Here is a 72,089-nt window from a genome sequence, read left to right as displayed (position 1 = left end):
GGCACGTTCCAGACTCCGTCTCCTCAAGCTCCTTTCCGGCCGTACGTGGGGTCTGGACCCTTCCACAATCCTCCACACCTATAAATCCCTCATCCACCCTATCCTTTGTTATGCCCATCCAGCCTGGATCTCCGCCCCCCCTACCTTTTATAAATCCCTCCAAATCCTTGAACGCCATGCTCTCCGCCTTGCCTATCGCATTCGTCTCCCCTCCCCCACGCGGATCCTGTATGATCTCATCCCCTTCCCCCACCTCCTCCTTTTCCTTGAAAGGATACGGATCCTGTACACCTCCCGTAAACTTGATCCTCCTCACCTGCTCGTATCCCCGATCCTCTCCCATCCCCGCCCGCTGCCGCGCCTGTATTCGCACGTCGCACCCGGTCTCCATCTCTCCACCCTACTTACTCTCTCCCAAGGTGGCTTCCGCCAGCTCCCCCTCCCTGACGATGTCCTCCTCCCCTCCATCTACCCCTCCTATCAACTTTGACCCTGCCCCACCTCCCACTTCCGGTGTACGTTCCTTTCGGCACCCTCCCTCCCTCCCTTCTCTTCCCTTACCTCCCCTTCTCTTTCCTTTTCCCCCGTCCCCTCCCTCCACCACTCCTCCCACCGGGCTTCCCCTCCCCCTTCCTCCCTCCCCCCCTTTCTCCCCTGCGCGTGGCATCTCTGCTCTCCCCTCTCCCTCTCCCACTCCCCTTCCTCCTCCTCCCCTCTTGGCAGGTCCCCGGACTCGCACACGCACAGTGAACATTCGCGCGCCGGAGATCATCGCCATCAGTGTCTAGTGTGTGTGCTTCGTTTTGTGTTTTGTGCCGTTACAACTCAACTGTTCACATGTGGCGTCGCAGTTCTCCGTGTTTTGTGCGCCGTGTCAACAAGTGTTAGTGTTTTTTTCGTCCAACGTGAACGGCTTCATGTTTATTGTATCTTTTGTATCTCCATTTTTTTGCCCGCCGTTTTTTGTATTGTCTGTCTCACCTCTATGTCATGTTATTGTTCCACTTAAGGCTGAAGAGCAGCGTAATGTGCCGCTGCCAGCCCACCTGTATAGGTGATTAAAATTACAATAAAGGAAAAAAAAACACGTAAGAAGCACAGACATGTACCTCTAAATGCAAAAGCGATTGAAAACTCATTTATCGTTCGGTAGGCCTACTGTGTTTGTCATTGTCGCCTGTTATCACAAGTACGACCTTCATCTTGGGGACTAGCAACTACCAAATAGCGGATGAAATATGTTGAAAACATTATAATGAGGTGATTACATTACATTTCACGCAAAACCAAATATTTGAGTAATTTGCAAGCAATCTGTCAGTGAACAAGGTGCAAACAAAATAATGTCATCACACGAAGGAAGCAAAGAAAATTAAGTGACTAACAACAGAAGTGAATGAAATATATACCAAACATTACACTTTTGTAATACACGAATAACTGCACTTAATCTAACCACTTCATCGTCAAAGCAGGTCCGTGTTGACGATTCACACGAATCTAGCACTGATACACGGAGAGCTGAACTGGCTGCTTCTGTGTCAAAGGACTGTTTTACAGCTTTAGAGATGGATTGTCGAATCTTTGTGGCAGTTTCCTCCTCATTGTCAGATGAGGCGGCTTATTGGGGATGTCAAACGGTGTGGGAACTGCATTCCACACGAGTTTATTATTGTCTGCGTTCATGAACTGGTTTTGTTCGAAATGTAACGAACAGAACCTAATATTATTATACAGGTAAACTGGGTCATTTTTCATAAGGTCTTCTCGTCTGCTATTAACTATCCATTTTCTGCTCCTAAAACGAAACATTAATCATTAATACACATGTAGTTTGCAAGTGAATCCTGGCGATACAGTTTAGTAACATGATGGTATATACGAGGGCAGTTCAATAAGTAATGCAACACATTTTTTTTCTCTGCCACTTTTGGTTGAAAAAACCGGAAATTTCTTGTGGAATATTTTCAAACATTCCCGCTTCGTCTCGTATAGTTTCATTGACTTCCGACAGGTGGCAGCGCTGTACGGAGCTGTTAAAATGGCGTCTGTAACGGATGTGCGTTGCAAACAACGGGCAGTGATCGAGTTTCTTTTGGCGGAAAACCAGGGCATCTCAGATATTCATAGGCGCTTGCAGAATGTCTACGGTGATCTGGCAGTGGACAAAAGCACGGTGAGTCGTTGGGCAAAGCGTGTGTCATCATCGCCGCAAGGTCAAGCAAGACTGTCTGATCTCCCGCGCGCGGGCCGGCCGTGCACAGCTGTGACTCCTGCAATGGCGGAGCGTGCGAACACACTCGTTCGAGATGATCGACGGATCACCATCAAACAACTCAGTGCTCAACTTGACATCTCTGTTGGTAGTGCTCTCACAGTTGTTCACCAGTTGGAATATTCAAAGGTTTGTTCCCGCTGGGTCCCTCGTTGTCTAACCGAACACCATAAAGAGCAAAGGAGAACCATCTGTGCGGAACTGCTTGCTCGTCATGTGGCTGAGGGTGACAATTTCTTGTCAAAGATTGTTACAGGCGATGAAACATGGGTTCATCACTTCGAACCTGAAACAAAACGGCAATCAATGGAGTGGCGCCACACCCACTCCCCTACCAAGAAAAAGTTTAAAGCCATACCCTCAGCCGGTAAAGTCATGGTTACAGTCTTCTGGGACGCTGAAGGGGTTATTCTGTTCGATGTCCTTCACCATGGTCAAACGATCAACTCTGAAATGTTTTGTGCTACTCTTCAGAAATTGAAGAAACGACTTCAGCGTGTTCGTAGGCACAAAAATCTGAACGAACTTCTCCTTCTTCATGACAACGCAAGACCTCACACAAGTCTTCGCACCCGAGAGGAGCTCACAAAACTTCAGTGGATTGTTCTTCCTTATGCACCCTACAGCCCCGATCTCGCACCGTCAGATTTCCATATGTTTGGCCCAATGAAGGACGCAATCCGTGGGAGGCACTACGCGGATGATGAAGAAGTTATTGATGCAGTACGACGTTGGCTCCGACATCGACCAGTGGAATGGTACCGTGCAGGCATACAGGCCCTCATTTCAAGGTGGCGTAAGGCCGTAGCATTCAATGCAGATTACGTTGAAAAATAGTGTTGTGTAGCTGAAAGTTTGGGGAATAACCTGGTGTATTTCAATGCTGAATAAAACAACCCCTGTTTCAGAAAAAAAAATGTGTTGCATTACTTATTGAACTGCCCTCGTACCTTTCAGGATCCTTAGGAAACGTAAAAAAAGACAGTTATGGTGTCTTCTTCCTGTTGTTGCTGCAATTTATTGTGCTACAAACTGTCCCGCTTGTAAAAGCCATTGTAGAAAGCAAAATAAACAACCACTATTCGCTTTCACGAACGCACCGAACTCACAGTTTAATTTACTGGCCGTCTGGCGCGCTGCTGGCGCGGTAGGCAACAAAATCGAGGCGAAGTGTCGCGACTGTTATGTTAGACTGTGTTTATTTCTGCTTATCGTCAATAAAGACAGCTCTTTCTTTTTCACTTTCTAATAGCTGTGTTATGTCCGTCCAAGCGTCTCGCCTTTTCAGTTTGTTCTTACAATCGCAGTTCGTAGGGGGCCATAAACATTCCCGTTCACGATAAAACTTTAGCTTTAATGCTCTCTACATATTCCACTCTATGCTCCAGTATATTCCTTTCAATCCTTGCCACCCTCTACAATGTCATCCTTGCCACTGGCTTCTATCCCGACCTGTGGAAAACCTCCCGTATCCTGATGTTCTCCAAACCCAACAAGCCTCCATCTGATGCCTCTTCCTATCGTCCTATCTGTCTCACATCTGTGTTCAGCAAGCTCTTGGAATCCATCCTTTCCCGGCGCATCCATCACCACCTCCACCGCAACCACTTCCTCCCAAACACCTAGTGAGGCTTTCGACCTTCCTTCTCTGCTGATGACCAACTCCTCCCCCTTACTCATCTCCTCTCCCTCCAGCTTAACTCCCGTCGCTCCGCCATTTTTGTCTCCCTTGACCTCGAAAAGGCCTACGACCGTGTCTGGCATCCCGGTCTCCCGTTTAAACTCCAAACCCACGCCCTTCCTATCAACTACATCCGTCTGGTGGCCTCCTTCCTCTCCCACTGCCCCTCCTATGTTACCATCCATCATGCCAATTCCCACACCTTCTACCCCTCTGCAGGTGTGCCCCAGGGCTCTGTCCTCTCCCCTCTCCTCTACCTCCTGTACACGGCAGATATGCCCCAACCCCCCCTCCTCCAGTACACCTCTTGCAATATGCTGATGACACCGCATTCCTCGCCCTCGCTCCTACCCTCCACCGGTCCCAACGCCTTCTCCAGAATCACCTTGACCTTTTTGCTGCATGGTGTAACCAGTGGCTCCTGAAACTCAACCCTTCCAAGACCCAGGCCATCATCGTAGGTCGTACCACTCGCTCCTTCCGGCTCCTGGATTTCTCCCTTACTGTCTGCGCCCGTACTGTCCACCTTACCCCCACCCTCACCTACCTTGGCCTCACCATTGACCGTCACCTCACCTGGATTCCTCATCTCCGCTCCATCCAATCCAAAGCCCACAACCGCCTCTGACTCCTCAAACTCCTCTCTGGCCGGACATGGGGGTTGCACCCCTCTACCATCCTCCACACCTACAAATCCTTAATCTGTCCCATTCTATGTTATGCCAGTCCTGCCTGGATATTTGCCCCCCTCCCCAAATTCTATAAGTCCCTCCAGATCCTTGAGTGTCATGCACTCCGCCTCGCCTTCTGTATATGCCTCCCGTCTCCCATGCAGATCCTCTATGATCTCATTCCTTTCCCCCATCTGCTCCTATTCCTCGAACATATCAGCATCCTCTACACCTCCTGCCGACTTGAACCCCCTCACCCCCTGGTTGCTCCTCTCCTCTCCGATCCCCGCCCCCTGTCACGTCTTCACCGTTGTGTCCCCCCTACCGTCCATCTCTACACCCTACATCTCCTTTCCCAAGGTGGCTTCCATCAACTCCCCCTCCCGGATGATGCCCTCTCTCCCTCCATTTATCCCTCCTATCAACTCTGATCCTCACTCCCCCTCCTTTCCTCTGTCCTTTTCCCGGGCTCCCTCTCCCCCCCCTTCCATCCTCTTTCTTCCCCCCCTACCCTCTCTCTGCCCCCTTCTCTCCCTCAAGTCCTTTTACATTTCCCTCCTCTGCCTCCTCTCAATCCCTCTCGCGTCTGCCCTTCTCCCCCTTTATTAGTCCTCTCCCTCCTTGGTTCCCCCCCCCCCCCCTTTTCGTTTTTTCCTCTCCTCCCTCCTTGTTTTTGCCCCTTCTCCGAGTCCCCCCCCCCATCTGCCTTTTGATTGGGAGTGCCATATTTGTGCAGTGTTTTACGGTGTGTTTTTCCAGTGAGTGTTCCGTGTTGTGTCTTTTGGGAAGTGTAGCGAACAGCCATCATACTGTCGCTGGGTGTGATTTTTTATCTCTTGCGAACAGAAACCAGACTGTCGCCATGTTTTTTTTAATTGTGTGTCTACTATGTTACTTGTCTAATTCCTGCGTATTTTATCAACATTGCCTAGCCCTTTTGCTTTCTGTTTTAATTTTCCGCATTTTTACGCCATTTTACACTTTAAATCACCATTTTATCGCCTGTTTTTCCTTGTTTCTTTCTTCTTCCTTTTTTTAAACAAAAGTCTGTAGGCTGTAGAGCAGCGTAGTAAGCTGCTGCCAGCCCGCCCCCTTTGGAGGGAATTGAAAATCAATAAAGAAAAAAAAAAACTCCAATATACACAATACATGCACACCCTTAGCGAGAGCACGCATTGCCTGCAGGGGAGACAGCGACTGTTGAAATTCAGTTTTTCTGGATAGCCACAAGTCACGCTCAGTATGTTTTATTGAATGGTTGCGCTCTTTGATTTAATTAGTGTAATTTAATCAGTAAATTCCAGAAATTCTGGTGATGCTCGTGTTAAATTAAAAAACGAAATCGGTCAATAAAACATACTAAGTGCGACTTGTGTGTGCCCTGAAAAATTTAAGTACACACCTGTTGCAAAGACACGACTAATCGCCTACGAACATTCGACCGGGATCCACACCAGGAAGGAGTCCCAACGGCAACCAACCGTCAACGCATTGATGTTACCGCCATTAGATCGAAACGCAAACAAGGCCAACAGCGGCTCCAATTTGCCGCCCGTACACACTAACTAGGGAAACTCTCCATCACACTTATCTCAGATTTAGTGGTAACATGCCCCAGCGGATAACCCGTCAAAAACTAAACACAGATCAAGCACGAAAAACAAGTAGAAGGCATACTGAACTGTGAAAAAAGAAGCAAAATCGAAACACTGAACGGCCCAAGCATTTTCCATAAAAATGTGTAGCATTGAACATATTATATTTTATAGCCATGGCATGTGGACACGGTGTTGGATTGCGAAGGTGGAGAGCCATGTTCCAATCTACCTCGTGCCCTTTTTTTCACAAAATTATGAAATGTGCGTCTGGCCACTGATGTGTCTGTTCTCTGTATCCAAATCTGTGTCGTGGTGTAACGTCCGTTTGCAACAGCGGGATGTAAGGAAGTTACCTCCAAATGTACGTATCTCCTATTTGTTCTACAGAAGTACCATGCGTTATGACTCTTGCGTTCCGTTTTGGAAGTTTTTGGTCTTGAACTCCTTTTTTGCTACTTAGTTCACACCCGTTTATTTGTTGTTTCCATTCCTGAGAGAGATCTATGCGGCGTATCGCCTGCTCTCATTATTCATCGCATTTACTTGCGATGGTAATGTATTCTTACTACATAACTTATATTCTACACTGAAGAGCCTAACTGGTACACCTGCCTAATATCGTGTTGGGCCCCCGCGAGCACGCAGAAGTGCCGCAACACGACGTGGCATAGACTCCACTAACATCTGAAGAAGTGCTGGAGGGAACTGACACCATGAATCCTGCAGGACTGCCCATCAATCCGTAAGAGTACGAGGGGTGGAGATATCTTCTGAACAGCGCGTTGCAAGGCGACCCAGATATGGTCAACAATGTTCATGTCTGGGGAGTTTGGTGGCCAGCGGAAGAGTTTAAACTCAGAAGAGTGTTCCTGGAGACATGCTGTAGCAATTCTGGACGTGTGGGGTGTCGCATTGTCCTGATGGAATTGTCCAAGTCCGTCGGAATGCACAATGGACATGAATGGAAGCGGGTGATCAGACAGGGTGCTTACGTACGTGTCGCCTGCCAGAGTCGTATCCAGACGTATCAGAGGTCCCACATCACTCCATCTGCACACGCCCCTCGCCATTACAGAGCCTCCACCAGCTTGAACAGTCCCCTGCTGACATGCAGAGTTCATGGATTCGTGAGGTTGTCTCCACACCCGTATACGTCCATTCGCTCGATACAATTTGAAACGAGACTAGTCCGACCAGGCAACATGATTCCAGTCGTCAACAGCCCAACGTCGGAGATGATGGGCCCAGTCGAGACATCAGGCTTTGTGTCATGCAGTCATCAAGAGTATGCAAGTGGGCATTCGGCTCCGAAAGCCCATATCGGCGATGTTCCGTAAATGGTTCGCACACTGACACTTGCTGATGTCTCAGCATTGAAATCTGCAGCAATTTGCGGAAGGGTTGCACTTCTGTCACATTGAACGATTCTGTTCAGTCGTCGTTGGTCCTGTTCTTGCAGAATCTTTATCCGTCTGCAGCAATGTCAGAGATTTGATATTTTACTGGGATTCCTGATATTCACGGTACGCATTTGAAAAGGTCGTACGGGAAAATCTCCACTTCATCGCTACCTCGGAGATGCTGTGTCTCATCGCTCGTGCTCCAACTATAGCACAACGTTGAAACTCACTTAAATCTTGATAACCTGCCATTGTAGCAGCGGTAACCGATCTAACAATTGCGCCAGACACTTGTCTTATATAGGCGTTGCCGACCGCAGCACCGTATTCTGTCTGTTTACACATCTCTGTACTTGAATACGCATGGCTATACCAGTTTCTTTGGCCTTTCAGTGTATATTCTTACCACATGAATGATATTGTATAACCAATGTATAGTATGATAACTGACAAAACTACAGAAGGAGAACAGAGCCTGACTGGGAGGAAAGTTGATAATTTTGTGGAAAAAAATGGGACACAAGGGAGATTTGAGCACAGATCTCCAGCAACACAGTCCAACGGTGACCGACAACCACGACGCCATGATACTTGCTATTCGCTTGATGCTGCACATCATGAGCTTGGATCGATCATTGTTTCGATCTTGCTTCTTTTTCACAGGTCGGTAGACCTTCTTCCTGTTTTCATGCTTGATGTTTGTTCAGTTTTTGACGGGCTATCCTCTGAGCCATTTGACCATTAAATCTGAGCGGGTACAATGGGCAGTTTTCCTTGTAAGCAAATCTCGCCCAAGGAAGCGGTTGGCAATCGTTGGCAGTGTTCCGAGCTTCGGCAGCCGTGGAGGAAAGTAGTGGAAAGAGGAGAAATCGAACCAGCCGGACGCCTTGGGAGGACGACGTGGATCAGTTGAGCGGAGCAGCGAACAGCCTTGGCGCTGCAGTTGCGCAGTATAGCGCCATACCTAGTGGCGTGCGAAGAGGGGCATAGGCATCATAGATTCAGAAGGGCATAGCATGCCACAGATTATTTTTCCAGGTAGCTTAATATCTTCATCACATTTCACTCGAAAATAGAATTGTTCAATCCAGTATTCATCATCATTTGGAAACTGCAATGAAAGTACTCCTGCAAATTTTAAAATGTGTCGAAAGTAAATGTCAACCGAGTAATGTTAACAAAACTTTGCGTTTTACTGATGTAAAGGACCATTTGCACAAATTGTCAGCTCGGTATAGTCACTTGAAACTGGCATTTGAGAAAAAAGCTGTTTGGTCGCATATTTTTAGTAGAAATTCTGCACCTGGCACACAGAAAGGAAATCTCGAAACTGTTCAAATGGCTGAGCACTATGCGACTTAACTTCTGAGGTCATCAGTCGCCTAGAACTTAGAACTAATTAAACCTAACTAACCTAAGGACATCACACACATCCATGCCCGAGGCAGGATTCGAACCTGCGACCGTAGCGGTCACGCGGTTCCAGACTGCAGCGCCTAGAACCGCACGGCCACTCTGGCCGGCCTCGAAACTGTGTTTATAGGTCAGATTCAATAATCCTTACTAATAAACTAAAGGTATTGGGACAACTTCAGACACACTGATGCAGTTCTTCAATTATATTTGTGATTGGTTGAGAACATGGTGGATACTATGTATTCAATCATTAATTTTAACAACTGAGTTTCTGAAGGTAATTCCCTACTTACGTCGAGTTTAACGTGGACTCCGTACGACGTTGCTACTAGGCGTCAATTTTCGCATTTAAAAAGAAATATACTGTTGACAGTGCAGATTGTGAGCTCCTTTTTTCTAAAAGTTGGCAGGTTCGCATTTTCAAAGAAAATAAAGACATCAATAGCTTCCAAAATAGCAGTGAATATACCAATTGAGAATATAATGAGCTGTTCCTTTAATTCATCTGCAAAAACGACTACTGCAGTTTAGCGTCTCGAACGATTACAAAAGTCGATTCGCCGCCAATGTCGTCTTCGATATAGGGTGTACACGTCATAACGACGTCACGCGTGACTTCGCGTGCAATAAGACTCATCAGTGCGAGAAGGTAAGTAAATTGCCAAATTGACAGTGCAGCAATGGTGGCGTGTTCCGTGTGTGTGGCTCCCATAGTAACCGGTAGTGTCGCCCTGCGCATAAAGTTTTCAGTGAAAAGATGTGCTACTAAACACACGAAATGGCTGGTGTTTCTTTCTCGAATATCCTTCCAGCAATACTGAGTTTTTCAAATCCTTTCATGTTGTCAAATCTTGTCTTAAATGTTTGCTTAATATGCAACTATTACACTAAGTAAGGGTGCTTGGAAAGCACCAGACTAATGCCTTTGCACATAAACAGAAATTCTTTACTGCTAGTGTGAACTGTTTCTGATGTTTGCTAATTTCATCAGTATCTGCTTTTGAATTTTTATATATGTGTTTAATGTGTTTTTAAAACAATATTCCAAGAGATTTGAAAATGGACTGAATCTAAATACGATTGTAAAATTTATGGTATTTCTTAAAGAGTTTATGTAGTTTATGTCATGTATAAACAAACAGTGTAGGAAATATCATTTGGTAGGGGTTGATGCGATGTGTGTGCTCTTGCAAGATATTGTCTGTAATTCAAACGACTGATATGAAAACGAGGTGGCCGTTGCAATCCATTATTATATTTCTATTTCTGGAATATTTCCATTACGTTGCCGGACAATTCTGTTGTTTTCTTCTTCTTTTCATTAAGGTGGAGGATTCTCCTTATATTTCCGAAAATCCTTAATTCTTGCAGATTTCGGAAACATGTAGTGAGAAGATGTAAGGGTGCAGATATCGATACTATCCTGAACTAATGGTATCTACCTTTATGCATCTTTGAGCCAGCGAGTTAGAGTCACTGTCTGGAAGCACCATCTTATTAGAAGAGTACAGCTTGGCGCCCACCGTCCGGTTTGGCGCTAAAGTAGTGAGGCAGTCAGTCGAGCCTGAGTAAGCCTGCAGGGTAGGTGGAAGGTGCTCACGTTACGCGCGTAAATGTGAATTAGCTTTGTGAACAGATTAATTGGTGACATGATATCGCTTCAGGGTTAAGTGAGTTATTTGGAGTCCCGTCTGAGCCTTCTTAAAGAGACAATCGCGAGACTTCGCCGATTTCAGTTTTAACCATCTCAAAACGTATGGAATATTAGTACAACAGAAACCAGCCAATGTTGCAAATGTTACTTTTTTATTTACTTGATGATGAGTTCCGGGGCGGGACCCATTTTCAAATCATCCAGGTAGTCAAACTTGATTTTCCAAAAATACAATGCATGCAGATAACAGTTATCTGTATGCACTGTGACTGTTCATATGCACTTCGTGGCAATAAGGAAGCGTCCGATTCCACGCGTCTGCTTTGCCCCTTGACGTCACCAATATGGCGGAAACTACCATTCTCAAAGTTTGCAAAATGGCACCTATGACGTCATTACATAAACGACAACAAACACTAACATGCATATAGAACCAAGACAATCATCTCTCTCCAAAAATGCAATCAGACTAACGAGACCAGCGCGGGAAATTGGGGGTTTTTGGGTGGCGACAAACTAAATATAAACACATACAGACACACCACGATCACAAATCACACAAAACGACGACATAAAAACACCACAACATTCCCAAGGTCTGCTACACTTACAATATCGACAGGAATCGGTCACTTCCCTTCATCCACATAGCTCAACCGCAATTGTCGATACCACAAAATAAAAACCAACACCTAAAGCAACCTATATAGGTCAACAGCAACTGACCATACCAAAACACGTCAACAGCAACTCACGATACTAAAACACGTCAACAGCAACTCACGATACCAAAACACACAAGGCTACGACCACACATTGGAATCGAACACTTTCCTTGATCTATATAGGTCAACAACAGCTCACAATACCAAAACACACATAGCTACGACAACAAATTGCAGTCGGTCACTTCCCATGACGTATGCAGCTCAAATCCAACTGATGATACCAAAAAAATTGGAATCCAGTACTTCCCTTTAAGATACATAAATCAAACACAAGTGCCGATACCAAAACATCAACCACCAACACATGCAGTAAATAACACCGACCCAACAACACATAAAAACCCCATCGAACATCATAGCATGTGAACAATAGACCCAAAAACGACTACTTACCATAAAAAACTTCCGGCGCCACACACTACCCCCAACTCGCATATTCTGCTTGCATACACCGCATTTCACTATCTCCATCACAAGCTCAAAAAGTTACAGAAACTTAATGTTGGACAACATGTCGTGCCCCATTTCAGCCCGCAGACGCGCACTATTAAACTTAGATGCCATATCCATATCTATCAAAAGAAGCCACAAATTGAATTAAACGACTTACCGTGTGACAAACAGCAAACCAGTAACATCAAACGACACCGCAATAACATAAACGCAACGGAAACTTAATTCTTAACTCACTGAAACTAATTTCCGTTCTTCTATAACAGTCACGACCGATAAATGTACACTGCAAGCTACTACACCCAAATGAACAAAATACACCACCAGAGGACACCACCAACCGCAAGAAGACGACATCTACAAACATAGCACACTCATAAACTAAACTCCGCACCGTCATGATGTCACACAACACAACACCCTTACGTCACTGCCCAAAGCCGACGGGTAGTATCGGACGCCTCCGTTGACCCCACTTTGAAAATGGATCTCATCTCGAAACTAGTCATCAAGTAAATAAATTAAAAAAGTGAAATTTACGACTTTGGCTGGTTTCAGTTGTACTGATTAATGGAAGTTGCTGACCTGCAATTATTCCAGCATGCTGGAAGTTCGTAAATATGGAATATTGTACTATCGCTTTCACCGGCGGACCACAAGCCATCCTCAAAATCCTTTACCAAGAGAATAACAAGAAAGGAATTGTTGTAATTCCTTCCTGAGAAGATTCAGGTAACAGTTATAAGGGCTTCTATCTGTTCCATTTATGTATGCAGCATGGAAGAATGACTGACTGAATGCGTCCGTTCGTGACGCAATTAATCTAGTATTTTCATCACGATCCCTATGGGAGCAATAGGTAGGGGCTTGTGATGTATTCCCAGAGAAATATTTTATAGCCTGTTCTTGAAACTTTGTAAGTAGGCTTTCGCGGAATAGTTTGCATCTGTTTTCAAGTGTCTGCCAGGTCAGTTACTTCAGAGTTTCTGTGACACTCTCCCAAGAGTCAAATAAACCTGTGACCATTGATGCTGCCCTTTTCTGTATAAATTCAGTATCCACTGTTAGTCCCGTTTGTTACAGGTCCCATTCTTTTGAGCAATATTCTGGACTGGGTCGCATGAGTGATTTGTAAGGTATATCCTTTGTAGACTGATTGCATTTCCCTGGTATTCTACAATTAAAGCGAAGTCTGCCACTTGCTTTATCTGCGGGTGAGCTATATTTGATGATTTCGTTTTATATTGCTTAAAATTATTACGTCAAGGTATTTGTATGAGTTGACTGATCCAACCATAACTTGTTGATACCGCAGTCATAGAATACTATGTCTTTTCATTTTGTGAAGAGCACAATTTTACATTTTTGAATACTTAAAGCAAGTTGTTAGTATTTGCATCACTTTGGAATATCATTATAATCTGACTGACTATTTGTGCAGTTTTTTTTTTCAGACGGTACTTCATTATAGATAACTGCATCATCTGTGAAAAGAGTGAGGTTAGTAGTAATATTGTCTGCAAGATCGTTATTACACGACATGAATGGAAAGGGCCCCAATGCAATTTCCTGGACGACGCTCGAAGTTACTGCTACATCTGTTGTTGACTCTCCACCCAACATGACGCACTGTGCCCTCCCTACAAATAATTCATCAAGCCAGTCACAAATTTCGCTTGATACCCCTTACAATCTTACATTTGATAAATAATCATGAATAGAAAAAATGAGGAGCATGGTACAATATGCTTTAAACAAGCACGTTCCAAGCACGGTCTTAAGGGATGGGAAAGACCTACCATATATTGTCTGTAAGATCGTTAATACACAACATGAAAAGCAATGGCCCCAATGCAATCCCCTGGGGCGCATTCGAAGTTATTGTTACATCCGTCGTTGACTCTCCATCCAACATAACATGCTCCCTACCAAGAAACCAATACACTAACAAGGGAACCTCCCCATCGCACCCCCCTCAGATTTAGTTATAACTTGGCACAGTGGATAGGCCTTGATAAACCGAACACAGATCAATTGAGAAAACAGGAAGAAGTTGTGTGAAACTGTGAAAAAATAAGCAAAATATACAAACTGAGTAGTCCATGGGCTACATAGGCAACATCAAGGAGCACGCGAGCTCAGGGACGCCGTGGTCTCGTGGTAGCGTGAGCAGCTGCAGAAGGAGAGGTCCTTGGTTCAAGTCTTCGCACAAGCGAATATTTTACTTTCATTATTTTTGAATAGTTATATCTGTCCGTTCGTTCATTGACGTCTCTGTTCACTGTAATAAGTTTAGTATCTGTGTTTTGCGACCGCATCGCAAAACCGTGCGATTAGTAGACGAAAGGACGTGCTTCTGCAATCGGAACCGAAAACATTTGATCGAAAGGTCATAGGTCAACCGATTCCTCCACAGGAAAACACATCTGATATATTCTATAGGACACTGGTGACGGCATGTGCGTCACATGACAGGAATATGTTGTCGACCCACCTAACTTGTACACTTGGCGAATGGGTAAAAAAGATTCTTCTACCTTGCCCGATTTAGGTTTTCTTGTGGATGTGATAAAATACGCGCTCATCTGGAGATAGATTGGTCGAAATCTGACGAAGGGTAGTGGTTTGAACGGCAGAGGAAAAAAAGTGCCAAGGCAAGGGCCAAGGGAAAAAAACCTCTGCGAAAGTTAGGTCGGGCGGCAAGAGCAGTAGCAGTTGTCTTGCTGCCTGCGATAGGTTGTGTAAGGATAGGCTTTGTTAGTAGTGGGTATCATGCTTGTCGATACCTTGACGTTGTGCGTTTGTGCTGCTCGGCGGCTGGCGCTGGGTGCTGGTACAGAGTCCTCGTTCAGCGTCAGCATCCTGCAACAGTTAGGTTTGTTATCGATCTTGTGTCCGATAGGTCATATACCGGAGGCACAGTGTGAGGGAATGTTGGCAGATTGTTTGTGCGTCTGTGGGCGAGCTCGTCGGTGTGCCTGCTGTGGCCTGTTGGTCGGCACTAATAGTAGCTGGTAGTTGCCAGTCAGTGTTGCTGATATGCAGGGGCTTGCCGACGTTTGTTGCTGTTTGCGTATGTTAGTTAACCGTAGGTGGCTATGCCCTAGCTAGCAGTGTCTTTGGCCGCTTGTGTTTCCACCTGTGGTTGTGATCGTAGTTTCCCAGAGTGAGGATGAAAGGATTGTTCGAGTGTCTCGAGTTCCTGTATAGTCGTGTGGCGTGTTTTTTGAATACTTCCTTGAGGGTATCAAGGCGGTATTCATGGTGAAGATCCACGGTGCGTGTGTAGCGTGGAGCATCGCTAATGATTCGTAGCACCTTGTTCTGTGTGATCTGCAGGCGGCGCAGTCGTGTGGGAGCTGCATATCCCCAGACGGGAGCTGCGTACGTCATCAGAGGTCTAATCAGTGTCATGTATAAGGACCTCGACACCCTCCTATTCAGTGTGCTTTCCCTGTTGAGCATTGGGTAGAGCTGTTTGAGCCTCGCGTGCGCTCGGTTGGCAACGTATTCGATGTGGTCCCCCCATGTAAGTTTCCGGTCCAGCCAGACACCAAGGTACCTGACTTTCTCTCGGAAACGTATTGGGCGTGTATGTAGTGTTATTGGTCTACAGTGTTGGTGTTTGCGCAGTAGTTTCAGTCTGCGTGTGAACAGAACTGCTTCGCACTTGTCGACGTTTACTTTAATACGCCATCGCTCTAACCAAGGCTCAGCTGTTCTGAGTGCTGTCTGTATTCGTGAATTGATGTTCGACGCTTTCCAGTCTTGCGCGAGGATGGCTGTGTCATCTGCGTAGACGGCTAACGTCGTGTTTTGTGTCGCTGGGAAGTCATTAATGTACAGGTTAAACAAGATGGGCCCTAGGATGCTCCCTTGGGGTACTCCAGCTTGGATACCGTGTTGTGTTGATTGTTTATCCTGCACGTTAGTGTTGAAACATCTGTTCGTGAGATATGAGTGTATGATACGTACGAGTCCGTCTGGGAATCCAGCTTCGCTTAGTTTGCGTATGAGTCCGTTGTGCCAGAGACGATCGAAAGCCTTTTCGATGTCTAGGAACACGGCCCCTGTGGCTTTGCTCATGTCGTAGCCGTGTGTTATATGTTCGACTACGCGGAGGAGTTGTTGTGTTGTCGAGTGGTGGTTCCTAAAGTCGAATTGCTCCGGTCTTAGGGTGTCGTTGGCGATGCAATGCCTAGTGATACATTTCAGTATTACCTTCTCAACAATCTTGCTGAGCGAACACAGCAGACTGATGGGTTGGTAATTTTGTGGGAGGGAGTGGTTTTTCCCTGGCTTCCTGAACATCAGGACCTTGGCTGCCTTCCAAAAGTCAGGGAAGTGTTGGTGTGTCAGGATGGCATTCGTTAAGTGTGTGTGCAAAAAATGGTCAGAACAAATTTATCAGGAGTGGGTAACTGTTTTGCAGGGTATGAAAAGGAAATGCAAATTCAAATGTGCTTGTGGTGATATATATTCAGACGTTATGTTGCGTGATGCGATCATGTACAATGTGCCTGACGTCAAAATCAGAGAACGGATTTTGAAACAGTCAGGTCCATCATTTCAGCAGGTAGTACAAGTACTAGATCAGTACGATTCTGGTGCCTTGTCAGCTCATACATTTGAGCGGCCAGCTACTTGTCAGGTTGAGTTCCTTGCTTGCGATCGCCCCATTACGCACCGACAGCGTGCGTTAGCCGTGCCAACTAAACAACGTTCCACGCCGCATAAGGAGTTTGCTAAACAGACAGCTATACAGGGTAACAAAATTAAGTCTTGTCCTAGGTGTTACGGCACAAACGCCAAGACTGCCCCTCCTGACAAGCTTAGTGTTACGCTTGTGGTAGGAAAGGACATGTACAATCCGTATTTGCAATGGAACAAACATAAGAATTCAGACTACTCACAAAACTCTTGCCACAAGGCCTATGTCATTAATGCAGTATACTCCAAGACTGCAACTAGCAAGCATGCATTTCGTTAGTGATACGCCAGTCAAAAAATGGTTCAAATGGCTCTGAGCACTATGGGACTTAACTTCTGAGGTCATCAGCCCCCTAGAACTTAGAACTACTTAAACCTAACTAACCTAAGGACATCACACACATCCATGCCCGAGGCAGGATTCGAACCTGCGACCGTGATACGCCAGTCAAACGAACTTTTTGCTCATTTACTCATTTGTGGCAAATTTCAATTGGACATGGGTGCCTCTGTCACATTGCTAAATCGTCACACATATGAACTGTTAGGCTCCCCAGGCCTGTCTAAAACCAGCACGCAACTGACGGCTTGTAATGGACAAAACCTTCCCGTTCTCAGAACATGTAATTTGCCTGCTATGTATCGCTCGCATACGCAAACAGTGCCTTTTACAGAGCTAAAATCACGCAAGTGTGAGAACATATTTGGTCTTGATTCATTTAATTTGTTTGGCTTTAACATTCAGGACAATGTTTTGTCAGTATCCACATGCGGTGCAAAAGACAGTGTAGCTAGCTTGCTAAAAGGATTCCCAGAACTCTTTTCTGAAGGTTTAGGCAGAGCTAACAATTTTGTTGTCCATATTACTATGAAACACAATGATCAGCCGAAATTTTGCCGGGCCAGAACTGTTCCCATCGCATTACGGGACAAAGTCGCTGCTGAACTGAAAAGAATAGCAAGATTGTGGGGTTATTGCGCTCATACAAGCTAGTCAATGGGCAAGTCCACTGGGTTTGCTCCCCAAACCTTCAGGTCGCATTCACCTCTGTGTTGACTTCAAGTCTACAGTCAACCCACAAACAGTTATTGATACTTATCCATTGCCACACCCAGAAGATCTCATGGACAAATTAGGGGCTGGACGCTACTTTTCAAAAACTGATTTGCGTGACGCATATCTTCAGATACCACTCGATGAAGAATCTCAAAAAGTGTGTCTAGTAAATACTCATTTGGACTTGTTTAAATATTTGCATTTGCCTTTTGGCAGTGCTTGCACACCCGCCATTTTCCCAATGATATTTGGAACAGCTGACTGCACAAGTGCCAAACTGTTCAAGCTTGGACGATATTGTAGTAGCAGGTCGGACACCTGAAGAACATATTGCAAATTTATGTGCTTTGTTTCGTGTGTTATCTGATGCCTGACTGAAGTGTAGACTGGACAAGTGCGATTTTTGTAAACCTAAGTTGCAGTATCTTGCTCATGTCATAAACAGTCAAGGTATGCATCCTTTTCAGTTGCATTGTTAGCCATACAAGACTTGCCAGTTCCTTGCAATGTCACAGAATTGCAGTCAGTCTTAGGGAAAATGAACAATTATATTCGGTTCATACCGAATGCTGCACAAATCATAGCTCCTCGCTTGCGCGACAAGTATGTCCCCTTTGTTTGGACAGATGAGTGCCAAGTAGCTTTTCAGAAACTTAAAGATACATTGTTCAGTGATTGATGCTTAGTTCACTTTGATCCTGACAAACCCGTTGTATTGCAAGCTGACGCTTCCTCTTAAGGAATCGGTGCAGTGCTTTCGCACAGAATTGGTGATAAAAACATGCCTATTGCTTTCCCATCAAAAGTGTTGTCCAAAGCTTGACGTAACTATTCACAAATTGAAAAAGAGGCATTGGCTATTGTGTATGGTGTCATCAAATTCCACCACTATTTGTACGGCAGAAAATTCTAGTTAGTAACGGATCACAAGGCTTTGCAGTCCTTGTTTCATCCAACGAAACCGGTTCCTGTACAAACTGTCCAAAAAGTGCAAAGACGGGCTTTCTTCTTGTCTCAATACCAGTGTGATATTGTGTATCGTCCGACAGCTCAACATACTAATGCGGGCGCACTTTCACATCTTTTGATTGGCCCTGTCTTTGACGCTTCTGCTGCATCTTGATGTCACATCGATGCTCAGGATTCTGAATTGCTTCGGTCGTTTCCGCTGAAGTATAACAAAATTGCACAGGCCACGGACGCTGATTCAGATTTGAACATTTTGCTCAATTATAATCGCACATCTTGGCCTCACTCGTTGAATAGCATAAAAAGCTCTGTAGTGCGACTATACTTTGTACGTCAGCACAGCCTCGCTGAACAGAAAGGTGTGAATCTTGTTCAAAATGATAGTGGACAGTCATGTGTGTTGATCCCTAAAGCTTTGCAAAAAGAAGTGTTGCAGTTACTCCACCAAGGACACTGGGGGATTGTTTGTACGAAACAGTTGGTGCGTCGACACTGTACTTGGCAGGGTATGGACGTCCAAATAGAACAGATTACGTCACAGTGTCACGCATGTGCGGAAAATCAGTCCGCTCTGCCACAAAAATTCTCTGCTTCACCTAAGTGGCAATCGCCATGGTAACATGTGCACACAGACTTTGTGGCACCTTTTTGGAACACACGCTGGTTGACTGTGGTTGACTCATATAGCAAGTTTCCTTTTTCTGTCTCAACGAACTCGACAACGTCACGTAGCACAGTTCAGGTGTTATCATCGATTTTTTTTTTTTGCCTAGAACGTTTACCTGAAGTAATAGTGACAGGCAACGGCCCTCAGTTCAGGTGCAATGAATTTGAAACATCCTGTGAACGCAATGGCATACAGCATCTCACTAATGCACCATTCCATCCACAGTGAAACGGTGATGCGGATCGTTTTGTTAGAACCTTCAAGCAGCAGATGACCAAACTTCGCTCCGCTCACACTAGGGATCAAGCATTGCAACTGTTTCTTGCCTCATATCGTTCGTACCCACGAGATGGACCATCGCCAGTGGAATTGCTTCACGGCCGCCACCATCGGATACTGCTCCACCCTCCTCAGCATCTGAAGGAAGGTCGCAAGTATTGCTTCGCGCCGCATGATATTGTCTTTCACAGGGTTTTTAGCGGTAGCAGACGGTGGGCGCGAGGCGATATCGTCCGTCGACTTGGCGCTTACAAGTATCTTCTTTCAGGTCCCGATGGCTTGCAGTGCTACCATCAAAATAAACTTCGCCTCTGTCGTATACATGATGGTCTTTCAGTCCATCTTCCTCCAGATTCACAGGTCCAGAGGACAGCGCGGCCACAGCAGGTGCTAGAGGGTGTCATCACGACACCGAGGGACGACCACATTGAGATGGGGTATTCTCCTCCTCTGCGTCCTCTCGTCCTACCAATGGAGCCGGACCCACCCACACCGCAGCAGTCGCCGCCATCTTCATCTGCTTCATGGCAGCAGAAGGTGGACGCGTACCCTTCTGGTCGTTTTCCGGGGGACATTTCCGCCAGAGCGCAGGACAGATGGCGGGGTATGGCTGGAAGCTTGACCCCTGAGCCACAGCTTCTGGCCCAACGATGTGTCCACACTCCTGCCTCCCCCACCGTGGTCGCACTCCCTACACAACGATGGGCCATCGCTTTGGGGGGAAAGAATGTTCTGGCGTAACCACAAGCGCCGGAACGAAGAGGAAGAATGTAAGACCATAGAAGGCGGTGAGGCGACGTCAGCCAATTGCCCACTCACAAAGACCGGCCATGCCAGGGCCGACCTCTGCAAGAAGTAAATATAAGCGCTGCTCCTGCCAGCCGCAGGCTGACATTAGTGGAGTGCTATGAGAACAGTTATCAGTGATCCACAAACTGCGTGTCAAACTTGCAGGAACATTGCATATAGCCAGGGACTCTGAATTATATTGCCTGTCGTCCATCGCTTGTGACAACATGTAGTACATTCAAGTTAAGTATTGTCAAATCTGCTGTTTAGAAAAAAAACTACTAATGGTATTTGCTTGAATTGTGGTATAGCATTCCGAGAATGCAGCATCCCTTTGGCACCCGATACGAGATGAGTGGGCAAGGCCCAATGGTTTTGGTCTTATGTAAAAACAGTAAGCGGTTCAAAACCATCTATTCAGTCACTTAGTGACAATATTGGCGACGAAACGTAATATAACAGACAGAAGGCTGAAATACTTAATTTGGTCTTTCAAAATTTTCACAGTGGGAGATTGTAATACGGGCCATCATACTAAGGCCTATATTGCTGACGTCAGTCTTTGGTTGAATTATGGAACATGTTTTATGTCAAAGAATTATGAAGTTTTTGCAGAACAAAAATCTCCTATATAGGAATCAAGAGAAGTGTGCAAACAAAGATTTTGTGAAACTCAGTTCGCTCTGTTCCTCCACGAGATACATAGTGCTGCGACATTTGCGACTGGTTTCAAGACTTCCTTGCAGATAGATCTCGACACGTCACTCTTAACGGAAGAAATCGACAGATGTACAAGCATTTTTGGTAGTACCCCAAGGACGTGTGATAGGACCGTTACTATTTACGATGCATGTAAATGATCTATTAAAAAGTGTTTGAAGCTTTTTAAGACCGTTCACAGGTGATGCGGTTCTCAACAAGAATTTAGCAACGCCAGTAGACAGTACCGATTTGTAGAACCACCTATAGATGATTGACAAATGACTCTGAATGTAAATAAATGTAACATATTTTGCATATATAGGAAAATAAATCCACTGCTGTAAAACTACACTATTGATGACAACTTGCTGGAAAAAGTATCTACAGTAACATATCTAGGGGTAAATATCCAGGGCAACTTTAAGTGGAATGACCACATAAAACAAATGGTAGGATCCTGATGCTAGAGTGAGATTCATAGGAAGAATCTATGTAACTCATCCACGAAGGGAGTGGCTAACAATGCGCTAGTTCGACTGATTGTAGAGTACTGTTTATCAGTTTGAGATACTTTTCAGATAGGAATGATAGAAGAGATAGAGAAGATCCAACGAGGACTGGTGGGTGTATCATGGGATTGTCTAGTCGGCGGATGCTCAACAAACTCCAGTGCAGACATTAAAAGAGAGGTGGTGTGCATCATGGAGAGGTTTACGAGTGAAATTTCGAGACAATACTCTCTGAGAAGAGTCGGACAACATACAATGAGGTGACGAAAGTCATGGACACCTCCTAATATCGGTTTGGGCCTCCCCTTGCCCAGCGTAGGACAGCAACTCGACATGGCATGGACTCAACACGTCGTTGATAGTCCCCTGTAGAAATACTGAGCCATCCTGCCTCTATTGTCATCCACAATGCGATAGCGTTGCTGGTGAGAGATTTAGTGCACAAATTGATCTCTCGATTATGTCACAAAAATGTTCGATGGGATTCATGTCAGGCGATCTGGGTGGCCAAACCATTCACTTAAAATTGTCCAGCATGTTGTTCAAACCAATTGCAAACAACTGTGGGCTGGTGACATGGTGGATTGTCATCCATAAAAATTCCCACCATTGTTTGGGAACACGACGTCCATGAATGGCTTCAAATGATATCCAAGTAGTTGAACAGAACCATTTCCAGTCAACAGTCAGTTCATCTGGATCAGAGGACGCAGTCGATTCCATGTAAACACAGCCCACACCATTATGGAGCCACTACCAGCTTGCGCAGTGCCTTGCTGACAACTTGGGTCCATGGCTTTGTGGGGTCTGTGCCACACTCGAACTCTACAATGAGTTCTTACCAACTGAAATCAGGACTTATCTGACCAGGCCAGGGTTTTCCAGTCGCCTAGGGTCCAACATATATATAGTCACAAGCCTAGGAGAGGCGCTACAGCCGATGTCGTGCTATTACCAAAGGCACTCACATCAATCACCTGCTGCCATACCCCATTAACGCCAAATTTCGCTGCACTGTCCTAAAGGATGTGATCGTCATGTGCCCCATGTTGATTTTTGCTGTTACTGGCGCAGTGTTGATTGTCTGTTTACACTGACAACTCTAGGCAAATGCCGCTACTCTGTCATTAAGTGAAGGCTGTCGGCCACTGCGTTGTCTGTGGTGAAGGGTAATACCTGAAATTTGGTATTCTTGATTCATTCTTGAAACTGTGTATCTCAGAATATTGAATTTGTTAATGAATATCCCATGTGTCTAGCTCCAACTACCATTTTACGTTCAGAGTCTGTTTGTTCCTGTCGTGTGGTCATAGTCATGTCGATAACAATTCACTTGAAGCACTTGAGTGCAAATGACAGCTCTGTCAATGCACTACCCTTCAATGCTTCCTGTACACGATACTACTGCCATCTCCATGCAGCTGTCCCATGACTTTAGTCACCTCAGAGTATTACTTCCACTCACATACATGTCACAAATGACCACGAGGAGAAAATTTGAAAAACTAGAGCTAATAATACAGGGGCTTACTGACAATCATTCTTCCCACATGCCATTTGCAAGTGAAATAGGGAAGGAGGCATCACAAGTACCCTCCACCACACACTGTTTTGTGCTGGAGTATGATGTAGATGTGCTATGGAGTCAAATACATTTCTGAAATATACTGCATTTACTTGACTGCGTTGATAAGTGGGTTTCAGCATGTCACGTTGGAAAAGTGCGAGTTGGGTTTCACATGATTGATGTTTTCGGAATCTATGCTGGTTGGCATGGAGGCAGCCATTCTGTTTGAGGTACCTCATTATGTTCTAAGAATCTAAAGCAAATGGATGATAAGGATACTAGATGGCACCATCACTTTAACTACTACTATTGTAGACAGGTGTGACCTGCGCTATCTTCCAACTACTGGGCAGAGTTTTTTTGTTCGAGGGACCTATACTAGATTATAGTTAAAAGAGGAGCTAGATCAGGCACAAATTTGATAGAGGATCCGATAGGGATTCCATTGGGGCCTGGAGCTTTGTTCAATTTTAGCGATTTCAGCTGTTTATCAACACTACTGATACTAACATCTATATCATTTATCTTTGCAGATGAGCGAGAACTAAATTACGGCAGTACCTATTGATTTTCATTTGCGAAGGAGCATTTGAAATGCGAGTTTCTGCTTTTGCTTTGCTAACCTCTATTTCAATCCCCGTTTCATCCATCAGTATCTAGACATTAACTTTCATACTACTAACAGCCTTTACACATGACCAAAATTTCGTGGGGTTTTGTGACAGATAATAATAAGCTACAGTAGTTGTTCAAGGTTTCACACATTGCCTCTAGAGTGCCAAACGTGTATCATTCAACATCTCCTTATCTCTAACCCTATGGTCTGTTTTATATCTATTGTATAGTAGTCTGTTTCTTTACAGAGACTGTATGCCATGGAGGGTCTCTCGCATCATGAACTATTCTGCTGGGTGCATATCTATCAAATGTACAGTGAACTACTCTTGTAAACCTGTACCATGTTCCTCTTACATGCTCCTCTCTGGAGCTAAATGTTTCAAGTTATTACTGAGGTACTACATTACTGCATGCCCCTTTTACCTAGTTTGTTGAAAATATAACCCTTCTACTTGTGTTAGTTGCCCTGTGTACTTTAGTAATCATTGTAGCTACAGTTGTCTCATGGCCACTGGTACCAGTTTCTTTGTAGACATCCTCAAAGGGTTCAGGTCTATTGGTTGCTGTTAGATATTTCCATCATAAGTGGACTTCCGAGAAATCTGTTCTAGGTAGTTCTCAGAGAATCCATTTTATAGTGTTTTGCAGGATGTCTTGTCACAGCCACAATTGAAGTCTCCTCAATAACAATATGATTGGGAAACTTATGTACTACTGAAATTTGTTTTTTTTTCTAAAGTTTTTGGATACATTTGGAGGTGCATCTGGAGGTCATTAGAAGGATCCAATTATGAGTTTATGCCCACTTGAGTGTAAACAAATCATCAGATGCTTTCCGTACTGTTTCTATGGTCAAAAGTATGTTTTTGAAATTATTTATTGTCTGGGAAAAGAAATACAGTCATTGTCAAAATTACACTTCTTTGTCTTTGGCTATCTACCCACTGCAGCCACATATCTATTATTAATGCAACATGGCACTCTTTTTGTAGTAGGCCTCTTGCAAGACGAGTTTTTAGGTTTCTTGTTTTTTCATTGCTTCTTTTTTATCTTGGCGATGTTTACCATGTGACTGTCGATAGTTACCTATATTACTCACCTGGAAAGCAGATTTCCACGAATAATTACAGTTATTACAGGCAGTTTTTCCATTAATATCATTTCCGTGAAGTGACATATATCCTATGTACCAGTGTAAGTCATATTCCTCCATCAACTTTGTACCCTCATTACCACTACTCCCACATTCTGCGAGAGAGAACCTATGGTAGTAGTGTTCTGAAACTAAGAGTGGAATCAACAGTATCAACGAAAATTTGAAAAGCAGCGAATCTGGCTCTGAGTCTCTTCTGACACAAATTTTCATTAGTAATAACATATGCAGTTCTTTTTAGCTTTATCCATTATTAGTGGTAGCAGCTGTGTATGAGGTTAATGGCAATTTTAATATTCAATACAACCAAACCTTTGAGCTACAAAAATATTAAAAATGATGTCTCTCATCCTCAGGTATACAGTTCAGTACAACTAAGACTCCATGACTACATTACCCTGCATACTGTTGTGGGGCAGATACATACGTTTCACACCTGAACATTGCAGATGTAAACCAATTGAATGATGTCACAATCATATTTGGTGACCTCATGAGCAGGTCTTATGTGCTATTCTGCCAAGCCATAGTGCATCATACCACTCTATCAGTTCTGGCTCAAAGCAGACACAGGGACTGGGTGAGTTATACTGTCCTGGCATTCAGCTTGCACACAGGGATCATATCAGTGTTAAGAGAATTTTAGCAATGGAGTGGTCGTAGCATTAAATTTTATTCATGAAAATGGATTGTATACACCCTAACCACATAAAGTGTATGTTTTATTTATTTATTTTCTGATTGAAACAGACATTTGTATTCAATATATGAAACTTTTTTGATAAAGTGAATCTTGATATGGAATCTGATTCAGTCTAATCAGGTGAACGTTCTTGTCTTGTTCCCAGCTTTTGTGAAGGACTGAGACTTAAAAAAAAAATAAACACTGTTTTGACTCGTAACATTTCACTTTTAAGGTGATGTGGAAATTCTAATGAATTGCTAATACCCTGAGGCTTTTATTTTCTTATCGAAGGACCCCCAAGGTTTTATGCTCCATGAAATGCACATTGATATTTCAAAGCTTGTTACCACTTGCAGAGAGTGGCTGCAGGGTGTATATGGGGACAAGGAAAAACCATTCCCGGATTTCTCCCGGATATCCCGTTTAAAAAATATGCTTTTTCGCGGGCGAAAATACACTTTTTCTGTCCTAAGTGACAGTAGGTTTTCCGTAGATTTTCCCTCGGAACTGTAAAACTTATCAATCCTTTGAATGGTTAACGTTTTATACAATAGCTTAGAACTTCCCGGAAAAAAAGGAAAAGACGGGGCAAAGAAGTTTTGGAGAGACTTAAGAAGAAAAAAAAAAAAAAAGGGAGAGAAGTTTTGGAAAGACCTTTGATTTGCAGCAACATATACGCTGCATATTTTCGTATTACGAAACTATAAATTCGAATTGCACCAAACACTGCGCGTTAGTTTCCGGAGCGTTGAAACCGAGGTTCCGATGTCCTTTTGTAAGCGAGTCATATCTCAAGCCACGAGATCTCGTCAGCCGATGACAGCAGCTATTCAGAGCATAGGACACGTGTTATAGTCAGCCAATAGCAAGATCACTGGTTACATAGCACGAACACGCAAGAGGAAAAGTTAACGATTTACATTAATGTACACAGTACCGTATATCTACAAGAAAAGCTAAGCTTTCACATACGTTAGTCTCTAAGATTAACACGCTACAACAGACGCTACGCTTTCACATGTAATATTTATCTTTTTTGCGTGTGTTATACTTTAAGACACATCACACAAATGTGCCAGTAAATTTAAAATTATGACATAAATGTCTCGGCTCGAAATTCTTGTAAGTGGCTGGTCCTCAAACTGTTCAGTTTCGAACGCTCTGTGATTTAGATATCCATCCCACTTTCTCACTCGTAACATAACTCATCTTGCGTAAAAAGAAATTTACTTTGAAAGTAACGCTTTTCTAACCACCGTTCGCAATACTATCCGGAGACTGTTAGAAATAGGTTCAATTTACCGGTTGCCAGAGAGAGCCAGAAAACATGCATTATTGTGCGTGTGCAACTGCAGTGGTGTATGAAGCCCATATGTTCGTGTGTATAAAGCACTAAGAAAGCTTACATTACACAATAAAAGGAGCAGTGCATCAGAGGATACTCCAAAGAGGATCGGAATTTCGTAAAACATACTAAAATGCATAATTCGGCTTGAAGTGCAAATTGGCTTTTTCCAGAGTCACAATGAAGTCGGTCCCATCTGATATTAAGCTTTTCAGTGTGGTTTTTGGGATGGACATTTTCTTGGAGTACCAGTACTCTAGGATCTCATTTTTGGTTCTTTATTATGGCATAATGCCATATGTGGCAGAAGATGATAACGTGCACTTGAAATTCAGCGACCAGTTGGAACTAGCCAATGCTGTTGAATGAAACACTTCGTTTCAAATAAAATGATTGCCTCGGCGGAAAGATTAATAAAGCCAAATTTCTTTAGCAAACTTGCAAAAATAACTTCACTGTTCTGCAAGGCGATTTATGCTTGACTGCTACTAACTTGGAAATAAAATAAAATCAGAAAACTGAAATTAATAATATATTTTTGCCCTCCGTAATTATGTGGATGTATTTTAATTCACTTGACAGCTCCCGGCCACAGAAATCCGTTTTGTTTTCATTTGACGTGGGAGCTGCACACGAAGAGAAGCAGCGAAATCACTGAACGTAAACACGGGTCACGTGGAGGTTAACCCCCTCCCCACTACAACTCAGACAACTATGTGCAAGCGTGAATCTGCCAGCTATGGCGCGCGAGAAAAATTTTTCTCGTTTGCATCTGGCTGCTTGCTGCTACTACCGATACAGCTAACAGCCAAACTTCAAGTAGCGGGAGAAGGTACAGCTCATACGCGAGTCAAATGCGCATGCGCAACAGACCGCTGACAATTGGTCAAACGAACCTTATGTGAACAGTTGTGACGTCATGCTCATGGCAAGCAGTTTATTGTTACGAAGAATTACAGTCTGCGCCCTAAGACATTTGACATATTTTTGCTATTTGCAGACGCTTGTGCGTGCACGGTTTTTTGTTGTTGTAAATTGCATATTTCCTTTGCCACTAAAGTTTTATTTTTTTTCCCTCTTATGTATGTTTTATTGCTTCAGTATCATTCTCCACTAGCAGAATACAATAACATTCTTTGCTAGAGAATCAATTCTGCAGTCAAAATTACAAACATTTAACTGAAAGCTAAAACAATGAAAAATTCCCGGAATTCCGAAAAATTCCCGGGTTTTTCCCGGTTTTCTCCCGGGTGAAACAATTCCCGGTTGTCCTGTGTCGTATGCACCCTGGGCTGTGACAGTTTCAGATTTCCCCATAATACACAATATATGATATGCTAGAACTGAAGGAAAAAAGGTAGGCTTCAGCCTGTATAAAGGCAGAACTACCACAGCATCATCAAGGTCCACGAACACTGGTCCCAGTAAGTCTACCTAGGTCATTAGCCTCAGGTTACTGACACAAGGCAAAGATATAAAATATCAAATTCTACAGGGCAACTAGTTTTTGTATGTAGTACGTTTAATATTCATCCCAGAATTTCAGAAATAAGACTATGTTGTTATTTGAAATGTATGCCACCAGAAATTCTATCAATGTCACATCAAAATGTTAAACAAATATCTTTTACTAAGTGATTTCCTGTGAGTATTCAATTTCTCAAATGCCTGTTGTCACAAATATGTGATATACCTGATTATATCTGAGAGGTACAACACATCTTACATTTGACCTTATGTACTCTGTAATATTTCATTACTGGTTACAAAATATGATTTTTGATTTTTCTTTCTGGTAGCAATTTATTCAGGTATTAAGGGGCTGTTTCCAGAACTCAGGAAAAACACTTGTGGTCAAGGGGTGTTTGAAGATATCTGTTATAGTGGACAGTCATGGGTCAATAATAATATTCATCATTTGTACTGTGATGCCATCATGTCCTGTAGATGCTGGTCTGACATGCATGACAGTATTGCAAGAAACATGCTTCAGATAGAATTTTTTGTTGCTACAGTCATTTAACCTCATGAAGTAATCAATGGACCGATGAGTGTAGCAGTCTGGTCCCTTAAATCCCACAAAACCACAAGTAATCAACATGTGTCTATTTCGTATGTGGTTCAATTGTGACTGTAGGTAACATGAAGTACTGCTTCAGTTCAACTGCGACAATGGGATCAGCTGCAGCTTTTACTTTGCCTGTACCAAGACCATGCAGGTTTTTCCACAGGACAGCTGGGCTATTTCTGTTCTTGATTAATGTATGGGAATACACTATTGCTTGTAAGCAATATGATTTTCAGATGCGGGACTTAGTTTGTATGTCCAATATGCAGGACCTCTGAGAATCAAAAGCTGGTTTAGTTATTCAGTTAACCAAGGTGCATGTTTCTTTCTTATTTTTCTGCTCGTCAGGGGAGCCTACTTGTCATATAGTTGAGTAAGTTTGTAAGTAGACCCATGGAGTTTTTTTTATGACTGAGAAAGGAATAGAGGATGTCCCCCAAACTATTTATTGTACCTTACTTGCAAGAACAGACGAATTAATGAGTCTGAAAACTCTAAAACTAAATTCCTCCCAAACAGGCCATGAAGGCCCAAGGTACTGACCAGCTGCCAAGTCATCCTCAGCTCATAGGCATCACTGGATGTGGATATGGATGATGATGATGATGATTGGTTTGTAGGGCACTCAACTGCTAAGTTATCAGCGCCCATACAAATTCCCAACCTTTACTCAGTCCAATCTTACCACTTTCATGAATGATAAGGACAACACAAACGTCCAGTCATCTCGAGGCAGGTGGAATTCCTTGACTCCGCCGAGAATTGAACCCGAGACCCACACCGCTCTCCCAGCTGTATGTCAGTTTGAGAGACTGGAACCGCTACTTCTCAATCAAGTAGCTCCTCTGTTTGCCTCACAGTCTGAAATCTTGGTAAGTAGTAAATTGCAGTCTCTTTCTGGACATTCTAGAGAGTATGTCATGGCTGGACATGCCAGGTGCAGATATTTGAGACATATGAATTACTCAGCCTGGGGATTTCATTGCAAATGTATCTATGAGAGCATGACTACTGTTCGTATGATGGATAGGAACAGGCTGAAGTAGCGACACATTTTAAGAAGAAAGCATTGGCTTAAATTTCATACTGAAAGGACTATTGTATAGAAAATTTGTTAGTGTCAACAGGTATAATTCTATGCTCATGCTTCAGTTTGAGACTTGAGACCAGTTTTGAACTTTAGGAAGTTTGTAGAGGACACGCATTAGGCACTTTCTATTAAGGGATTTGATCTCTATGAACATATATTCCACTTGCTTATTTTCATTATTGTTGGATGTGTAACACAGTACGTGATAAATCAAGGCATATGTAAACCCCTACTCCACCTCCTCATCTTTCGTGCCTAACAAAGATGTAACCGTCTAGATTTATTGAACTTGTGGGAATACTTGGTTTGAGCCAGGTGTCCGACAGAAGTCGACACCTGGCCAGATGATTTGCCAGAGACTGGACATTTGGGTGTGTAATATGGAGCTTAGTGTGCTCACTTGCAAAGCTTGCAAGGATGCCACTGCAGGGCTGGGCTGGGCTAGTGAGGGTGGGGGGACACTGCATCGCGGGGCACTCTGCAAAGGGGAACAAAGGTTCCCAGAAGTGAAAGGAGCATGTCTATTAAGGGAGAGGGGAGGCCAAGGCCAGTAGACTTTGGCAGTGGTCATTTAACAGCTGACTGGTATCAGGAACAGAACCTCACTAAACAGAGCTAGAATAATCTGTATGCAACAGTATGGTAAAGACGATAAACAAAATAAAAACAAAGTGTACATTTTGAATGGTTCGAGTGATGAGTAAAAACAGTGATTTGATAATAAGCTGCTAAATAGAACAGAAATAAGACAGTAAAATTAATCAGCTGAGTTAGAGCCCTGTCAGAAAAGTGAAGTAATGGTGAAATGATGAATTATATTGCTATTGGAAGTATGAAAATTGAACAGAAACTTTATAATTAGTAGTAAAAGTGAACCTAAACAGTCAATGATAACTGTTTAAGGAAAGTATTACAAAAATTTTTTCTTTACAAAATACACAAAAATAAACACACACACTTTAGGCATGTCTTTTAGCCTCTAAGGCACAGGCATTCAAGAGTTCATTGGCAATGCAGACTGAGCTTTATATACTAATTATTATGTTAACATCTGGTTTCCTTATCAGTGAAAACGTAGACAAAACTACGTGTTTTTATTAGCAGAAAAAACTTAGAGCAAAAATAGTTACAAAAAGTATATAAAACAACAATGAATCAAAAATTGAAGTTTCCAGTATGTTATATCTATGTAATTTTATTTACATATTATGATTTTGTATCAAATAAAAATGTTTTTGGTGAAGTTAACATTTTTCATAAAAGAAAGATGATTTACCTAATGAATAAAAAATTACAGTTTGCAACAATGCAAACAGAATTTCAAGATTTTGTAAGTATACATGGTATTTGTTGTTAATTGAGCAACTTAAATTATCAAGCTTACATTATTTTTGGCAACAATTTCTCTTCAAAACTATGTTCCCATTATCATTCTCTATTTTTAAAGTGAAACTGATAGGATGACTATTTTTCTGGGATTTTATGTTCACAAGTTGTAGCTTACAAAAATGTTCTCATTAGTTTCAAATAAGAAAAATATAATAGCTGAAAATGCTCCAGTGTATCAAATTCTTCCACAAAACCCATACATTGCATATTGTAAAATTAAGTTGGAACAAATACTTCACTAGTAAAAGTGAGATCAAACAGTCCACTTTTTCTAACTGGTCGAAATCTTGGTTCTTTACAAACTCTGATCGTACAGCTTCAGCTTTACCTCTGCCAGTACCTCTCCTCTACTTCCCAAACTTCACAGAAGCTCTCCTGCATACCATTTTGAATGAGCACTTAAGGAAGTAAGAGTTTCAAAAGTTGGGGGGAGGGACTGGAAGTAGTGAAGCTTTGAAGGACAGACTGTGAGTCATGCTCAGATAACTCAACTGGTAAGAACACTGCCTGTAAAAGCAGAGTTTTTGGATTGAGTTCCAGTCTGGTACAGGACTTGAATCTGCCTGAAAGTTACAAATGGCTCTGAGCACTATGGGACTTAACTTCTGAGGTCATCAGTCCTGGAAGTTACAGATCTAGTCTTACCATCAGACTGCTTTCGTTAGTTAGATACACGTGTATGTCTAGTAGCAGTGTTCCCTTCATACCATCACTCTCTCCAATCTTTCACACTTCCTAAATGTAATACAGATCCACATCCACTCTTCTGACCGAAGCTGGTATGAGGGCACCTACACTCCTTGTCAGCAGATTTTCATGTCAATATCATTGTTAACAATGGCAGTACATACCTGAATGAAAACTGAATGACTGTGTCATTAACTTCTTCATAATCTACCCCAAGTGAATCATTAATATAATGATCTTGCCTTCTGCTACCATTTACTCATTAACAGTATGCCTTGGAATTTGCGTGTATAACAATCTCCAACAATGATAAAAAATGTACACAGTATCTACGTCAATACAGTTAAATGTACTGCTGTTTTCCAGATGTCAATACTCTCAGTCTACGATTTGAAAAAAATTCTCTTCCAAAAGAAATGTAGTCACATCACCACTATGTTAAACAGAAAGAAGTGTACAATGAGTGCAGCGAAATACCTGTAATGTTATGACTAGGTCACTTATACTTCCAAGTTACAACAGAGCAGATTGAAACATTCTCAGGTGAATCATTGCGGCAACCTTTTAAAATATTTGGACTTCAGACCGATTTGTTATCATCAGTTAAGTTGTGGACTGATGCCAGCAGGCTAGCGCAGTTACGAACCAGCATTCTGTCGAAGGTTCATATTCCAGCTCTTGGATCCTAACTGTTTCTATATATGTATTGTTGGTTGAAATTTGCTTTTTTTACTCTCATATTCTGGTATTAAGTTGATTTTTAATTTTTTTTTAAGGAGACCGTGGTCAGCATCACAATCTTTACTGACACTGTCTGTAAATCCTAAACTTACGTGCTGCTCATGTCCAGTGCAATGTTTTTCCACAATTCAGATAGTTTACCATGTGTATGACAGACTGCATTGGCCAGAGATGTAGTAAAATTCTGACTTGCAGAAGCCCAAATCAGTTTTTACATTGCCCTCAAACAATCTAAAGCAGAATATGAGTTCACTGTATCATTTTCCTTAATACAGTCGATCCTAACAGGACACCAGTATATCGAAGAAAGGCTGTTGTTTCTCTGCAAAGGTTAAACAAAGAAATGAACATATGATGCTGGGGGTGTTGGATGGAGTTGTAATCGGCACAGTATTGTCCGCAGGCAGTGAATCTAGGTATGTAGATATTGCAGGTTTGTTGTGCAATACGAATATCTCCCCCCCCCCCTGAGATGTTTATTAAGAGCTGGGTGTTCTTTGTTACCAGAATTAATAAAGAAGTTATTCATTTCATCGGGTGTGATACTGGTCATATCATATGCAGTTCTGTTAGTATTACCAAGATGATTTGATAATGTTCCAAGCAGCCTTGCATTTGTTTTGTGATTGCTGCATACAATTATCATTTTCCATCTGTCTCTGTTTTATAATTTCTGATCTGTACCTCTTCTATAGTTGAAAGTACTGAAGTACATCTTTTTCACTGTTCTTTGATCTGTTATAAAGATTAATGACGTGTTCTTAATTTTTTGAGGTCAGGTGTGTACCATTGATGTAAACTTCTATGATCACTTTTGATTGGTTTCCCCTTGTATCTTTTTAATATTTTGAATGCACTTATTACATGCAGTGGAAAGAAGATTGACAAAGGACATTTTTTAGCTTTAATTAATCCTGCCTAGTCCACCTTTTCCATCAAACACAACATCTGGAGGAGAATGCAAACACTCATATTGGTCATCCCCCCAATAGTACTTCTCCGAAAGAGCTGCCTGGTGCCATGACTTCTTGTAGCATGGTACCTGGCCTGGGAGACTATCTAAAGCAAATAGAGAGTCAAGGGAAATTCCGTAACCCCAAATGAATGTAGTAGGCACAACTTAAGTGTGTCCTGTGTAACTCCCTTACAGTCCACTTTATGCAGATTAGGAAATCTCAACACGTCAGGTGCAAGACTCAAAGTAAGCAACTCTATCTGACAAGGCTCTGGGAAACTCAAATGCCGGATTTTGCATTGCAGGACTGTCTATCAGGTAAGACTCAAAAAGCAAATAAAACTCCTGCCCCTACTAAAATCTGAATCTCATAACTATTCCTCTGGACCTTCATCCTAACATGTTCAGAAAAGATATGCTATGAACATTCAAATATTTACTGAAACAAAAAGCAAATTAACTTACAGTATGGTGGTATGACCACCTCTTGCACTTACACTAAACATTATTTTCAACTGACTCTTCTTGATTAATTTAATATCTTGTTCACAAGCAGTGATATTCATATAAATTTCTGAATAACTGAAAATAGTATCACTCAACATATTTCATCATACAGACTCCTAAGTCACTTGTACAACTTATTATTGAAATTTTATCAGTGTGACACAACAAATTAAGTAAGGTAAACTGTTTCCAGAAGAATTTAGGTAATTACAACCAAACAGTGCACATTAAATTTAAGTAGAATCCAACAATTAATAAACAAGTTTTAATTAGAGCTTTTCTTGTACTTCCTGCTACAAGTACGACACCATTTTTCTTTGGAATATTTTGAGTGTACACTTAATTTTAAATTTCTCACTATTTCTGTATGTTATATAAATTACATGACTTTCAAGTGATGGTGGCTCTACCAAACAAACTCAAGTTCAAATTACAGTTATACCTAATTAACAAATGAAAATAAAACAAAATAATGTACTGGACAATATGTCGTTTCATTGCCTGAAAGCACATCAGTTTTGACAAAAATTATCAGTTGATGACTTCTAAATGTGACACTTTACAACGTGAGCATTGTCCAAACCACTAATATTTTTGGAATTAGATTTTTTTCTTTTTCTTAAAAGCTGATGTCCAATGACAAAACAGTGGAAATATATCACAGAACTGCTGCTAAATTCTCATCTTTCTTCCCTACAACAGAAATGAACCATAAAGATTAAAAAAATTTACGTAAAAAGCATACAAAGTACTAAAAATTCTAAATGCAATGCAGCAAAACAGGTCAACTATCAAAAACCTGAGATGTTGAGAGGCATAAATGTTTCCCTTATCATTTGTAAAATATAACAATGAAACAGAAGACAAATATGTCAAATAATAGTTTAAACATTGAAAAGCTACAGAGAACATAAAACATTCATGGAACTAGGAAGACTATATAATGTAATACTGAAAATAATAAACATGGCCCCACACACACTTGTATTTATAAAACCATGTTCACTGTGCAAGAGCTACTATTTCAGTTTATCTCAAATAGTGATAAACTCACATACGGTACACAATCCTACTTGCTGTCTCACTTGGGGATCCAGAGAGTAAATGCCTGTCCACAGAACTTTAAAGTTTGATCTCTGGTCATTTCTAGAAACACCTCCCAACAATATGAAGGCTAATACAATGTGTCATTAAGAGCAACAATTCACTTCATGCCTATTTTACTTTGAGTTGCTGTCTAAAGCTGCATATAACATAGGAAAATAGTAGGGAATCTGCTAGTATTATTGTGTGGTTGTAGAAGGATGATTTGCTAGTATTTACTATGTGCTATAAAAACAGAGATGAGGTCACATAAATCATTTACCCACTTATGATATTTAACTAACTAATGTATAAAATTTCCTTGCCCAACACTTAAAACACAACATATGCTAAAATAAAAATGTAAATAAAGACCATAAAATATTCTGCTTTATGTATTTACATAAGTACAGTTTTCCTAAAAGACTAAAGAGGTCCACCTTAAGTAAACTTAACGCATGGTATACTTTGCCAGCTACACCAGCATGCACATTTTTTTGAAATATAATGACACAGCAACACCAAAATCAAACACATTTGACACGAGAGGGAAAAATTTATTTGGATAAGGAACTATTGAAAATTCTGGTTTGTTTTGCACAAAGGAAAGGAAAGGCTGAAAAATAAAAATAACAGCAGAAATAGACAAATAATGAACTTCTGATATGTGTAGTTTTTCTCGGCTCACAAGGGGTATTTTTTCCTCTAGGCAAGATAAGAACATAGATGAGAAAAACATGGGGAGATGTGCTGATGTAGAAGCATTTAGAGACATAATATACCGTATAAGAATATTTGGAATAGCACTTATAAGAGCTTTAATTAAAAAAACAGAGAATACATAAATGACAACTTTCAGTACCATCAATCCTATTTTGGATTATGGTTACCAGCTTTATGACATTACAGAATTCCACAATTACATGACCATGTAAATTCCTGAACATAATTATGACTCTTATTCCATATTTCATTATCTCTGCATTTATACGATGCAGAACTGGGCTTGTTCATGTCTCTTGTTGGACTTAGAGGCTCAAAACAGCCATTTATTTCAAATTTTGTGCCACTGACAGTAAATTAAGTCATACTCATAGAATTTCATCATACAGTGCCAGAAATTTAGGTATGAGGAACTTCACAGAAACTCTGCTCTTCCCAGAAAAGCTTCTGTGAAGTTTGGAAGTTAGGAGACGAGGTACTGGTGGAATTAAAGCTGTGAGGATGGGGCGTGAGTCATGCTTGGGTAGCTCAGTCAGTAGAGCACTTGCCCGCGAAAGGCAAAGGTCCCGAGTTCGAGTCTCAGTCCGGCACACAGTTTTAATCTGCCAGGAAGTTTCATATCAGCGCACACTGCACTGCAGAGTGAAAATTTCATTCTAGAAACATCCCCAGGCTGTGGCTAAGCCGTGTCTCCGAAATATCCTTTCTTCCAGGAGTGCTAGTTCTGCAAGGTTCGCAGGAGAGCTTCTGTCAAGTTTGGAAGGTAGAAGATGAGGTACTGGCGGAATTAAAGCTGTGAGGACGGGGTGTAAGTCATGCTTGGGTAGCTCAGTCAGTAGAGCACTTGCCCGCGTAAGGCAAAGGTCCCGAGTTCGAGTCTCGGTCCGGCACATAGTTTTAATCTGCCAGGAAGTCTCAAAACGAGACTTGTTCAGGCAACATCTGGTAAGCAAACAAAATGACTTTTGCATAAGAAATTTAAGCAATTTATCCAGAAATTTATTATGCAGAAAAGGACCCTTGTCAGTGATGGCTGATGCAGTGCATCTCAATTGTCCTACTCACCAATAATGCTGGATGTTACTGAAAAACTCTTCATGCTTTTGTGAAAGACCAATGAGGAAAAGTGTATGGCACTGTCAATTACAAGTACTTCAAATGAATAAGAGCACTACTCCCAGAGTAAAAAAACAGCTGTGTGTGCAGTTGGCATCACACTCGCCAACTGCCCAAACAGCGGTGAATAGACACAGAAACAAACTGGGTGATAACTAGTGAAAAATTGCTAGTAAGTCACGTAAATATTATGCTCAAAGAGAAAATTATTAATACATCCTCAAAGTATTCTTTATTACAACAACAATTTACTATCCATTACAGCAAGATCGTACTATGGAACACTGCAAGACAAAGTCAAAGAAAAAACCCTAACACTGGAGCACAAACTGAGCTCTTTCACCAAACATATCATGTGGCTAATCAGCTGTACGGGGGAGGGGCAGAGGGGGAAGCTTTACACATGTCCAAATCAAATATCCCAGTAGGTTCCTTGACCACTGAACTGTTTAGCACAACTGGAAATCACTTGTCAATATTCAAAGAAAAGATAAGTTCACAACGAATCAGGTAGCTAACAATTACCAAACGTAACAAAACAAAATCAGGTATCTCTTCTGTCCTACTCTCTGCAAGTACAACACAGTTTAAGATAACACACTGATGGTAACATGGAGGTCGTCACAACAAAAATGACTGTTCCAGAAACAAATGACAGCAGAGATCGCGAAGTACGTCCAGAGTGTAGCAAAGTCCTCTTAAGTGTATACAACAATCCAGAGAGCAATCCAAATCATGAATGTATATCAGCCAAGGTAAAAAGTCTACTATTCCATGGCACATGACTATAGGTTTCAGTGACTAAGTGAGAGACAGGTCAGCAATAGCCAGGCTGCAGTGTGTGCCGGTTAACACTTGTCAGAGGGTGGCAGCATCTTACATGCTTGCCATTCACATGGGTGAAATTCATGGCTGCTTTCTGGAGCCCAAGTATATCTGACATGTTCTTGCTATCGATACTCAGGCCAGGTGGGGTATCTGAATCACACCGGATACTAAAGTATCAAATTCTGAAAATGAAAATTGTCTATGAGGATTATAGTGCAAATATTACAGTCTGTTTCAGATAATAATATATTATTGTAAGAGATTAATAATACAATCCAGAGGAGAAGGATTTTTTAATAAATCCTTTTTATGAATTTAAGTTGGAGTGAACAAAATGAACAGTGAGAGGAAAAGTTTAGTGACACAAAGAACAGTATCAATTCCACAATTTTAGTTAGTTTTATAAACACAAAGTCTTTGGAAATCCGGTTCGAAAACATGTAGAGATTTTATGCAAATCCCTAAACTGATACACACAGACCCGGCAATGCACATATGCATATGAAGTATGCACCACATTACTGCATTGCTCAACATATAAAGCTTGAAAATCACTGTACTATGCATACCATAGAGTACTTTTTATTGTGTGTGTATTCAGGTTTCTTTTTGTCCCATTCCTAAGTGGGGGATGGAAAGACTGACTTTTTGTAAACCAGTCTCTACATGACAGAAACATAAGAGGGCAGAATGATATTAACACATCTGAAACAGGTTTTGGTATGCTCCTTCTAAGTGTTGACCAGCACAGATTATTAGCACACACATGAAATTTATCAATTGAAGACATGAAGTTTATAAATGAGGCCACAATCATGTTTGGCACTTTATTCATAAATTATTTACTGGCGATGGTAACTGGTTTTGATCCAAATGTGACCATCTTCAGACCATGTTACACCATTATGGCCTGCGTTGGTGAATGGAGCAGGTATCGTGGATCCACAATACCTGCTACGTGCACCACCTGCCATCATGGCGTAATATGAATTATTCGTAAATGTTCATCTTGATTGCACATTATTATAGAGTCTACAATGACCAGTTTCAGCTTGCTGACATCATCAGATCATTAAAAGTATACTGTCATGAGTATCAGTGTCACATAATTTGCACATGCAGGTACATGAGCACTTGCAACTCGTAAATAATGTTGTTTCATGTTCTAAGATAAAGATAAATTTACTTTCTTTGACATTTAGAGCTCGAGTCAATTTCTGCAATAGATTGATCTTTTCGGGGTGGGGTGGGGGAAGGGGTTTTGTAGGGGGGATGTTTAGACGGCACTTCCAAATGCAACGATAAGCCAAAACATTCTGACCACTTGCTTAATAGCATGTTGATCTACTTTTGGATGCAATACAGCAGTGATTATTCATGGTATGGATTTGAAAAGTCCTTGGTAGGTTTTTGGAGGTATGCAGCACTTGATGTCTACACACATCATGCAATTCCAGTAAATTACAGACCAGTGGTTTGTGGACAAGGATCTGGCACTCGATAGTATCCGGGATATGTTCCATAGGGTTCAAGTCAGGTGAAATTGGTGGACAAAACCTCAATGCGTGTTCACTATCTTGCTCCTCAAACCAATGTAGCATAATTCTGGCCTTGTGGTTTCAACAATTATACTGATGGAAGACGTCATTGCCATTGGAGAAGACATCATGCATGAAGGGGTGTAGATGGTCCACAATAATGTCTACATAGTCTACAGCCTTCATGATGAAACCAATTAGTACTGCAGGTTCCATGGGAGCCCAAATGAATGTCCCCCATAGTGTAATATTGCCACCTTTGGCCTCTATACATGGCTCTGTATATTGCGAGCACTCATTCACACAGATGACAGTGTATCCATACACAACTGTCAACCTGGAGAAACAATAATGTAATTCATCTTGTCAAGCGACACATTTCCACTGATTCATGGTCTCATCATGATGCTCTCATGCCTACTGTAATCTTAACTGGCAATACCAATGGGTCAACATGGGAAAATGTAGAGGGGTCATCTGCTGTGGAGCCCCATGTTCAAGAATGTGCACTGAATGGTGTGCTCGTGTGCTCTAAAACATTTGTGCTTGCACCAGCATTGTATTCTGTCTTCAGATTTGCAACAGAGCACCATATACCCTGTTTTACAGAGTGGGCAAGTCCCTGATCTCCATGCCTCAGCACAGAACGAGGTGGTCAGAGGCCTGCACATCCTGTGATGAGGTGTGGACGACCAACATCTCGTTACGTAATTGTAGTTTCACTATCAACAACTTCCTGTGCGTGTTCACAACAGTAGCAAACTAACAGCTGACAAGCTTTGCCATTACCGAGATGCTCATTCCAAGCTGTTGGGCCATAAAAATTTAGTCTTTGTCAAAGTCGGTTATGTCAGAGGATTTCACCATTTGTCACCATATCATCACAACAAAGATTGCCCATTCATCTCCGCTCCACTTACATAATTTTCTTACCACGTTATGTGCTCGAAACACCAACAGGTGGCATTCACTCTCCCATTGCGCAGCGGTCACAATAGACTGACTCACCACAGCATCTAATCAAAATAAGTAATAAGAGCTCTTGGAATCTATTCATGTGCAATAAAAGAGGTCATCGGGCACAATACAGTTCCTAAGATATCACTTCAGAAAATGTTCTAGATTCTACTATGGGCAGCAACATAACTGGTGATGGCCAAGGTAGGGAGAATATAAAATGCAGACTGGCAATAGCAAGAAGAGCATATCTGAGAAAGAGAAATCTGTTATTAAAAATAAAATAGAAACAGTCTAGACTCATAAAATATTTTATTTTAAAAACAGAGCAGTTGTTCTTCACACTAGACAACAGCAGTTAGTGTTCCACACCACCAGCTCCAGCAGTCAGTATGGAGTATGTAACGGTCTGAGTATGGTCAGATATTAGTTGAAACTGGTCACCCTTTTTTTAAAATAAAATGTTTTATGTAGTATAGACTGTGTTATGTTTTTAATCATTTTTATGACCACTGACATTTCCTAAAAATATGTTTCATGAAATTTGCTACCATTGAACTTAAATCTAAGTGTTTGGAAGTCTTTTCTGAAGGAAGAAAGAAGGAAAGATTAGAGTTTAACACACTGTCAAGGTCAAGGTCACTGGGAAAGAAATTGGCCATGCCATTACAAAGGAACCATGTTGGCATTTACTTGGGGCAATTTGGGGAAATCACCGAAAACCTAAATCTGAATGGCAGGAAACAGATTTGAACCATCATCCTCCCAAATGCAAGTTGTGTGTGCTAACCATTGTACCACTTCACTCAGTCTTTTCTGAAAGTATTTGTCTGGAGGATAGCCTTGCACTGAAGAGAATTATGGACAATCAACATTTCAGACAAGAGATCAGAAGCTTTTGAAATGTGGTGCTACAGAAAGATGCTGAAGAATAACTGGTAAATCAAATAACGAACGAGAATAGAGAGAAACTGGACCAACCACAGTATAATTTAAATTTACTGCAGGATCCTTCAATTGTCTTCTTACAGAAGCTGAGATTGAATGAGAAGCTACATCAGACTGATGATACAACAGTGGAAGTAGTGTATAAGACAATTGTGAGAGCTACTCATGATGCTGCCTTTGAAAGTCTTGGAGTACCTGAGAACATGTCTGGCAAATTTGAAATGATTGGTGGGATGATTATACCGCTGCAAAAGTGAAGGAGTATATGGAGGCCTATAACAGATGGCTTACAAGCAATAAGACTGATTATAGAAGCAGGTATGTAACACTGACATGAGGGGCAAAGAAAGCAGTAATCAGACAAAAAAATGCTGTGTGGGACTTTAAATGTATAGAAATTAATAACTGGACAGGAAGTTAAAAGTACAAATAAGTAAAGAAGATGATCAGACAGCTATGAATAAAGGACAGAAGTAGTATAAACTTACAGCTGATGAGTATAGATGGAGGGAAGACATACTACAAAGAACTGTTTTAGAAGATTGATCCAAATTTCATGATATATGCCCCTTTGCAGGCAATGTACATGACACAGAAATCCAGGAGATAACAACACTGGAAGTACAGGATACAGTTAAACAATTCAAAAATGACAAAGCACCAGGTTCTGGAGCTGTATATATGGAGTTATTGAAGACTAGGCCGAACATGTTGTTTGAACATCTTGCAAAGCTATTTAATCTCTGTCTTAGTGGAGAGGAAATCCCTATCAAGTTTAAAGAAGGGTTCATCACAAATGTATTTAAGAAGGGAAGCATCAATGATCGCTTTACTGAGGCATCACAGTTCTCAATTCTATACAGCCTCTATATGGTAATACCCTTTCAACTAGAAGTAAGAAAGAAACTGAGGATGTAGAAGAAAAGAGTGGCTTTCAGGCATGAAGGTTTTGTATCAATAATATCTGCGCCATTAGACAGGTGACTGGCGAGCAACTGGCCCGTGACTTGGAGAGAGATGGTTTTTACAGACTTGCAGAAGGCCTACAACAATGTACCACTTTGTAGAATGTGGGAAGCAAGGAACAACCAGAACATTCATAAATCTTATGTACAATGCTTTAGAAAGCTTACTTGTTGTGTTAAAGTTGGGAAGTTACTCTCACAGAAACTTAAGGTTAGCAAGAGATGCTGCTTAGTGCCTACCCTCTTTAAAATACAGGGTGTACATAAAGTCCAGGAACACTTTCAATTATTTTTTGCACAAGAACTAAACATTGTACAGATGTCATACAGATTGCATTTTGAAAAGAAACTCTGAAAGTTTTTTTTACAAACATTCGATATGCAAACCATGAGTGATTCGGCACACGTCAATAAGGTAACCGAATTCTTGCCATAGCCATGCCGGCATGGCATCATCGACTGTGACAGTCGCTTCCTGTATTCTCTCCTGGAGCTCTGCTACATCACGTGGTAGAGGCAGTACATACACCAGATTTTTAATGTGTCCCCACAGAAAAAAGTCACACAGAGTGAGATCTGGTGATCGGGGAGCCCATTTCGTGAAACAGCTGTCCCCTTCTGTAGCACGGCCGATCCATCGATGCGGCAGCTCCGTGTTCAGGTACCCACGAACTTCACATGCAGGACTTTCACACTGTCATTGGAACCATTTCGAGTTCACAGGATGCACAACACACCGATTTCTTTGGACTCCTTATGAATGTCCCTCCACATTCACTTCAATCACACTGGGACATCCGCTTCTCTTTGCCGGGCACAAGCAACCTGACGTAATGAATTTGTTGTGCCAGTGGTAAATGGCCTTCCTTGTTGGTGGCTTCTTACCGTACTTGGTTCTCAATATCTGATGAACAGCTGTAGTATACTTTTTTTTATCGAACTCCAACACACAGAAAGCTCGATCCACACCTGAACTCGCCATGTTTCCGCCAACAGTAAAATTTGGAGACAGTGGTGTTATGGTGTAGTCGCTCATTATTGGAAAATTACCAAACTAGTCTGTGGCAGTATACATGAAAAAAAAAACTTTTCAGGGTTTCTTTTCAAAATGACATATGTATGCTATATGTATAATGTTTGGTTCTTGTGCAATAAATAATTGAAAGTGTTCCCGGACTTTATTTACTCCCTGTATTTTTGAAAATTGGATAAGAAAGTGCAAAAACATGGGAATTGAGTAGGTGATGACATCCTTTTCTCCCCATATTTCGCCGACAATCATGTCACTTTTGCTAAGGAAGATGAGGATGTGTCATACATGTTAAGAAAGCTTAAAGAAGAATATGAGCAGTGGGGCATGAAAATTAACTTTACAAAGACAGAATACTTCGTTGTCGGAGGCACAGGAAGGGATCTTGTTATGGATGATGGATCCACAGTAAAGTTTGGTCAATCATATAAATAATTATGGACAATCATTTTGGATAAAGGTGGAATCAATAAAGAAATAAAGCATAGAATAGGAAAGGGAAAGGTGTGAATTAAGCTGCTAAACTCTATTATTTGGAATCAAATTTTTTTTTTTTTTTTTACTTTATTGTAAGTTTGATACCTGAACAACCAGGCAGGCTGGCAGCAGCACAATACGCCGCTCTTCAGCCGAAGAGTGTACATGGAGCTAAACAAAGAAGAGACATCACATAGAAAAATGGCGGGAAAGAATAGGAGACACAAGAATATAAAAGCACAAGAAGCCGTTCACACTTGAGGACAATCCACACTATGAACTGGAGACCCGACGCACAAACACTGAAGAAGACGATGTCACTGGTGAACAATGGAGCGTGACGGCGAAACTGAACACTAAACACGACGGCACACACGATACACTGATGGCGGTGATCTCCGGCGCGCGAATGTCCACTGAGCGTGTGCGAGTCCGGGGACCTGCCAAGAGGTGAACAGGGGTGAGGAGGGGGAGAGGGGAGGAAAAGAGGATGCCACGGCTTAGGAGATAGGGACAGGAGGATAGGGACAGGGGAGGGGAGGCCCGGAGGACGAGGGATGAGAAAAGGAGGAGGGAGGGAAAAGGGAGAGAAGGGAGGGAGGGTGCCCAGTGGAGTAAGTACAGGAGGAGGTTGGGAGGATCAAAGTTGGTAGGAAGGGTAGATGGAGGGGAGGAGGGCATCATCAGGGAGAGGGAGCTGGCGGAAGCCACCTTGGGAGAGGGTAAGGAGGGTGGAGAGATGGAGACCGGGCGGGACGTGGGAATACAGGCGCCGCAGCGGGCGGGGGTGGGAGAGGAGCGGGGAGACGAGCGGGTGAGGAGGATCAAGTTAACGGGAGGTGTACAGGATCCGTATCCTTTCAAGGAAAAGGAGGAGGTGGGGGAAGGGGATGAGATCATACAGGATCCGTGTGGGGGAGGGGAGACGGATGCGGTAGGCGAGGCGGAGAGCATGGCGTTCCAGGATTTGGAGGGATTTATAAAAGGTAGGGGGAGCGGAGATCCACGCTGGATGGGCATAACAAAGGATAGGGCGGATGAGGGATTTATAGGTATGGGGGATGGTGGAGGGGTCCAGACCCCACGTGCGGCCGGAAAGGAGCTTGAGGAGACGGAGGCGGGAACGTGCCTTGGCTTGGATTGTCTGGAGATGGGGAGTCCAGGAGAGGCGACGGTCGAGGGTGACGCCAAGGTACTTAAGGGTGGGAGTGAGGGCGATGGGACGGCCATAGACGGTGAGATAGAAATCAAGGAGGCGGAAGGAAGGGGTGGTTTTGCCTACAAAGATCGCCTGGGTTTTGGAAGGATTGACCTTGAGCAACCACTGGTTGCACCAAGCGGTGAACCGGTCAAGATGGGATTGGAGAAGGCGTTGAGAGCGTTGCAGGGTGGGGGCAAGGGCAAGGAAGGCGGTGTCATCGGCAAACTGGAGAAGGTGGATGGGGGGTGATGGCGGTGGCATGTCCGCCGTGTACAACAGGTACAGAAGGGGGGAGAGGACGGAGCCTTGGGGCACACCGGCGGAGGGGAAAAAGGTGTAGGAATCAGTGTTATGGATGGTGACATAGGAAGGACGGCGGGAGAGAAAGGAACTGATCAGACGGACGTAGTTGATGGGAAGGGCAAAGGTTTGGAGCTTGAAGAGGAGACCGGAATGCCATACGCGGTCATAAGCGCGTTCGAGGTCAAGAGAGAGGAAGATTGCGGAGCGACGGGAATTGAGCTATTCGGAAAGGAGATGAGTGAGTTGAAGGAGAAGATCGGCGGAAGAGAAGGACGGCCAAAGCCACACTGGGTAACGGGAAGGAGACGGTGCTGGCGGAGATGCTGGTGGATGCGGAGGGTGAGGATAGATTACAGGACCTTGCTGAAGACCGAGGTAAGGCTGATGGGACGGTAGGAGGAGACGGCGGACGGCGGTTTGCCTGGTTTAAGGAACATAAGGATACGAGATGTTTTCCACAGGTCGGGGTAGTAACCGGTGGACAGGACTACATTGTAGAGCCTGGCCAGGGTGGAGAGAAAAGAGACAGGAGCTTCACGAAGGTGACGGTAGGTGACACGATCGTGACCAGGAGCGGTGTTGCGTTTTGTGCGGAGTGTAGCAATGAGATCCTGTGTAGTGATAGGAGTATTGAGGTCCGTGTGTGCAATGTTGTCCAAGTACTGGAAACCAGGAGCGAGGGGAGGGACAGAGGTGTCAGTTCGATCTCGGATATCCGGGAAGAGGGAGTAGTCGAACTGGGGATCATCGGGGATGGAAAACACATCGGACAGGTAGGAGGCAAAGTGGTTAGCCTTACTAAGGGCGTCAGGGAAGGGGTGATCATCATGGAGAAGAGGATAGTAGGGGGAGGGCTTAGTTCCGGTAAGGCGACGGAAGGCGGACCAGAACTTGGACGAGTTTATAGGGAGGGTAGCATTTAAACGGGTGCATGTCTGTCGCCAGTCCCGGCGTTTCTTAGCCGCGAGCAAATTACGAATGTGTTGCTGGAGTTGCCGGTGGCGTCGTAGTGTGTCCGGGTCACGCGTGCGGAGGAAGGCACGGTAGAGACGACGGGATTCACGAAGGAGGAGGACGGCCTGTGGGGGTAAGGTAGGACGGTGGGGGTGGATGGCAACAGTAGGGACGTGGGCCTCCACGGCCTCAGACAAGGTCTGCTGGAGAAAGGAGGCGGCACGGGTGACATCATCGGGAAGGCGATAGGTGAGAGGGTGGCTATCGACCTGGGTGGAGAGGGCATCCCGGTAGGCATTCCAGTTGGCACGGGAATAGTCATGGATGTACTTAGGGGGAGGGTCATTACGAGGGTCAGGGTGGGGGCGACGACCGCCTGAAACGGTGAGGAGGACAGGGAGATGGTCGCTACCAATAGGCTCCAGGACATCCACCGTAATGCCACCAAGGAGGTTGGGGGAAGAGAGAAGAACATCGGGAGTGGAGTTGGATTCGGGTCGGGTGTGCTGGGGGATGGGGATGAGGTCGCCTTGAAGGGAGGAGAGGAACCGATGCCACCGCCGTAACTGGGCAGCGGAGCGACTATGGATGTTGAGGTCGGCGGCAATCACGTAGGAGGAGAAGGTACGGTCGATGTGGGAGAGGAAGTCGAAAGGAAGAGGGGCATTGGGGCGGACATAGATGGTGGCACAGGTAATGGGAAGGCCGGGGAAGAAGAGACTAAGGATCAGGTGTTCGGTGGGGTCGGGAAGGAGAGGTTGGAGCCGAACGGGGATCTGGCGGTGGTGACCAATGGCCACTCCGCCACGCGCAACTGGGAGGGGATTATCGGAGCGGTGGAGGAGATAGGGGGATGTGTGGATGGAGTGGTGGGGTTGGAGGAAGGTTTCATTGAGGAGGAAGGCATCCACACGGTGGGTAGCAAGGGTGCGCAGGAAGAGGTTCTTGTTGGCGGGAAGGGAGCGGATGTTGTTGAAAAGGATACGGTGCTGTCGCGCAATGACAGGGATTTAGGCGAGGGTGTCAAGACGGGAGAAGGTGAAATGGGCCTGGTTGTTGGAATAGGTGGCGTACATTTTAAGGTGAAAAATGGAACGGGCGGCGAGGGAGATTTGTTGGAGGGTGTGGGGGCGCTGAAAGGGATGAACATTCTGGAGGACGATGGTGAGGAACCTGATGATGTCCTCAGCAGTGGGTGGGGGACGAAGGGAATTGCCAGGAGGGGTGGGGGCGTCCAGAGGACGGACAGGTACGGTGAGTTCAGGAGTGGTTGGAGGGGGTCGGGCCTTACACTTTTGGGAGTAGGTGGTATGAGGGAGATTGCAAGTATTACAGGAGGGAGGGGATTGGAGGTTAGGGCACTGCCGGAGGAAGTGCGCCTGCCGACAATGCGGGCAGGTGGGGGCCTCGCGGCACTCAGCTGTGGGGTGCGCATTATAGCGCAGACACCTCTGGCAGCGCAGGGATTGAGGAGGGGAACGGGAGGGGTCGACCTTGTACCACTGGTGGAAGAGGAGGGCACCCTCCTTCAGGAGACGGTCAATGGAGGGGGCGTCCTCAGAGAAAACCCGCATAAGGCGGGTGGGGCCGTCCGAGTTGAAAATGCAGCGGACCGCCCGCACCTCCAGCGTGGGATGGGCCTTGAGCTCCGCCAACACCTCCTCCTCCGTGATCGACGGACTGAGCCGCGTGATCACGGCGGTGAGGGTCGGCGGGCGACGCGGGGGTTGGGGTTGGCGGGTAGGAGATGGAGAAGGAGCAGGGGTAAGGGAGGCGTTGGGACCAAAACGGGTGATGGGGAGACGGGAGAGGATGTCAGAATGGAGGGTTGGGCTGGGGGAGGAGATGAGAACAGAATCCCGTCTGGGAGTAAGGAGAGAGATGGGGGCACCAGGGAAATGTTGGCGGAGGAGGAGGGAGAGGTTCCGGGCCTCGAGAAAGGAAGGATCGGGATGGGACAGGAGATATTTGTATAAACTGGGGGGGGAGGAGGAGGAGGAGGAGGAGGTGGGAGCAGTGCCCGGCGGGGAGACATCCATGGCACCCTGGGGGGGGGATGGAGGTCGGGGCGGGGCCTTTTTGGGAGCGGAGGAGGTGGGGGTGCCACTAGGGCGTTTGACGGCCTGCAGAAGGGCGGGTGGTGACCTGAGGGACGGGAGCGATGGGGAGGTGGTGGGAAGGGACAGGTCCCGGCGTGGACGCAGCAGTCGGCGCTGGAGACGGTGATGGTGAAGGCGATGGTGACGGCGACGATGATGACGGTGGTGGCGGTGATGGCGAAGGCGACGGGGAGAGCTGGGCGTGGACAGTGGCCCGACGGGCCACCACCCTAGCCGGAGCTGCAGTGACAGGCTGGGGGAGTGGGGGGAAAGGGTCAGAACGAGATGAGCGAGAGGAAGACAGGGGAGAGGGGGCGACAAACAGCGAGGGCGAAGGGAGAGTGAGGAGAGGTGGGATGGAAGGAGGGGGGTGTGACTGAGCACACCAAGTTATAGTAGTGGAGGCGGCGGAAGGTGAGGTATAGACGATGGCGGTGGTGGTAGTGGTGGCGGTGGTGGTGGGGGCGGACATGACGACAGGGAGAAAAAACGCACAGCACGAAAAGGGAAGGACACAATCTGGGAATAGACGAAGACGCAGATGAACGAAGACCAGGGTCGGACGACCAGGGTCGGACGGCGACGGCGACGGCGGGCGGCAGGAACGCCGCAGCTGCTGCTGCCGAGGACGGGACCGGGGCTGCTGCTGCTGCTGCTGCTGCCACAGGAGGAGGACTGGCCGGCTGGCTGGGACGGCTGCTGCAGGCCGGGACCGGGAATGGGACGGCTGCTGCTGCTGCTGATGCTGCTGCTGCTGCTACTACTGGACCGCGGCGGCTCTGCTGGCTGGCTGGCTGGCTGGCTGGCTGGCTGGCTGGCTGGCACCTGGAACACCTAGCACTTCGATAAGCGCGGGAATTGCACTATCGAAGGGCGGCAACCTTTCGGTGTACCGCCGGAGAGATGTTGGAATCAAACAACACCAAATAATTTGAAAAGTGGGATATACAAAACTATAGTTGAGAACATTGCTTTCTATGGTGCTCAACTGTGGAAAGTTTCCAGGATAAATGAGAAGAAATTACAAGAAATGGAAGTGGAGTATTGGTGATGAAGTTGTGAAGTACACTATGTGAACAAAAGTATCCGGACACCCACAAAAACATAAGTTTTTCATATTAGGTGCATTGTGCTGCCACCTACTGCCAGGTACTCCATATCAGTGATGTCAGTAGTCATTAGACTTAATGAGAGAGCAGAATGGGGCGCTCCGCGGAACTCACAGACTTCGAACGTCGTCACGCGTGATTGGGTGTCACTTGTGTCATACATCTGTATGTGACATTTCCACACCCCTAAGCATCCCTAGGTCGTTTCCAGTGTGATAGTGAAGTGGAAGTGAGAAGGGACATGTACAGCACAAAAGCGTAAAGGCTGACACCATCTGTTGACTGACAGAGACCGCCGACAGTTGAAGGCGGTCTCAATGTGTAATAGGCAGACATCTATCCAGACCATTCACACAGGAATTTCGAACTGCATCAGGATCCTATGACAGTTAGGCAGGAGATGAGAAAACTTGGATTTCATGGTTGAGTGGCTGCTCATAAGGCACACATCATACTGGCAAATGCCAAACAACACCTCACTTAGCGTAAGGAGCGTAAACATTGGATGACTGAACAGTGGAAAAGCATTGTGTGGAGTGACAAATGACAGTACACAATGTGGCGATCTGACAGCAGGGTGTGGGTTTGGCGAATGCTTGGTGAATGTCATCTGCCAGTGTGTGTAGTGCCAACAGTAAAATTTGGAGGCAGTGGTGTTATGATGTAGTTGCATTTTCCATGGAGGGGGCTTCCACCCCTTGTTGTTTTGTATGGCATTATCACAGCACAGGCCTACATTGATGTTGTAAGTACCTTCTTGCTTCCCACTGTTGAAGAGCAATTCGAGGATGGCAATTGCACCTTTCAACACGATCGAGTACCTGTTCATAATGCACGGCCTGTGGGGGAGTGGTTACACGACCATAACATCCCTGTAATGGACTGGCCTGCAAAGAGTCCAGACCTGAATCCTATTGAACACCTTTGGGATATTTTGGAATGCCGACTTTGTGCCAAGCCTCACTGACCAACATTGACACCCTCTCCTCAGTGCAGAATTCCACGAAGAATGGGCTGTCATTCCCCAAGAAACCTTCCAGCACCTGATTGAATGTATGCCTGTGACAGTGGAAGCTGTCATCAAGGCTAAGGGTGGGTCAACAGCATATTGAATTTCAGAATTACCGATGGAGGGCGCCATGAACTTTTAAGTCATTTTCAGACAGGTATCCGGATACTTCTGCTCACATAGTGTAACAAGAAGTGGCAAAATAAGAAATGAAGTGTTACCAGAACAGATCAGAGTTACAATGGGTATTGTACAGACAAGTGAAAATAAATGGTTAACATGGTATGGACATCTTAGAAGGATGTCCAAGGAAAGATGGCCATCTAAAATATGGCACTGGAGACCTCCATGATGACAATAATGCCCACTTTACTCTTTACTCTCAGTCTGCATTTGGCTCTGTCTGGTTCTGTCTCAGGTTTGTTTTTCTGGCAGTGTTAGTTATACGTGAACAGTGATTCACAGCAGTAGGGATATGGTTACTGAACTTTGTGAATGGGTTCACTGAACAAAATAAAAGAGTGCACGCAGATACTATGCTCAGCTGTTCCTGCAGTGATGGCAACCAAATTTTAAAGTTTTTGCATCTTCATATAGATGCCTATGAGAAACTTGAGTTTTGTATTGTTTATTTTAGTGAATTCATACTGTAGGCTTTTTTAATGTTATGAAGTTATTTCTGCAGAAACAAAAGTAAATGGGGTGACAAACAAAATACATCATAATTACATTATTACTCAGTAATGAGCTATCAAACATTGTGGATCCCTTATGAAAAAATGCTCAGAAAATATCCCTTAACAACTTACAAAATTTTGTTAGTAAAGTTGGGTTCATCATGTACAATTACAATGCTGAGCAATATAGGGTGTAGTTCCATGGGAGTGGTATTTAGTGTTTCCAGTCTCTGCCCAATGGATTTGTGGGTAATCATAGTTAAGGGCAAAGCTAATAACACACACAAATTTGGTACAGTACGAACTGCTAAGAACACATACAAATCTGGTACAGTAATAGCTTACAGATAGTTGTGAGTGATAACAGGCTGCTGGTTCTGTGGATTTGTTCTGTTGTCTCTATACAATTATTATTATTTCTTTTTCCTGTCTCAGACGTTATGTCTGGTTAAAAATGGAAAGTGACGCGGACCTTGATCAAGTGTGACTTCCTTTTAACTGTACGGTATATGATACATTGCATTTAGGAACTTTCGGGTAATTGAACATGTATCAATAATTACAGATTTCTGTAGTTGCATACATATGTTTGGATGAAGCTGTATCGCGTTGATGTACTGGTGGATACTGTGCGGTATGACTCCAGTAGTTGATAGTATAATTGGTACAATGTCAACTTTATCCTGATGCCACATGTCCTTGACTTACTCAGCCAGTTGGATGTATTTTTCAATTTTTTCTCCTGTTTTCTTCTCTATATTTGTCGTATCGGATATGGATATTTCGATTAGTTGTGTTAATGTCTTCTTTTTATTGGTGAGTATGATGTCAGGTTTGTTATGTGGTGTTGTTTTATCTGTTATAATGGTTCTGTTCCAGTATAATTTGTATTCATCATTCTCCAGTACATTATGTGGTGCATACTTGTATGTGGGAACATGTTGTTTTATTAGTTTATGTTGTATGGCAAGCTGTTGATATATTATTTTTGCTACACTGTCATGTCTTTTGGGGTATTCTGTACTTGCTAGTTTTGTACATCTGCTTGTGACGTGGTCTACTGTTTCTATTTGTTGTTTGCAAAGTCTGCATTTATCTGTTGTGGTATTGGGATCTTTAATAATATGCTTGCTGTAATATCTGGTGTTTATTGTTTGATCCTGTATTGCAATCATGAATCCTTCCATCTCACTGTATATATTGCCTTTTCTTAGCCATGCGTTGGATGCGTCTTGATCGCTGTGTGGCTGTGTTAGATGATACGGGTGCTTGCCATGTAGTGTTTTCTTTTTCCAATTTACTTTCTTCGTATCAGTTGATGTTATGTGATCTAAAGGGTTGTAGAAGTGGTTATGAAATTGCAGTGGTGTAGCTGATGTATTTATATGAGTGATTGCTTTGTGTATTTTGCTAGTTTCTGCTCGTTCTAGAAAGAATTTTCTTAAATTGTCTACCTGTCCATAATGTAGGTTTTTTATGTCGATGAATCCCCTTTCTCCTTCCTTTCTGCTTAATGTGAATCTTTCTGTTGATGAATGTATGTGATGTGTTCTATATTTGTGGCATTGTGAACGTGTAAGTGTATTGAGTGCTTCTAGGTCTGTGTTACTCCATTTCACTACTCCAAATGAGTAGGTCAATATTGGTATAGCATAAGTATTTATAGCTTTTGTCTTGTTTCTTGCTGTCAATTCTGTTTTCAGTATTTTTGTTAGTCTTTGTCTATATTTTTCTTTTAGTTCTTCTTTAACATTTGTGTTATCTATTCCTATTTTTTGTCTGTATCCTAGTTATTTATAGGCATCTGTTTTTTCCATCGCTTCTATGGAGCCACTGTGGTTATTCAATATGTAATCTTCTTGTTTAATGTGTTTTCCCTTGATTATGCTATTTTTCTTGCATTTGTCTGTTCCAAAAGCCATATTTATATCATTGCTGAATACTTCTGTTATCTTTAGTAATTGGTTGAGTTGTTGATTTGTTGCTGCCAGTAGTTTTGATCATCCATGTATAGCAAATGTGTGATTTTGTGTGGGTATGTTCCAGTAATATTATAGCCATAATTTGTATTATTTAGCATGTTGGATAGTGGGTTCAGACAAGACAGAACCAGAAAGGCCTTAATGAGTCTCCTTGGTATATTCCACGCCTAATCTGTATTGGCTGTGACGTAATATTATCTGAATTTGTTTGGATATTAAGTGTGGTTTTCCAGTTTTTCATTACTATGTTTCGGAACTGTATCAATTTAGGATCTACTTTGTATATTTCCAATATCTGTAGTAACCATGAGTGAGGTACACTATCAGAAGCTTTTTGGTAATCAATGTATGCATAGTGTAGCGACCTTTGTTTAGTTTTAGCTTGATATGTCACCTCTGTATCTATTATCAGTTGCTCATTACATCCTCACGCTCCTTTGCAGCAGCCTTTTTGTTCTTCATTTATAATTTTGTTCTGTGTTGTATGTGTCATTAAATTCTGTGTAATGACTGAAGTTAATATTTTGTAGATTGTTGGTAGGCATGTTATGGGGCGATATTTAGCTGGGTTTGCTGTGTTTGCTTGATCTTTAGGTTTCAGATAGGTGATTCCATGTGTAAGTGTATCAGGGACTGTGTATGGGTCTGCAACGTAACTGTTAAATAATTTAGTTCGATGTGAATGTGTTGAGGTGAACTTCTTTAGCCAGAAATTTGCTATTTTATCATTTCCAGGGGCTTTCCAATTGTGCGTAGAATTAATTGCTCGGGTGACTTCATGTTGCAAAATTATCACTTCAGGCATTTGTGGTATCATATTGTATGAGCCAGTTTCTGGTTGTATCCACCGTGCATGCCTGTTATGTTGTACCGGGTTTGACCATATGTTGCTCCAGAAGTGTTCCATGTCTGTTATGTTTGATGGATTGTCTATTTTAATGTGTGTGTTATCTATTGTTTGGTGAAATCTCTTTTGGTTTGTGTTGAATGTTTGGTTTTGTATCCTTCTATTTTCACTTTTCTTGTATCTTCTAAGTCGTTTGGCCAATACTTGTAATTTCTGCTTCTTTTCATCTAATTGCTCAATCGCTTCTTGTTGTGAGGTTTTACCTAACCTTTTTCGTTTTTTTCTGACATTTCATTTCTTATAAATTGTGTTAGCTGTCCGATGTCTTTTCTCAGTTTTTCTATTCTGATCTGTAGCCTGTGTTGCCGTGCTGGTTTTGTGGGTTTCTTCTGTGTGTTGGTTGGTTCTGATCTCTGCCTAGTGTGTATATTTAGTGTAGTGAGTGCTCCTATATAAACCAGTAGTTGTAACGCTTCCATAGTTGTTTTTTCATTTATTTTGCTGTGTATGATTGTGTTGATAGTTTTTATTGTTGTTTCGACTTGTGCGTTATTTGGTGGTCTATGCAAGAATGGTCTAATGTCTGTATTTGTGTCTTTGTATTCTATATATGTCAGCTGAAATTTTTTCTTCTATATCTAACCTGAGTGTCACTTCGTGTTCTATTTGTACTTGTTCTGGTGGCTGTCTTAAGATTTTGTTTTCCTCTGGTTGTTTAATTGACGCGTTTTGTTCTTTGTTTTTTTTCTCTGGGATGTTTGAGTCCACTACTGTATTTTCTTCTTCTTCTAATTGCACATTATTTTGTTCCACTATTTGTTGTACTTGTTGTTTTATGTTCTCTAATTCTGACTGGGATATCCCGTTACTTTTTATTATTACACGGATCTGATCAGCTAGTGGTAATAAATGTTGTGTATACTTGTGATCTGTATCCAGTTGAGTTGGTTCCTAGGTTTGTTGCTTGGTATTAACAGAACATGAGGTGTCGATTAACTTCATCTGACCATCTCATCCTCTGTCTTTGTTTTCCTTCTAGGGTTGTTGCAGGAAGCATATCCTGCAAAACACCTCTATTTGGATTTAAATCATTTTTCAGTTGGCTAGCAGTGTCGTTACCATTGTGGGCGGGCATAGGGTTCAAGCGTCGTCCCCGACCATGACGGCGCTTGTCCGAGGCTTCTTTAGTTCTGTCCTGAACCAAGTAATCACACTAAAAGGGGGGTTAGCCCTATTAGTGGTTTGTTCTTTTCGTCGCCTTTTACGACTGGCAGAACATACCGGAGGCCAATTCTTTTCTCGGGCCTCCACAGGAATTATTATTATTATTATTATTATTACTTCTTTCAGTCAGGGTAACACGTCCTCTCTATCAGTCAATGAAAATTACACACAGTATTTGACTTGGATTTGTCTGACTTGAAGACCCTGTCAAGTTTAACCAGAAGCAGAATTCTGTTTTCAACTAATATTTATCTGGTGTCAGTTTTGGACAAGTTTTAAAATATTAGATTTTATAATATAGTCAGACTTAAAAATGCTTTATGGTTTTGTGAGAGATTTGACAATAGAAGTCTGAAGACTAGACATTGCCCTTCTGGTAGCCATTTTTAGATCTGTCTGCAGTTCTACATTTTACTTTACATGGCATGTGCAAAAGGCATTATTTTATGGTATATCTTCATAATACTGTTTGTATACCTGTGGGATGGGGGATCCACTTAACTGTTTTGCTAGGTGTATGTTTCTGTAGAGTCTCATCAATTTTTACTTCATCCCAAGTTCCTTTACATTACTGACATGGTTAAAATCTCTTCTGATAGTAATATCTCGCCTGTGGATACTATACATTATTGTACTGAGGTTTTCCTTCAAGTTATCCGTTACTTCTGAAGGTGTGTCTTGTGACTGGTTGAAATATTCAATTAAAACTACTAGTTTTTTTATTAAAGTTAATTTTGCTCCATTATTATTATTATTATTATTAAACAGTGGCATGTGAACAGTAATGAAGAATTCTCAGATCACCAATATTTTATTATTCTTAAATGTTTCAGAAGCCAGAGCCATTCCTTATCAGTGGGCTAAGGGCAGAAGACACTGACACTGAGTTTCCAGGTTCCAATCAATTTTATTACGACAGCCAATGGAAGTGAACCTCAATGGTTTCTATCAAACAGCATCATTGCAACTAGCCTCAGAAACCATGTACACAGGTTTTATCCAAAATCCTGGCCACCGGCTGCTAGAGGTGATCACTTTAAGTCAACAATTAACTTTCACAATTACGTCCTGCTTCCACATAAGCTGCAGACAGCAGCAGTCTGTACAGTTCTCTACCATCTGAACAGTGCACTGACATGACAAAAGTCATGGGATAGTGATGTGCACATATACAGATGGCAGTAGTATCGCGTACACAAGGTATGAAAGGGTGAAGTAGTCATTTGCACTCAGGTGATTCATATGAAAAGGTTCCGATGTGGTGGTGGTGGTGGTGGTGGTCAGTGTTTAACGTCCCGTCGACAACGAGGTCATTAGAGATGGAGCGCAAGCTCGGGTTAGGGAAGGATTGGGAAGGAAATCGGCCGTGCCCTTTCAAAGGAACCATCCCGGCATTTGCCTGAAATGATTTAGGGAAATCACGGAAAACCTAAATCAGGATGGCCGGAGACGGGATTGAACCGTCGTCCTCCCGAATGTGAGTCCAGTGTGCTAACCACTGCGCCACCTCGCTCGGTCGGTTCCGATGTGATTATAGCCACACGACAAGACTTAACAGATGCTGAACGTGGAATGGTAGTTGGAGTTAGGTGCATGGGACATTCCATTTTGGAAATCGTTAGAGACTTCAATAGTCTGAAATCCACAGAATCAAGACTGTGTCAAGACTTCCAAATTTCATGCATTACCTATCACCACAGACAACGCAGTGGCCGATGGGCTTCACTTCACGACCATGAGCAGCAAGATATGTGTGGAGCTGTCAGTGTTAACAGATGAGACACACTGTGTGAAATAAACACAGAAATCAATGTGGGATGCGCGAAGAATGTATCCGTTAGGGCAGCACGGCCAAATTTGGCGTTAATGGGCTACGGCAGCAGACTGCCTTTGCTAAGGCAGCAGACTGATGCTAGTGCCTTTGCTAACAGCACATCGCCTGCAGTGCCTCTCCTGGGCTCATTACCATATTGGTTGGACCCAAGATGACTGGAAAGCCATAGCCTGGTCAGATGAGTCCCGAGTGCAGTTGGTACGAGCTGATGGCAGGGTTCAAGTGTGGTGCAGACCCCATGAAGCTATGGACCCAATTTGTCAGCAAGACACTGTGCAAGCTGGCGGTGGCTCCATAATGGGCTATGTTTACATGGAACGAACCAATCATTGACTGGAAATGGTTTTCATCTACTTGGAGACCATTTGCAGCCATTCAGAGACTTCATGTTCCCAAACAAGGATGGAATTTTTATGGATGACAATGCGCCATGTCACCGGCCCACAACTGTTTGCGATTGGTTTGAAGAAAATTCTGAACAATCTGAGAAAATGGTTTGGCCACCCAGATCACCCGATTTAAATCCCATCAAACATTTATGGGACATTATCGAGGGATCAGTTCAGTGCACAAAATCCTGCACTAGCTGCACTTTGGCTACACTCAGGATGGCTCAATATTACTGCAGGGGATTTCCAGTAACTTTGTGAGTCCATGCCATGTTGAGTTGCTGCACTACATTGGGCAAAAGGAAGACCAACACAACATTTGGGTGTACCCCATGACTTTTATCACCTCAGTGTATGCTATTGTGTATGTCAGTGATCTAGCAGTAAATGGAGTGTAGTATTAAACTTTCAAACCCAGTTTTTAAGACTGTTCATTCTTTAATGTTTTTGTGATGCAGTAGATCTGTTTGGAGTATCTCACTAAAGCAATGAAATAATTTACTTAACTTTTCGGCATGCTAACACTTCTGTCCAAAAACATTTTTGCAACAAAGGAAATAACTAGCTATCCATCTTGAGACAAGTTATGCACCAGAGCTGTTTGGGACATCCATCAACAATGTCATGCTCTTTGCATCACAGTAAATGCCTCTGATTCCTGCTTTTTTGTTGGGTGATTGTCTATGGAAAATCTATACTATAAACAGAATGAAGACTGTGTGGAGTGGAACACATGCAATAGAAATGATAATACATCATTAATGTTTGAGGTGTATGATTGAGTTCTTAAAGAAGTGGTATACCAGTGTTTCAAAAGTGGTATACCAGTATTTTCCCAGAACTGGAAGTTACCTCATGTGGAAATATCCAAGAACTTAGTGGCTGCTAATACCACCAATGTGACAACTTCCTATACAGGGCATGGCAGGAGAGATCTTAAAGTATAAAATCAGTTGTCAGATTCAACTTTACCTGAAATTCTAATGAATTACAGATTAACCATTATTAGCTTATATTGTAAATAACTGCGAAAGAAGCTTACCGCAAATGTCACAATGCAGTGAGATGTTGTGCAATTTTTATGTTGAAACAGACTGTGTTCAAGTGCAATTTTGCATCATATATGAGTACCAGTTTAGATCATCTGTGCCAGTGAGGAAACATGGTGGCAGGAGAAAATGTATATTTCAACCTAATTAAAAATTATCTGATGCCACACCATAATCAATCAAAATGCACATTAAAAAAGAAACAAACAAAGAGACAGGTAATTACATCAATTGTTGCAGATATTAGCTAATTTCCACATTTTTTACTGCTTAATCTACTGAAAATAAGTGATATAAATCAGCATATTAATTGCTTTGTAATTTTTTATCACACCTTGTTTGTAATTGTCAAAGGAATTCAAAATTCTTGTCACTGATGTTATCGTATGACTTTATTTTAGCAAACTAGTTTTTACACATGAATCTTCATCTATACTCCACACAATCACTTTGAAGCACATGGCAGTAGGTACTTTTCATTGTATCGTACATTAAGGTTTCTTCCTGTTTCATTCGTAGATAGAGCATGGGAGGAATGCCTGCTTGTAAACTTCTGTACGAGCTGATAGTTATTTAATTTCATCTGCATAATATCTTAGGGAAGTTTCAGAACATTCATAATTTCTACTCTGAAAGATGGTAGGTGAAGTTTTCTATGTATGGTTTGTAAGAGACCTTTCTTTTTCAAGCGTTTGTCAGTTATGATTTTTCATCAATTGTGTTACACACTCTTCCCAGTCAAATGAATTGACACAAGGTATAGCAATGTGCAATCAGATAAAAATACGTATTTTAGATTAAAGAAACACACTTGGTTTTGCCAAAAGCAGATACCTATGACTATGCCTAGCAGATACTGAATTGAGGTAGCCAGAAGACTTATGAATCATACTGGAAATTGAATGTTACAGTAGGAAAATACTTAGTATAGCACTTAGCTATTCTACTAGTTACTGTACCCAGTAACATGCAGCTAAGAAGAGTCCTCAAACTATAAAACCGAAGAACTTTTCATCTGTCTGCATTATTTCAACAGTTAAATTGACACAACAGTTGATGAAATCCACAGGACACTCAACATTCACAGTAGTTAGGAATTTATTCAGTATGTCATTAGTGGACTAACTGAAATTAATATTAGCATTCCCAATCTAAATCTACATCTACACTCCACAAGCCTCCTTAAGATGTGTGGCGTGGCTGAGGGTACTTTGTGTACCAGTGTCACTTCCCCCTTTTCCTGTTCCTGTTGCGTACAGTTTGTGGGAAGATAAATTGGTGGTATGCCTCCGTGTGGACTTGAATCTCTCCAATTTTACCTTGATGGATTTTTCGCGATATATACATAGGAGACAGCAATATGCTGACTGACTCTTCTAAGAATGTATGCACTCAGTACTTTAACAGCAGACAATACTGTGATGCAGAAAGCCTCACTTGCAGCATCTGCCACTGAAGTTGGCTGAGCATCTCCATGATGTTTCCACACTTGCTAAATGAATATGTAATGAAACATACTGCTCTTCTTTGATTGTGGTAATGGTCATGATGATGATGATGATGATGATGATGATGATGAATGGTGTTTGGGGCGCTCAACTGCGCGGTCATCAGACCCCGTACAAAGTCCCAATTTTTACACAGTCTGATCTAGCCACTGTCATGAAAGATGATGATGATGAGGACATCACAAGGACCCAGTTCCTGGGCAGAGAAAATCCCCAACCCAGCTGGGAATCGAACCCGGGACCCCGTGATTCAGAGGCAGCAACGCTAGCCGCTAGACCACAAACTGCAGGGGCCCTTCTTTGGGTCTCCTATGTTTCCTCTATCAGTCCAATCTGGTACGGGTTGCATATTGATGCTACTTCCTTTGTTGATGGACATTTCCTGAGGATTTTTCCAGTGACTCTCATTCTGGCATCTACCTTATGTGTGATTAATTTTATCATCACTTCCACTTCAAATTGCTCTGTAGCACTCTCCTAGGCTTTTAATGGAAGTAACTGCTTCCAGTGACTGGTCTCCAGTTTTGTAATCACACAATAAAGGATCTTTCTGTCTATGTATTCACAATATGTTACATTTGTTGATGTCAAGGACCAATTTTCTACCATCGTGACTTTTTACACAAGAGTATCATCTGTGAAAAGCCTCATGGAACTTCCAATTATATACTAGGTCATTTATATATATTGTGAAAAGCAGTGGTCCTATAACACTGCTTTAGGGCACATCAAAAGTGCTTTTAGGTCTGAAGACTTCTCTCATTCGGAATGACATGATGTGTTCTGTTAGTTAAAAACCCTTCAACCCAATAACACACCAGGTCTGATATTCCATATGCTCGTATTTTGTTCATTTGGCAACAGTGTGGAACAGTATTAAATGCCTTCCAGACGTTGAGGAACACGGTATCTACCTGGACATCTGTGTCTACTGTTTTCTGGGTCTCTTGGATGAACAAAGCAACTTGGGTTTCACTCGATCATTTTTGGAACCCATGTTGGTTCCTATAGAGGAGACTTTGGTTCCCAGAAATTTCACTTGTAGATGGAGTATGTTAGCAGTCAGTTCTAAGAATTACACCTCCTTGATAATTCTATGTAAATGTTCTGATAATCTACAAGACATTATTAATGTGAAACTATCAGAAACTAAATTAAGAATAAACTGAGCCTGCTGTGGGTTGCTGTATAGAAACCACAGGCCTTGTTCAGTTTGGTAAACCACCATCTCTTAATTTATGATGTAGGTTGCCAGCAATGCATCTGAACATTATGTCTAGCCAGCTTTAGCCTCTTTTGTTATTTTGACACTCTTTCTTTTTTATGTTTGACTATCCCTCATCTCTGAGGACTGGACAACAATGGGCTATTCTTAGCAGCACAAGACTTCCGGATCTGCTCAATTACAATAGGTTGGCTATGGGAAGACATTCTCCCTGTTGTCAATGTAGTCAAGATATGGCAACATCCCACAAAAATTTAGAAACCCAATTGTCATTTCCTGTAGCGAACCTGATTTACCCAGACAAATTCATTTGAAATTTTGTTTGTTAACAATCTGTACTAATAATAAAACTGTAAAACAGTCATGTCTAACTGTCTGGACACACTTGTTTCCAAAACTATGAACTATACAAATTTTCATGGGGTAACTTGAATGTAGCTTCGGGCACTTAGGCTTTAGTTCAATCAAAATCAGATCACAGAAAAAAAAGATATTGTAATTTAAAATTTTATCCAAAACCATCACATCTTTCCATTTGAACATGCCAATTTCTGAAACTACTGGACAAATTTTCATGAGTTTTTCACAGGTGACTTGAGCATAGCTTGGGCAACATATAGGCTTTCTTTCATCAAAATCAGATCACAGAAAAACAAAAGATATCATAATTTAACATTTTACATAAAATTATTGACTCAGCTTAGTAGTACAGATGTTTAATCATCATAGATGGCACTGATAGTTTTTTTTAAACTTAGTGACAGACACATTGTTGGAAGTTTATGTCAGTGATAGACTTAAGCACTGCAATCTGATTTTTATGAATAAAAACTAACAGAGAATTTACTCTGTTAGGATATATAGATTTACTGATTTGGCTTTGTGAATTAAAAACTCAATGATATTGCCTTATTTTCTTTGGTAGTTTTATTTGTATTTGACATCTTTCTTAGTGAGGGTTTTTTACTGCCCCGGGTAGCTGAGTGGTCAGTGTGACTGACTGTCAATCCTCAAGGCCCGGGTTCGATTCCCGGCTGGGTTGGAGATTTTCTCCGCTCACGGACTGGGTGTTGTGTTGTCCTAATCATCATCATTTTAACCCCATCGATGCGCAAGTCGCCAAAGTGGCATCAAATCGAAAGACTTGCACCTGGCAAACGGTCTACCCAACAGGAGGCCCTAGTCACATGACATTTACATTTACCACAGTGGTAGAAGCATTTTCTGAAGTTTACGTCAGTGGCAGAATTAAGCACTGCAGTCTTATCTTTATGAATACAAACAAATATTGAATTTACTTGTCTAGGATGTACGGATTTACTGATTTCACTTTATATATTAAAAACTTGATGACACTGCTTTGTTTTGTTTGATAGGTTTTATTTATATTTTTTGCTAGAAAAAAATGAATTTATTAACTTTGCTCTGTGATTTGGGTGCCTACTCATTAGATTTTCATTGCTAAAAAAAAAATGCCTAGAAAACAGTCAAGTCTCTCTGAATGCCTCAGAACAGCTAAAAGACTGAGGACTATTTGGTCTCAAGAACTCAATGAAGACCCTGAGGCATGACCTTCTGTGGCTCGAGAACATCAGGCTTTAAACTGCTTTGGAAACTCCTTCTGAAATTGAGGCACAACATAACTCTGGTTGAGAGCATAAGGCATTTTTCACTCCTCAAAACACTTCACTCAGTGAGCTTATGTGATGCCATGACCATAAACAAAGCAAACGGCCAGATGCTGTGTGGTGTGGGCACAGGTCTTAGGGTCAGCCAGTTGCTGTTCGCATGGTCAGCTCTACATAGCTCTCTCCTCTGTCAGTGAAGCAAACAATTTCTTTGTTCGTGGCCCCACTCATACTACTCCAAATTTCATATACAAAGAAGCTTTACAAATCAAAAATAAATTCCATGCATTTGAAGTCTTGAGCACAGCTATAAATAAATACCTGGACAACACTGGGTTTCTCTGCTAGTTCACAAATAAGATTTGAAACTGAGCCTATAAATTTTAAATTTCTGACTCAAGGAAGATGGTCACATATGCACATTTCAACTGACTTTAAATCTCAGTTTATGAGCTATATGCCTTAACCACCATTACAGTAAAATGAGTATCTGCAACAGCAGTATCCTGTTAGCCATGTGGTACAATGTTTTCTCCACATATGATGGGTACTGTAATAGTCACTTCAAATATTGCTGCAGAACCAATATATTTAAGTCAGATATTTTCTCTTTCTGTAATCAAGCTGCAAAATGACCCAATGGAATTCAGTAACGAAATCATAGAAAAAAATCTTTTGTGTTATTATTGCTGCTGTTGCATAAACTGAATATCATCTTTTGGAAACCATCAACCTTTTGCTTAACTGTAATGAAATTCATATATTGTTAGTATATTATTCTTATTATAATTTCATTATTTTTTCCATATGCTGGAGCCACCTCACATTGGTTGTCTAACAGCAGAAATAGCTGCCAGTGAACTGCTAGACTGTTGCCAGTTTTACAAAAAGCTGTCAACAGAAATGAGCCTCCTCAATTTGTAGCCAACTTACCATTGCCTCTAGTGTTGGAAATTAAGTGTACATTATGGTATAAAAGGAATGTGTTCCACATAATGAGACATATTTGAGAAGCAGGGGCTATCTGCTTATACTTAAATACTGCCACCCCGGAACAAAGTATAGTGAATGCAGTGCTCTCTACCAACTGTTTACAATGTCACAGAAGTCATTGTTTAGATTCAATGGTTGTTTGACATAGGGTGAAAGCAAAAAACAATGGCTTCAAAAATTGTTGTTCAAACAAGTTGTGAAATACGGGTGGCAATCTGATTTTTGCATGCAAAAGAAACTACAGACCAAATTCATCCAAAGTTCTGACTACTTTATAGGTCTACAATAATGAATGAAGAAAAGATAAGACAAAGGAACTAAGACTTAAAAAGTGGTGGTAAAAATGTGGATCATGAATAGCAGAGTGACAGGTTCAGTATCTAGACCGATGAAATCATTCAACACGTGAGCCAAATACTGCAGTTTGATTGATGAGTCACAATTGGTGCTCTGCCTGATGAGTATCCTTGTGTTGCACACACGCCTGTTTACGAGACTGTCAAGGGACTGCCTCAGATATTGCAAATTGTGTGCAGGATTAGTACCAAAAATGTTTAACCGACACAAAGGTCAAAGCATATCACGAGGGCAGGTGTTTTTGGAACACTATTGACAAGATGGAGATGATTTGTTTTCCACACAGTTGTGGGTAACAATATATGGATATCCTAAACCATTGCATAGTTGAAACAACAGGCAATGGAGTGGTGCCATTAAGCTTCACCAAAGCCAAAAAACTTAAAGTAATCCGCATACTCAAGAAATTATGGATAGTGTTTTTGGGATGAAAAGGACACTTCTTTGGTTGATTTCATATAACATGGGTTAATAGTTGTTGACACGTATTGCGAAGTGCTCACAAAGTTGAGATGTGCCATCAAAGATTGATGGTGTGGGAAACTGCCATCTGAGATAGGCCTTCTCCTTGATGTGTGTGCACACACTGTCCATATAACGGTAAAGATCCGGCATTTATGTTGGAGACTTTTCAAACAACCACTCTACAGTTCTGACCCACATCCAGCAATTACTAGCTCTTCTTGCACTTGGAACAATTGTTTGAAGATGATGAGGATCTCAAGATGGATATTGTCAACTGGTTCAATTTCCAGGCAAAGAACTTCTATGCAGAGGAGATGAAGAAGCTAGTAGAGCATTACAAAAAGTGCTTAGAAGTGGACAGTGTTTACATGGAGAAGTAGAGAAGATTTGTGGGAAATTAAAGCAAGCAACAAACACCAAACACTTTTTCTAATGAATACACATATTTTTATGAGCAAACAGCCCTTACTTCTGAATTTGCCTCATATTATTGTGGAAGATGTCAGACACAGTGGACTGTCAAAAGAAAGGAATGTGTGTCATAAGGAAAAATCAGGGAATCAAAATGGGAGTTGAACCTGCACTCCAATCAGCAGAAATTAATGATGTTATCCATTTAACTGAAAAGACCACCATCAGTAGCTATGTAGAGTATTTTTCTACAGTGACACTATATTCTGTTTACAGTTTTTTTTTAATAGAATATACAGGTCTAGAATAGTGACAGGACCAGTTTTCCATAATATTCCAAGCCATTTTTCCTCTTTAGAGTGGCCTCAAAATAAACTGAAAATGAAATGAGGTGACTTTAACCTTTGGAGATGACTAGTGACCTTGATATCAAAATAAACTGTGCAATTCACAGTCTTGGAAACATTTAAATTTTACTATATTTGAACAGATGACAAGTTTTGGAATTCCAGCAACTTGCACATCCTTGATGTCCTCACCTTATAAGATATGCTTCTAAAATATGATCAGTTCTATAATTTATAAAGTGAAAATGTGACATGCTTCATTTTGTTGTGGCAGTATCATACAGGACTTCACCTCTGGCCATAATTTCCTGTGGCCAGTTTTGGTGTTGTTAAGTGTACATGGTCATTCAACCACAGATAGTCCATCTATAAAGGTTATGTTGGATTATGATTTTATTGCCATCTTTTAGTTGTTGTTGTTGTTGTTGTTGTCTTCAGTCTGAATACTGGTTTGTTGCATCTCTCCATGCTACCCTATACTGTCCGAGGTTCTTCATCCCCAATAACTACTGCAACATACATCCTTCTTAAACTGCTTACTGGGTCTCCCTCTACGATTTTTACTCCCCAAACTTTTGTCCAATTCTAAACTGGTGATCCCTTGATGTCACAGAATGTGTCCTATCAACCAATCCCATCCTTTGGTCAAGCTGTGCTACATTCAGTACCTCCTTAGTTACATGATTGACCCATCTAATCTTCAACATTCTTCTGCAGCACCACATTTCAAAAGCTTCTATGTCTTTTTGTCTAAAGTGTTTATCGAACATGTTTCATTTCCATACATGGATGCACTCCAGACAAATACCTTTGGAAAAGTCTTTCTAACACTTAAATCTATATTCAATGTTGACACATTTCTCTTCTTCAGGAATGCTTTTCTGACCACTGCCAGTCTATCTTTTATATCCTCTCTACTTCTGACATCATCAGTTACTTTGCTGCACAGGTAGCAAAACTCATCTATTACTTTAAGCGTCCCATTTCCTAATCTAATCCTATTAGCATCATCTGATTTAATTCAACTACTCTCCTTTATCCATTTCACTTTTGTTGATGTTTACCGTATTTACTCGAATCAAAGCCGCACTCGAATCTAAGACGCACCTGAAAAATGAGACTCGAAATCAAGGGAAAAATAATTTCCAGAAACTAAGCTGCACCTGAAATTTGAGACTCGAAATTCAAGGGGAGAGAAATGTTTTAGACCGCACCTCCAAATTGAAACAAAGTTGGTCCATTGTAACATGATACACAACTGAAGTCAGAAGGATGAAGATACAGCTACAGTAGTTTGGCTCGAGTCATAAGTTTAACAGTTAAGCTTTACCAAGCAGCCATTGCTATGTGTCAGGTGCTCCGTCCGTATTTATACGGGTACCCTTCCTTTTTGACGTGCTTCGTCTGGTTAGAATTGGTTGCTTATTTTGATCTGATAAGTGCCGTTTTCTTTGTTATGGGTTTTTACATCACTCTAAGCGGAAAATGCATTATTGTACTGTGTCATGCATTGTTTGTTTACGACCTGTCGCTGCTCGCGGCATGGCTTGCTTTTGTGTGCGCTACTGCGGCTTACAATTAAAAAAAAAAAGAGAGAGAGGACATGTCTAATAAGCGAAACAATGGCAAGAGACTGCTATTTGTTGATACCAACACTGTTGCTTTCTTTGATAATGAGCAACAAGCACCGAATAATAGACTGCGTATTATAGATGATGTTCTGAACGAGAGTTTAGAGAAAATTTTTCTCCATTTGAAAATCTTTGGAGACGCCTCTTTAGTACATTACATTCTGCACAGAAATCAGATTCATCTTAGATTTAAAAATCTAGTCAATTGCCATGCTTCATTTCTGACTGTATCACTATTCAGCATAAGAATAATATAAATATAAACATGATTTGATATGTATATTTTTCTGCTTTTGCTGTTGTCTCGCTCTAGTTTCGTAGTTCATTAGGCAGGCAGGATTTAAATGAGATAGCAGCAAACACAAAAGAATACATGGCATAATGTTTACATTCTTCTACCCTTTCTTTTAATTTATTTACTGACACAGAGGTTTGGTGTGTCAGTACTTATCTTTGTGCCTGGAAAGCATGTCTGTATAGTGCTACATATATTCGATGGCAGAAGTTAGTTGTTGTGGCACCTACCAACATTTTTCAGAAATGGTTCAAATGGCTCTGAGCATTATGGGACTCAACTGCTGAGGTCATTAGTCCCCTAGAACTTAGAACTAGTTAAACCTAACTAACCTAAGGACATCACAAACATCCATGCCCGAGGCAGGATTCGAACCTGCGACCGTAGCGGTCTTGCGGTTCCAGACTGCAGCGCCTTTAACCGCACGGCCACTTCGGCCGGCATTTTTCAGAACTTCCGCTTACTTTGCACTCGATTCTAAGCCACAGGCGGTTTTCCGCATTACAAAAACCAGAAAAAAAGTGCAGCTTAGATTCGAGTAAATACGTATTACATCCTCCATTCACGGCACTATCCATTCCATTTAACTGCTTTCCCAAGTCCTTTGCTCTCCCTGAGAGAATTATAAAGTCAGCAGGAAACCTCAAAGTTTTTATTTCTTCTCCCTAAAATGTAATTGCTACTCCACATTTTTTTTTTGTTTCTTTTACTGTTTGTTCAATGTACAGATTGAAAACACTGAGGATAGGCTAAAACCCTTGTAGCGGTTCCACCTGCTTTTTTTTCTTTGTTTGTTGATTGTCCTTGGTGTTGACGTACTGTGTTGCTACACTGGCTGAAAAATGGGATCTGCAATTTGGATGCTGACTACGGTAAATAATGTAGCTGACAGATGCACAGTTCCTTTTCACTGACTTTTACTTTCACTTTGCACTATCCCCCAGTAACACACAGTTATATATGTATAGCCAGTGCACTACTGTTTAAACTTTCATAAACCTCATTAATAGTTTGCAGGCGAACCTCCACATACTGCTACAATAGTTTACTGTTGAACATCTACGAGCAGTAAAAACATAACCACATAATTCACACAGTTCTTGAAGAATAAATAGGTTCATATGGAAAGCAGACACTGTCATTGTTTTTACACACAGTCTAATTGTTTAACACTTATTCTACAGTTAACTTGAAGCATTGTTGTCATTCTAACCAACACAGGTTTCTCATCTGAAACTCAGCTGTGGACTGTCTCATGACCAAAAATGAGGCCCTTATATATCATCACAATAATAGGTACTGAAACTACACATTGTTTAAAGTTAAATATACAGAAATTGCAATTAAAACTTAACTCATTAAATTAACTGAATACATCAAAAGATTCATTTCTTTTAACAGTTTCTCCTACTACAGGGGTTAAGCCGAACTGTTTAAATCATGAAGACAACAAATATAGTTACACAAACAATACTTTTGATAAAACTGTTTATTACTTTGGAATTAATTCAGGGCTGGATTTGCTAATATGTTTTTGAAGAGAGCCAAATAGATACTTTAAGATTACTCGCATTTGTCTTCCAAATGTTACATTACATAATTGATATTTGTTTATACGTCAACAATAGAATTTAAGTCACAAAACAATTACTGATTTTTCCCTATAATGAAAGATACTAACTAGGAATAGTCAAAATTAGATCTGGTGTTATATTCTTTAAGACTAAGGGCCAACATTTCTCTTTTATGAAAATGCAATTTTTTTCGCTTATGTTAATGGTAACTAGTTAAAAGTGGAAAAATGAATTTAAGTAGGCAGATGGCAAAAAAAGAGGGTAATTAAAATTATCCCAGCTTGCTTTGTCACAACCTGTTTCATTGTCTTCTCAACTACTGCTTCCCTTTCATGCCCCTTGACTATTATAACTGCAGCCTGGTTTCTGGACAAGCTGTAAACAGCCTTTTGCTCCCTGTATTTTATTCCTGTTACCTTCAGAATTTCAAAGAGAGCATTCCAGTCCAATTTTAGTATAAAAGGAAAAACTTGAACACTTACATGAACAATTACCAATAAAAGCATTAATGAAACAAATATACTGTGGTAATAAGAGAAATAATCCAGTGCTTGAATCTCGAAAACAGCAAAATGTGTGTCTCTACCTCTTTAAAAAAGAAGTAGCGTGATGTCAGTGATTCATGTTTTATGCTTGTTAACAAAAGAAAGCAAAATGAAATCTAGCTTAGCATTTGCCTAGGCAAGTTGGAAAAATCTCAAAATGATTAACGTCAAATTTACATGTGTTCAACTAGATGTGCGTACCAGTTTGACAATGAAACCATGTAACACCTTTGCAACGTCAAGAAAAGTTGATATATACGAACAAACTGAAAAATGGAAGGAGACACAACAGTCTATGACAAGTCACTCACATAACAGCCACAGTGAATAATCCACGTGCTCCAGAGGATAATAAGAAAGATGATAAAAAAAAGAAAGAAATGCAACAACCTCGAGACTTTGACTAAGTGAAACCCCTCTTTTACACAATTCCAGGAACTTGCAAAAAAATTGTGTGAATTGTGGGAAAATGTAAAAGACGGAAATAATATTTTAAGTGGTAAAAGTCACATATAGGACCCCCCCCCCCCCAACCATGGTACATTTCCGTAGTTTATGTATATTAAATGTACATAATATGCATGAAAATATTCATTGCAGATTTGTTTAATATCTAATAAATGTATTCTGAATTTGGTACTATGTTCAGCTGCTGATGTGACATTTCCCACCACTTCAACACAACAAGCTGTACTAAGAGTGACTCATTTTGGTGAGAAGCAGATGGCAGTAAACCATGAAACCACCATATTTAAGTGTTTGCAAAGATAAAGCACTGTATTTGGCAATTTTCATATTTATATTATCATGCTACAAAAATATGCACTGCAAGTGTTACATTGGATTAAAGATCTCTCTAAAATGCATCCATTTGTCCTGCTACAATGTTGAGGAAAGTGACACCACTGGCTGTTTTACATTTTACAATGGAAAGTGTGACATACTGCAAAGAGCTTTAAATATGGTGTGCAAACATAGAGATTAGGCTGCACTACTGATCAGTCTGTCACCACAGCCTTTAATTCATATTCACATTCATTGGCTTCACAAACTCACAACCAAATTGTCACGTTCAAAACTAAGATACACCTTGGGCTACAATACAGATCAGTCTGCCACCACTACCAAGATTCTGGGGGCTGTGGGTGGGTGGGTTACCAAATCTCTCTTTACCCTCTTACGTTGATGCTTTATAAAAGATAAATAAGCCATTTTGTTTATCACACTGACTTTTAATTTGAATGGTCTTACATAAATGTGGCATAATGAAAAAACAGGTTCAGCAGTCCCTACTTTTTAAGGAAAAAAATCTGAAATTGTAGATTGCTTTAATTTTTTGGTGAATTGTTACAATTTTCAGTTCATAAACACAATGAACAGCTCTGACATCTACATCTGCAGCAAAAATCAATTTTTAATTGTCCTCACTGCCGCATTTAGGAGGGGTACAGTCGGTGAGAGGCGAGGGGAAGGTAGCGTCAGCTGCTTCCTGCAGTGCTCACATCATTACCAGCGACTACTTGTGGAGTTATACTTCGCGTCTACGGGTAAGCTACCGTTGGCAGTGCTTGCAGCCAAATGAATATTAAAATACAAACAAAGAGGCTGGCTGTGTGAGCACGCACAGCCAACATGAAAATAAAATGCTTACCTTGTGAGTCTGGAACTGAAGCATGCGTGGAATCCACGCTTGAAAGATTATCGTTCATGTAGGAATGTTTATCTCGTACACATTATTGAAAAAATTACACTAAATGTCAATTTGAGGATTGTCCTAATTAAATTTTTTAAAAAATACACATATATATTTATGAATAAACATCAACGGATTTGGTGAATCTTCAGAGATTTCCGTTTAAAAACATAATTTGTTCCACTTTTTTCCCTGTCAGGCGATTTCTTCTGTCAGTTATAAAGTGTCCTGCCTTCGAGAACACTCTTTCACACGGCGTGGAGGTTGCGACAATACACAGTCGTATTTTTGCAAGTTCAAAGAGCGAGAGGTATACTGACAGTCGTTCAGACCACCACTGAAGTGGATTGCCTTGTCTCTGTAGCAGGGGCTCTTGTAAATATTTGTCCACTTCCACTATTGCAGCAGCTCTCGGGTGTGGATTACTCTGCAGCCTGGAAAACACTTCATCAAATTCGAGCCAGAGACTGGAAGTTGATTCAGTGGTTGGAACTGAGATTGTTGCAGTAGCAGTGGATGTGTTCGTCACAAATTTCTCACAGTGCCTGATCAGGTTTAATTTCACCTTCTCAGCAGAATTTTTATCAGAAAAACCATGTTTTTGAACCGGGGATCCAATGCAGTTGCTTCTGCGAAAATGGAATTTTCCTCTATATTTCTAAATCGTCGTTTTAGGTCTTCAGCTAACTTTTCGGCCATCTGTTGCACGTCT

This window comes from Schistocerca serialis, chromosome 3 (genome assembly GCF_023864345.2).
Source record: "Schistocerca serialis cubense isolate TAMUIC-IGC-003099 chromosome 3, iqSchSeri2.2, whole genome shotgun sequence".
Classification (NCBI taxonomy): Eukaryota; Metazoa; Arthropoda; class Insecta; order Orthoptera; family Acrididae; genus Schistocerca; species Schistocerca serialis.
This window is presented reverse-complemented; position numbering follows the sequence as displayed.